At 34.9% G+C, this 72,089-nt stretch overlaps 3 long non-coding RNA genes and 1 pseudogene across 3 annotated transcripts; 1 reads left to right on the top strand and 3 right to left on the bottom strand.

Annotated features, from left to right (window-relative positions):
- Nucleotides 1-29,650: 29,650 nt before the first annotated feature.
- LOC147475094 (uncharacterized) lies at nt 29,651-33,082 on the bottom strand. Its single transcript, XR_015208605.1, has 4 exons — nt 32,859-33,082; nt 31,440-32,128; nt 30,289-30,328; nt 29,651-29,852 (listed from the first exon to the last, which is right to left on the bottom strand). It is a non-coding gene; the product is annotated as an uncharacterized LOC147475094 (long non-coding RNA).
- Nucleotides 33,083-49,771: 16,689 nt separating this feature from the next.
- LOC147475093 (uncharacterized) lies at nt 49,772-52,408 on the bottom strand. Its single transcript, XR_015208300.1, has 2 exons — nt 51,351-52,408; nt 49,772-50,551 (listed from the first exon to the last, which is right to left on the bottom strand). It is a non-coding gene; the product is annotated as an uncharacterized LOC147475093 (long non-coding RNA).
- Nucleotides 52,409-52,451: 43 nt separating this feature from the next.
- LOC147475092 (uncharacterized) lies at nt 52,452-54,248 on the bottom strand. Its single transcript, XR_015208716.1, has 3 exons — nt 54,068-54,248; nt 53,929-53,992; nt 52,452-52,622 (listed from the first exon to the last, which is right to left on the bottom strand). It is a non-coding gene; the product is annotated as an uncharacterized LOC147475092 (long non-coding RNA).
- Nucleotides 54,249-66,053: 11,805 nt separating this feature from the next.
- Nucleotides 66,054-69,242, top strand: LOC147475091 (T-complex protein 1 subunit delta pseudogene; annotated as a pseudogene).
- The last annotated feature ends 2,847 nt before the right edge of the window (nt 69,243-72,089 follow it).

The raw sequence follows: 72,089 nt of genomic DNA, 5'->3' as shown, positions 1-72,089 counted from the left end.
GTTTCCTGTCCATTTTCTCTCTTAGAATATTCATTTCCCTCTATTAGACCTGTCAGACTCAGTGAATCATTTTTTTGTTTTGATATTGTTCTGTTGGTCTGTAGTAGAATTGAAAACTCCTTATTGTTGAGGCTCCTTCATTACCTCGGTGGCATACGCAAATAGTCACCTCTCATCCTTCACCATCCATCCTTACAACCTCTTCATCAGCTCTCAAAGTCTCCTATCGAGACCTTGCTGTATGCATTGCATCTTCACCAGTCATACTCTTTGGGAGCCACATTATTTACCCATTTCATATTTTTGAAGCTGAAGCTGAAGAAGCTAATTACTTGCACAGAAAAAACTTTGACAAAGTGAGTCTTCCTTAATGTCTCCATAGATGGGGAGCCAACATGTCGAATAGTTATAAGGTTATATAGAGCTGATGCACCTTCTGGAACTACCAAGTTTTCCAACCTTGTAAGTGGAGTAGCTGGTATTAGTTACAGAAGAAAAGAGTTCACAAAGATTCCTTCTCGATCTTGTATTGACTCCTCAAAGAGTCGGTTATCTAAAGCAGATAGATGCCTATGAGGCCTTTCATCATCTACTTCTATCCTCTTCATTGAAGTGCTTCTATTTCATTGAAGCTCTTTATCCTTTGAAGTTCTTACAATTTTGTTCTTGCAACGTTGTGAACAACACACTATCATTTCCACTTTGCAAATAATATTAAACTTCAAGCACCAAAGTGTCTATATTGACATCATTGTCCATTACAACCTAGAACAACATAGAGCAACATAAATATATACAAAGAAAAAAAATTGTAGTCTCCTTCCAACTTAAATCAATGATTCAGTCCAGAAAAATGGGAACTAACCATCTTTCAGAACAAAATTATTTTTTGCAACCAATATGCTTGATCATATTACTTTATTAGAAAATTTAAAGAATTTAGACACACCTGAAACCATTAAAAAAAAATTAAAAACTATTTTGAATTAAAAAGTAAAAAAGAAAGAAAAAAAATGTAAACACTTAAACCATTCAGAAGCAATTAAAGTCGTGGTACTCGGGGGGACTGTTACTGAATATATAATATGACATCACCTGAATCTACTCAACCACCTTAAAGCTATTGTGCTCAATGAGACACATAACTTCCAAGAATGACAAAGACCATACTTAGTATATGTAAACAATTAAACCATATCTAATTCTATGGCGATATGTGAAGAATAAGTTTTGTTAGTGGTGAGAAGGGTGTTGAAGTTCATCTTAGACTTATTGTTTAGAGGAAGCTTTGTGATGGATAAAACACTAACTTTTGTAACTCTTCTCTCCTACTTGGCTATTTGGAATTACTCTTAATCTTAAACTTGTTTTGAAATGATTAGAAACTTGTATTGAAATGATTTAGAAACTTGTATTGAAATGATTTAGAACTTGGGTTTACACTAAAGCTTGAAGAATATGAAAATGGAAAAAAAGGAAATAATAATTTAATTTAAAAATATTTAACCTACTCCTAATGACCAAAGATTAGATCTAGGGTTTCTACTCCTAACAAACCAAATGGTTTGGACCCTAAAACTTGGATAAGAAATTCTCTACATCTCTTTGGTTTATATAGGACACCATTTACAATTATACCCTTTCTTCTAGAAACAAGCTTATGGGCTTTTGACCTAAGCCCACATATTAGAAGTCTTGAATTTGGCTTTAGGTCCCTGGGTCAGCAGCTTCCAGCCTTGAGTCTTTGACTTTGACATTTGACTTAACTTTTGACCTTGACTTTTGACTTTGACTTTTCGGCACTCTTGCTCCTAAGCTGGAATCTTCCCAAGTAGCCTAAATAGCCTTCCTTTTTGTGCCAAAATGCACGTATTAGGAATATGCGTCCCAAATGGCCTGTATCCTGCAAACGGTACCAAAAGCTATAAGTTGATTGTTCATTAAGCATAAGAAGGGCATAAATGAAGCATTGTAAAGGTAATAAAATGCACATTTGGGGACTGATCAACTACCTCCAAACAACATTTTGCTTGTCCTCAAGCAAAAGATGAGAGAAAATACTAAGATAACAAATGTGTGATTTATTATACTAGTCTCGTTTCGCAGAGTGCGATTGTATTGACCATATGCAACAAGGCCTTAAACTATTAGGAATTCCCTAGTGGATGAGCTTAAGCCTCGTGAAAGTTTTCCAGAGAAGGTACTTACAAACTTCCTCTATTTAGTACAAAGGGTCTTGTTTCCTGATTTATTCTCAGAGGTTTATACATCTCATTAGCAGGGAATAAAGAAAAGCTCTATTGAACTCAGAATAATATATACACAGTAGTTTAATCATCTAAAGATAAACGTGCAAAACATGAGTGGTGAAATGCAAAAGCAGAGTCATTTCCAAAACTTTTGGAGAGTGTTCTTAAGTTGAGTCCTCACATGGGTGTGTTGCAATCACAACTCTCTGATAAATTCACTAAAGTTTAATTTTCTCTAGTGCAGAGGGCACTTATATTCCTCACATACTCGAATGACATCCAAGGAAACTGGGGTTGATTGATCACAATATTCACTTACTATCACACCATTCTATTTCTAGTTGAGCTGGAGGTATTTTATTAGAAATTACGGGGCTAAGGTAGTGGTTTAGAAATAAAGGGAAGGGAAAACAAACTCTGATAAGTTGAAAAATCGGGTCTTCAGGATATTTGTAATTATAGAAGAACCTCGTTTTGTTATTTGCTTTCGAAATTGTGATTCATTCTTTAGCCCTTTGGCTTTGTGACTCCATTGGATTTTGAATTTTGGGAGTTCTAACTTTGCTTTTGTTTCTTTTGAAATCGACTCCTTTTGATTTTGAACTTTTGGGAGATTTCAATCTTGAATATTTTCTTTCTTTTCTCTTTTGAAGCTTCTAACTATTCTGTTTTTGTACAATGCCTTCTCTTATCTTTTTATGCATCATCAAATTCTCAACTCGTCAGCTGGGTAAGCTTTTTATTGTTTGTGGTAATGGTTCAGGGATTGATGGCAAAGAAAGAAAAAGGCATTTAGAATTTGGTAAAGGCTCAAGGGGGGTAACTAGAGAAAAAATTATATTTTTAGATTTTTAACGTTTATTTGGCTATATCGATCCAAAAAGGGCCTAAATTCTCTTCTAAGATATGGCGTGGTGATCAAGCAAGTGGACATGTTATTTTTCTATCCGGACATCCTTGTGTCATCACTCAATAATCATTTTGATGAGGATTTTGGCTAGATTCTCACAGGATATGGAACTTAACTGTTATAATCTTGGTCTCGGAAACTTACTGCTATATACAATCAAATGCTGATGGATGCCATTCATGAAAAGGTGTAGAAACTATTGTATGTATATTAGTCTAAATTCGAAGAACGAATCTTTACTCTATTGCTATAATGAGACTTCTAAACTTTTTATTCATCATAGAAAAAGGAAAACAAGACTTTTAGTACTAAACAGAAAAATATTTTTGGTATTTTCAAAATATTTGAAGAAAAAAAGAAATATTGAAATATACTAAATCTATCTAATATAAGAATACTATATAATAAATACCTAGTTTTTGCAGATTGTTACTATACCACCCCCAAACAGAAATATACTTTGTCCTCAAAGTATGAAGAAAAGGAAAGAGATTACCATAGGAACATGAGCAAAAACAACAGTAACCTGTACTCTGTTCTTCGTTATGAAAATATAGCACCCCGAAACAAGTTTGGAGTGTAGGTTGATAGATATAGAACAAGATGTACATGGTTTATCTAAACTAGGGATTTACGTAATTATTCTACTATGAAATACTTAACATGCATGCAGAATTATACTTAGAAGTTAAAAAATGAAAAGATAGGAAATGCAAGTATATAAACAACTATCTATATGAAATGTGTGTGTGTGTGTGTTTTTGAACAAGTTGTTTTTCTCAATCTAAATGTATCTCTAACCATATAGAGGGCTTTTACAAGAAGATAAAATCATACATTTATCCAGTATCATTTTGGTTACTCTAGGGTGTAAGATTTTAATTTTTTTATATCCTCAAGTTTTTGAAAAACTATGTAGAGATGTTTAAGATACTTGTACTCAAAAGCTGTGATTTATAATACTAAGTTTGAAAACAAAACAAGTGATCTTAGGCAACTTTTGTGTTGGCTCTTTATTGAACCTAATCCAGTCAGACTGTGGCTTCCGTTATGTATGTTGCGGGATTTAATATGCAGAACGTAGTGGGATGGTTTATCTGATATGATTGGACAATAGTGAATGGTTGAACTAGGTATGTTTGGTGGATTTTGGTAGTTATAGTTAAAATAGGGTGGAACTAATGCTCTGTTCTAATTATTGTAGATACGTTCTCCTTGTTTGAATGTATTTTGTGGTCTGATGAACCCTGGAGGTGGTTAGGTTTGTTGGTTTGGGTGTTGCCTCCATGATGCATTTGGTACATTGAATGCACATACTTCTGCTGGTGGAAGTGATGGTCTGATGGTGAGCAAGGGACAATTGGTATTTGGTTTAAGCTGGGACAGAAAGTGCATGGTGATATGCGCGACCTTTAATAGCACATAACTGATCCTCAAACCGCCCTTAGAAGAATGGAGATTGTGCCCTTCTAAGGGTTAGTCTATGTGGAATCCATTGCCTGTTTTTTTTTTTTTTTGTTTTTTGGAAAAATCACATAACTATTGATGTATTGAGAACCTTCTATTATAAGCGGTGAAAATAACCATTTTATTAAATAAAGAAAGAAACATTTGTTTTTGGCTTTTTGGCTTTATGTTCCTAAATTACTATGACAGAAAAATATAAACTATAAAACTACTAAGAAAAATCACTATGACGAAAGTGATCCTCCCAATAGAAGGTGCTTGAATTTAAGTGATTATAATTGAAAACTTGTGTGGGGTTTGGCTTACCCTAGATTGTGCACTTCTTTGTTTTGCAAGAAAACGAATCTAGTGAAGAGGACTAGCTCTATTGCTAGATAATCTAGTCTCTCCTATCCTAATATCTAGTTAGCCCTATTTTGTAGCTATTCCAACTAGAGAGAAAGACGAAGCTCGAAACAATTAGAAATCACTAATAAAAGGAAAAAGTTTTCGAAATCAAAGGTTCCAGCTACCAAACATCCCATGGTTTGGCATGCCTATGGAAGACGAGACATGCTAAACAACCATGAGAGACAACCGTAAGACACCTTCACTCAATCCCTATCGCCCTATGCTTTGTTTCACATCTCTTCTTTATAGAGGAAAGACTACTCAGCTTCAAAGGTGAGATTGAAAGAAAAATGCTTATGTCAAAATAGAAAATAGGGAAATGAAATTAAAGACAGGAATTGTAAATGACAGAAATAGAAAATCTATTCTAAAAAGAAGTGTAAAATAAAGAAAAAGAAAATTGTATACTTGCTCCATAGGGGTACACTACTCAAACTACGAGTAAAAGTGCTAACAAGGAATATGCAAGTATACATGGACTCAAGGCTTCGGCACTTACAACCACACACTCTAAGTGGACTGGTCCGGTTACCTTAATGATGCACTCCCATGGAATGTATCATGAAAACATAACATGAATATTTTATAGTAAGATATTCAAGATTATATGTGGGGTTGTTTTAAGTCAGATTCCCCAAGACTATGCATATGAGATAGATGATATGCTGTTAACTATATACTAATAATATAAACAGTTGGAGATCTTTATAGAAAAACATATGAAAGCATACACCCCCAAATAGAATGAAATGATGCATTTGGAGTGTAAGATGTAAAATGATAAGAGAAAGTTTATGCAACCCATCATGGAATTTATGTAATAATCCATCATGTTTGAATTGTCCAAGAGAGTGTGAATGTGGTAGTAGTTGTTCTTCATGAGGCTTAGATGATACAACATATGGCCAACTGGGTTTTTCAACCACTTGAATAAAGGGATTATCGTATGCTCTCAAGAACTCATAATCCACTTTAGATTCTATTTCCTTTTTTTTCTGGTACTTTAATCAATGCGGGGTTCTTCTCAACTGGAATGATAGTCCTATGAAAGTGCTGTTGACTTTTCTGCTCTATTTCTGCCCGCATTGACTTTGAATTTCCAGCTTTAACTGGGCTTTAAAAAGGTTTTTTCTCATTGAAACTTAGGCTTTAACCATACAACTTTTAGCAACCAACCTTTGCTCCTTTCTCTTGCAAAAGTGACATATTTCTTCATATATTTAACTCCAATATCTGAAATACACAAACGTATGTAAACAATACTAACTCTTATTTATTATAAACATAATTGGTCTAAATGTAATATTATTAAGGGGTTAAAACTACAATTTTAAGCTTTTATCTGTATGTTAGGCAAAGTCTCTTTATCGGGAAAGTTTAGAAAATTATGAAGGATTTCAAAGGCTATTGGCTTAAGTGCGAGCTTGAGGTTTCTTTGAAATGGTTTAGGTGTAGTCCTCAGAATTTGGTGGATTTTTGATAAATGGAGGTTGGCTTTCGAGAGGTGTTAACTCAGGGGAATGATGGTCGGGTGGGGGTTCTTCATATGATATCAAGGACTCAGAGAATTATTCATCTAGCTTTGGCGTTTCCATAAATTTGTGGTTAATATCAGCAATATTAAGGATGTCACAAATTTGTTCCATCGATAAGTCTTTAACGGCCAAACTAAAATTAGATCCTCTTTCCACTATAGAATTTATATTCTTTTCTTCGTGCACTTTGATTTTCTTTGTCCTCTTTGTCAGTGTCCAAGTTTGTCGAGTTACTCTCTAACACAAGTTCTAGAGTTTCTTTCGTTGAAGTGTTCTCATGCATATAGTTATCATCATAGAATATGGAATTCACACGATAGTCAGGTGGATGGTGATGTGGTTTTAATTGGTCATAAATATCAGGATGGGCTTTAGCAATTAACTCTATTATATCAACACCTTGTTCCTATTTTTGGTTGGGTTTTAGACTGGTGAGAAGAATATTAGTCTCAGAGGTGGTATTAATTAAAATGGATTGGAGAGAATAGAAGGTCTTTGCTATTTGTTGTATTTGAATTGTTTTCTCGACCATTGCTTGGTAAAGTTGGTATATGATAGATGGTGGAGTGGAATATGAATTTTAAATGGATGGTAATGTGAATGGTAATGGGTTATGGGTGAAACCGCACTCTGACTGACCATATGGATACATGAATGGTAGTTGACTATTTGTGATGGAACTCTTTGAATTGTTTGCATGATTAGAAAACTTTGGGGTGTATTTGGTACTATGGAAATTTGAAAATTGAGGTCCGTAATCGTAAGAGTATTCTATAGGAGGCTCGAACTCGGTATACGATGTGTATTAAGACACCCAATGATACAGACTACCACAACAAGAACAAGGTTCTGGGTTTACATTATAATTCCATGACGACTACGATGCATATTGATAAGACATGAATGCTGAAACAAGAATGATGCACACTCTGCATAAATTCATTTGTGACTTTGAAGTTTTTGAAAAGTTTGCATGCATTGTCTGTAGATTATATACTATGTCCTGTTTGAATTTAACAGTGGGCATGAAACAGGGTTTTGGGAACTACACACGTCGAGGGAGAAGATCACTACTTCCCCAGATGGTGTGCCACCAAGAATCTCACCCACGGTATTTCTGAGGGAGGGGAGTGAGGAAGGTGGTTGGTCTATTGGAATCTGGTAGTTTACTACTCTCTTTGTTCATGCTAGATGTTTGTCCTAATGGATGTGACTAAATTAGCTCTTCTTGGTTGATTTTATCTTTTTAATTTGGTCTATGTAACAAACATTTCACACAACGTCTGTTCTAAAGTGGGTTTTAATCCGAATTTTTGGTTTTTTATAGCTCGGGTTTAGCCTAAGCGCTAAATGTAAAGACGGGATTGAAATTTAAATCACACAATCATCCAAGCATGCTTAGTAACACACAAGTACCCACTTACACTTTGTAGCAAGGAGGTTTAGAAATTACCTCCCAAGGTGTGCGTAGACGACCCTTGGGGTGAAGGCACGTCGTGGTGGGGTTGGCCGAAGTATATGGTGTCTTTTGCATGTCAACCCACCATTTGAGCTTTTCCTTATGATTACAAATTTAATCTAACTAAGACCCACAAGTCGGGTTGAAATGTTGGCAAAGCCAATAAATTACAATTGATTGCCTTCGTGGGCTTAAACTATGAAAGTGGTAAACACGAAAATTAACTATGTTTAACTTAATTAACTAATAACTTAATTAAACAAAATACATAAAAGTTTGGAAAGTGTTCGTCAAAGATTGGAACTTTAACCCTCAAGTTGGGTTGTGATGTGCGCGTTTGGTACTACTCTTTCGTGCGACACACATCCAACCGGCCCAAGTTGGTTGAATCCCCAACTCTTGGTAAGTAAACTTAAACCAAAAGACTAAACTTCCAAAGCTTAAACTATTTTATATTTAACATAATTAATTTTTTTGTGTTTCGTTTTAACTATATGATATTATTTTAATCTAAACATGCATAGACAACAATTAATGAAAACTAAACCCTAAACATGCTACTAAACTAAATTTTGACTTTTAATCTTGCTGATGGATTACTAATTCATTTTAATTATTAAAAACTTTTAATTTTTAAAATGCATTTTTAATTGAATTTTTAGTTTTTGAAAACTCAAAAACTTGTAAATCTATCTACTTTTTATCTACTAACAGTTAAATAAAAAAACTTATGAAATATTAAAGTGGATTTACATATGAAGATTCTGAGCCAATAGAATCTTCATTTGGAAAAAACGAGGCGCGGTGCGGTCGCATGGCATTTGAGTCTGATGGGAAACAGTTCGTGGGCGCATGTCCTTTTTCTCCGTTTGCACTCTATTTTCTACAACAAGTTTTGGTAGGTCTCCCCATGCTACTGTCGGGCTCCGTTTGCACAGAAAAGTACTATAAACACACATAAACGAAACATCAATAGCGAAAATTAAAAAAAAGACTAAAAATTTGAAATGAAAATTGAGAAGAAGGGTTTAATGGTTGATGCTTTTCTCCATCTTCCTCTTCCCATATGAATCCATGACGGCGGCGCCATTTGAAGAATAAGTTTTGTTAGTGGTGAGAAGGGTGTTGAAGTTCATCTTAGACTCTTTGTTTAGTGGAAGGTTTGTGATGGATAAAACACTAACTTTTGTAACTCTTCTCTCCTACTTGGCTATTTGGAATTACTCTTAATCTTAAACTTGTATTGAAATTATCAGAAACTTGTATTGAAATGATTTAGAACTTGGGTTTATACTAAAGCTTGAAGAACATGAAAATGGAAAATAAGGAAATAACAATTTAATTTAAAAACATTTAACCTACTCCTAATGACCAAAGATTAGATCTAGGGTTTCTACTCCTAAAAACCAAATGGTTTGGACCTTAAAACTTGAATAAGAAATTCTCTACATCTATTTGTTTTATATAGGACACCATTTATAATTATACCCTTCCTTCTATAAACAAACTTATGGGCTTTTGACCTAAGCCCACATATTAGAAGTCTTGAATTTGGGTTTAGGTCCTTGGGTCAGCAACTTCTAGCCTTGAGTCTTTGACTCTTCTGATTAACTTGACTTTTGACTTTGACTTTTTAGCACTCTTTCTCCTAAGCTGGAATCTTCCCAAGTAGCATAAATAGCCATCCTTTTTGTGCCAAAATGCACGTATTAGGAATATGCATCCCAAATGGCATGTATCCTGCAAACGGTAGCAAAAGCTATAAGTTGGTTGTTTCAATGGGGACCAAAATAGGGGTGAATGGGAGTGAGATAACCTAACCTAATTTGGTGATCCAGTGCTCCATTGTTTTACCACCTTTAGAAAAATTTAGTTGGCGAACAGAACTTATCCTTTCAACATCTTGATTTCCCTCCATTTCAGGCAAAAACTCCATTATGACCAGTGTTGAGATTGCCAAGGAAGCCAAGCTCTTTCGATTGCGTTTCTTTTTGGTCTTTTCCCAGTGAAATCCTACACTGCCTGAGAGTGTGAGTTCAGGAAAGACTATTTTCTATTTAGCTGTTTGTAGTTGGTAAAAGCCTCAATTGAGCTACAGTGCGAGTTCACTCAAGACAGTCAACACTTTTGGTTTCCTTTAATGGTAAAATCCTCCACTTCTAGAAAGTGAGAGTTTGTTAGGAAGATACCAAAATGGATTTATATGAGTTCGAATAGCCGCTTAACAAAAACAAGGAGGCCCCATCACAAGTGATTCCTCCCGAGCCCATTACTACTGCAACCCCAACAGTTGATACAATTAGACGCTCTTATGTGGAAGCTGCAACTCAACATGTTCGATAGCCAATGGAATGTCAGGAGCTTCCCTCCCTAGAAAAAATGGGTGAGTATCCTGCTATCACCATTCCTGAACCATCTTATGAAAAAGGTTTACAATTTTGTAAACATTTTTTGGTCGGCAGAATAGATTTACAGAAGGTGACTTTAGACAGAGTTCGGGTACTAGCGAGACAAATATGGAACCCAACAAGTGAATGGCTCATCACACCTATTGCTAAAGGATATATCTTCCTGAGATTTTCGAATTTAGAGGATCTTAACAAAGTCTGGTCAAAAGGCTCTTGGGAGTTTGATCAAATTCCCATGAGAATCAGTCAGTGGACTCCTAACTTTAATCCAGACAGCCAAAGATAGTCCCATGCTCTTGTATGGATTAGACTGCCTAGACTAGGGCAGGAATATTGGGAACCCGAGTCCCTTCGATCCATCGCTCGAGGTGTTGAATATCCTATGAAAATTGATGAGAAAACCTTGAATAGAGAATATGGATATTATGCAAAAATACTAGTGGACGTGGATTTATCGGAACCTATTCCCGATCAAATTTATGTCAGGACAAAGAATGTCTAGTTTTGGCAAACTGTGGAGGTTGGGAATTTACCTAAGATGTGTGCTCATTGTAAAATAGTAGGGCATCTTGTCACTGAATGCAAGAAACTAAAAGGAGACATGTAGAAGGACAAAGGGAATGAACCCAGAGGAAAAGAGACGGTTGTGGACTTAACCCCAAATGAGGAACTGATTGGGAATAAGGCACGAAGGAATCGGGGCAGGAAACAAAATCAAGCTGAAACTAGTAAACAAGGAGAATGGAGGAGAAAACCTACATAACAACCAAAGGTTACTCAAGTTCAAAATAGATTTGAGGGTCTGGAAGTGGAAGAGGTTCATTGATGAACAAGGACAAGAAACAGTACCAAATCAAGAAGAGGAAGCTATAATAGTGAAGGAAAAGGAGCCGCAAGGAGTCAATGGGGAAGTCTCAACTGTGGTTACTGAAATCATTAGAGACATTGAACCTCAGGGGGACAACTCAGATTTGCAAATGTCTGAAAATATTATACCTCTATTCTCAGTAGAGCAAAATGCTACTATTCACTCCTCCGGCAATAGTAGCAGTTCAAGCATCATGACTCCAGAAGTCTCCCCTGGGAAAAGACTGGCAGATTCGGAAGTGGAAAAAATCCTAAACTTTATAGTGGCACATCAGTCCATTAATGAGGAAGAGAGACCCACGGACCCAGCTTTCTCAATACCTTGTAGATGGGTAGACATGACAGAGGAAGAGGTGCTAGAAGAACAAGCCCAAAACATAGCAAGTCCAATGCAAGCTAATCTTGAGGTACAAGGCCATAACACCAACAGTGGCTATAAACCACAGTGGAAGCTGCAACAAACAACTCCCACATCCACCAAGTCCAGATCAAGGTTTAGGACTGGAAGAAGGGAGACTTAAAGGTGTTTAACCTTCCTATCCAATAATTCTCCAATATTCGCAATGAGGTGCATCTTTTGGAATATTAGAGGTATCGGGAATGACAAATCACAGAATTGTTTGTCGAAGCTGATCAATAAATGGGATCCTGACATTCTGGGCATTGCGGAACCGAAGATCAATCCTCAAGATTTTTCTATGTTTTTTCTTCAATCACAAGGCATGAGTACATCCTTTTATCATAACTCAGGTCATGGTTAGCCTAATCTATGGCTCTTTTGGAAAGCAAATATCACTCCTCCTAACCTCCTGCACTACTCACAGCAACAACTCACAGTGGAAGTAGAGGGTATTCTTATTACAATAAGTCATGCCCATTGTATTTATATACAAAGGAGGCAGCTATGGATGGAACTACAACACATTAGCACTTCTAATCTGCCATGGCTCATAATGGGGGATTTCAATGCTTATTTGAGCTACACTGAAAAACAGGGGGGTAAGAGACCATCAGCAGTGGCCATGAATGACTTTCGAGAATGTGTTAGCAATACCCAAATGTTGGAAGTCCCTTGCAATGGATTTCATCACACATGGTGGAATAAACAAGTGGGGAGATTTAAAATTGTGGGTAAAATGGATAGAATGTTTTGTAATGTACTATGGAGCTCCAAATACCCAGGATGGAATTACAAAATCTATAACAGAATATGCTCTGATCACTCTCCATTAGTGGGGAGAAGCATCGACATTCTGAAGCCCAAGAATATTCCCTTCAAATTCTTTAACATGTGGTGCTCTCACCCTTCCTATAGAGAATTGGTCGAACAGAGTTGGGCAGCTCCTATTCTGGGGAACTCGATTTTTGTCCTGACGCAAAAGTTGAAGAGACAGAAAGGGACGCTGAAGATCTGGAACAAAGAAGTCTATGGCAATATCAAAGTTAAGGTGGAAGAAGAATAAAAAAATTCTAGAACAGATGCAGGAACATTTTGATCAAGGAAACATTTATGAGGATTTCACAAATCAAATGTTGTACCAAGAAAATAAAGTGGAGGGTTTGCTGGAACAAGAACATAAATTTTGGAGGCAGAAATCAAGATCAAAATAGGATAATGACAATGACAGAAGTACCAAATTCTTCCATGCCCAAGCCAATCTCAACAGAAGTAAATCATTATTTACCGAAATGAGGAATGATGAAGGGCTTCTTATGGACTCTCAAAAAGATATTGGCGACTTCCTGGTCAAACATTACTCATAAAATTTTAAAAAAGTTGGGCATGACACCGGCTGGGATCTTATTCACACAATGCCCCAGCTTATCTCTGAAGCAGACAATATAACTCTCTCGGCACTACCAACAGCACAAGAAGTCAAATCAGCAGTCTTCCATCTTAATGCAGATAGCTCTCCAAGGCCAGATGGCTTCACTGGGTTCTTCTTCTATCACTGCTGGGACATAGTGGAACATGATCTAGTAAAGGCTATAAGCTATTTTTTCATGAAATCTAGATTGCCTTTTGGATTTAATCCTAACTTCATAATTTTAATTCCAAAAGAAAAGAATGCAAATCATGTGAATAAATATCGACCTATATGCCTTTCTAACTTCATTTACAAAGTGGTCACTAAGATTTTAGCCACAAGATTAAGTCCACTGGCAGAAATGATTATCCGCAAGGTGCAATATGGATTCATACCAAACAAGAACTCACAACAAGCCATTAGTTTAGCCTCGAAAATAATCAATGAACTTCACACTCCCAGACACGGGGGTAGCATTGCCATAAAGATTGACATCTAGTAAGCCTTTGACACTTTGGACTGGGAATTCTTATAGACAGTACTCCATCAGTTGGGATTCTATGAGAGATGGATCCAATAGCTTAAAGGAGCATTTGAAACCAATTCATTGTCTATCATGCTCAATGGAGGTCCCCAGGGTCACTTTACAGCAGAAAGAGGTCTTAAACAGGGTGATCCCCTATCTCCCATGTTATTTGCTCTGGCAGAGGATTGTTTAAGCAGAAATATCACCAAACTGGTTCATAAAAGGAAGCTACTACACATGGTGGTAAATGCGAAATACTGTAGCCCTTCACATTTAATGTTTGCCAATGATGTTTTCCTATTCAGTAATGCTAACATGAAATGTATCAAGCAACTGGTTAGGTTCTTAACAAGTATCATGATTCCTCAGGGTAGCTCATCAACAAAGAAAAATGCAAGCTTTTTCTCAGTCCTATGGCCAATAAAAGAAAAGCTCTTATTCAAGAGTCTTTTAACATCAATGAAGGTACTCTACTAGAAAAATACCTTGGGGTACCACTCATCAAGGGGAAAGTAACTAAAGTGGCTTTAACTCCTCTGGTGGATAAAATTAGAAAAAGAGCTTCAGGGTGGGCTAGCAAGTTGCTATCATTTCAAGGAAGGGTAGTGCTGGCATGACATGTTCTCAATAGTATTCCTGCTAACATGGCCATTTACAAATGGCCAAGCTCAGTGATAAAGGAATGTGAATCCATTATCTAGAACTTTATATGGAGTGGCAATCTAGCGGAAAGGAAAACAATCACAGTCTCTTGGGAGAAGTCATGTAAGCCAATAGACGAAGAAGGCTTAGAGATCAGAAGACTCAAAGATATTAACCTCTTAATGCTTATGAAGCAAGCCTGATGTTTGCTCATAGAAGAAGGAGATTGATCACGTTTCATGAGAGGTAAATATTTAAATAGAGTTAGTGGATGGTCTAACTACAAAACCTCTATTGTGTGGATAGGAATCAAATGGGCTCTTACCGAAATGTCCCCCTTAGATGGCTGGGTGGTTGGGAATGGAGAATCTATTAATCTTTGGAGGGAGAATTGGTTGATGCAGAAACCAATATGCGAGTATTTTCAAGAGGAAAGAAAGGAGATAATTAAATTTCAATCTAGACTTTGTGAATATATACAAGATGATAGATGGCAATTCTCGAATGAAATGATGCAAGTGCTACAACAGCTGGGAATCGATATATCCTCAATACAACAATTGAATAACTCTCAAGAAGATTCAAGGGTCTGGATAGCTTCCACTATAGGAGAATTTACAGTGTCAGTGGCACATGAAGCAATCAGGAATTTTTTTGCAAAGCCAGCATGGTGTCCTTTCATCTGGAGCAGTAAAGTCATTCCCAGGACACAAGGAATGCATGGAAGCCTGCACATAGGGCAACTTGAACTGATGACCAACTATAGAAAAGAACGATACATCTCACCTCAAGATGTTGCATTTGCCGAACACAAGATGAAACTCTGGCTCATATCCTATATCTTTGCTCTTTCGCGAAGAGAGTTTGGAAATATGTAAGGGAAATATTCAACATACATAATGAGCTGGAAACCTTTAATGATGTGCAAAAGCAGGGTAAGCACTTCAGTTCACTGATACTAGACATGTGGAAAGCGTGCTCACTGACAGCCATGGTAAGCCTTTGTAAGAACAGGAAGAAGGTGTTATATGACAGTAAAGAGTCAAGCTACACACAAGTGACCTTTTTGATCAGGAGAGCAACAATAAGAGCCCATCACAAGTCATCAGGCCACATGGAAAACTCAGTACATGATCTTAAGGTACTGAAATGCTTTAATCTTCAGCACAAACTTAGCAAATCCCCCAAAATCTTTGAATGTTTTTGGCTTTTACCTCCTCCGGGAATTCTAAAGATCAACACAGATGGATGCTCAAGGGGTATCTAGGAAGGTTAGGATGGGGTTTGGTATTCAGAAATTATAAGGGGGATTTTTTGGGAGCAGCAGCTGGTGGCATGGGCTTTGCTATCAACTTTCTGGCCGAAACAATGTCAATTGTGCAAGCCATCAAAAAAGCATTGGAAATGGGTTGGAGATATATTTGGGTGGAATGTGACTCCTCCTCGGTGGTTAAAGCTTTTCAGAATAATACATTGCATTGGAGATTCAAACCTATGAGGCAAAGGATGAAGGCCGAAGCAGCATGGATCAATGTCACTCCAATATGGAGAGAGACTAACTTAGGAGTGGACAATTGTGTAAGACATGGGGTTGCTCTTCTTCAAGGAGAAAGTAAATGGTGGGATTCCAGACCTCCTTTCAATAAAAAAATTAGAGAACCACTATACTACTTACTTCAGATTTGTCAACTAGATTCTCATGTACTAGGAAAGTCATACATTTGTTGTTACCTTTCCATTAGCTGTTACTTTTAAGTACCATGTAACTCTTATTCTTTTATTATTAATCAATTACCACTTAGCAAAAAAAAATATATATATAAGTTGATTATTCATTAAGCATAAGAAGGGCATATATGAAGCATTGTAAAGGTAATAAAAAGCACATTTGGAGACTGATCAATATGATATGTTTAATGACAACACTACCCGAAGATAATCACATTCTACCTATACTAAAATCAAGTTTGATGCTTTCATCATTTTTATCAAATAGTAAAAACAATCCAAATTAAACCAAAAGTAGCATTCCAACTTTTTGTAACTCTATGAAACGTAACTTACAAAGATTGAATGACGGGCCAATTGCATTTCTTGAGCTCAAAGAAAACTCTTTGATGGCAAATTCCAGTTGAGAGATTGCACATGAATTAATTAAAATTTGCAAACTCTGTAACACAGATCATGAGGGACATGACAAATAAGCAAATTGTGTAGGCAATGTTTGTATGGGCGGCAAATAAAGAAATGCTTGCAAAGAATAAGTCAAGGACGAAATGCTTACTAAAACGTACAATAGAAATTTAGTTAAGGTTAAGAAACAAATAACCTTTTCAACCTTTTATGACTAAGTAGTGATAGAGCTTTTGACCATTTTGTCATAAAGCAAGAAGATCCATGGGTTTATACTAAGTCATGTTAATATCTATATGATCAACATTGAGAACTTTGAACATCTACGCTTCGCATATTAGAAAATAGTAAATATAATCTTAGCATTTAACCTTAATCTATAAAATCCATCTAACAAAGAAGAGTGTCAACATTGACCTTAAGTTATTGTTATCCCATAAATTTGCCTTTACAAATAGATTTTTTGCAGTGGTGGTTGGCATTGGCATACTGACCTTAAGTGTCTTTATGGAGTGCCCAACGTGTTACGAATGTTTTTTATTTTCTACCTTGCCTAAACAAATTACAACTTAGCTAAACCAATTAACACAATGTTGAACCATTGCCTTTTTCCTTATAAGCAGGTACTACCTACGTACAGTCCCTCGAAGGTTTTGCGCTAGCTAAATCAATTAATACAATATTTAACCATTGCCCTTTTCTTTATAAGTAGGTATTGTTATGTAAGTATAGTCCCTCGAGGGTTATGCCCTATATGTATAGAGTATAACTTGGGATCTAAGGTAAACAACCTTGTCGGCTGGACATTGTGTTTCTAAAGGTGTGTCTAGACTGGTGTGATATATTTCTATTGGCAGGCATGGCATCATCTTGTAACTGGGATTAAATAATATCCATCTTTATATAACCTTCAAGTTCATATAACACATTAAACTATGACAATACACACTCAAAATATCAGTTGAAATATGCATCATTATGAGTACTAAAGCTATAACAAAGATGTTGGCAATGAATAACATTAGTCCTAGTATTAGTATAACGTAAAGAACTTACACACCAGCAGGACCGCTCCTCAGTCATTGATTTGGTCACAAAATTAATCTATCATATTCCTTCTTGTGAAACCTTGGAAGCACAATTCAAAGAAAATAAACAATTTATACTAATAATTAAGTTGCATTGAGTCCATTGTGTTAAGAAATACTTTCTAATTGATTTTCCTATGTATATACGACAACATCATTTGCACACATGAATTTGACAAAAAAAAAGCTCAAATCTTATTGAAAAATTCCACTATAAGACTTTCATTTCCTAAGCAACCACCAAGTTCTGAAAAAATGATAACAAACTCGATCATTGTCACTTTAAAACTGAGAAAGTGTAGTTCTAAATAAGTGACAATGTACATCATGTAGTTGATAATAATTAAGTAACTACGTATCCAAACCTCAATATCACCAAAAAAGCGCCAAAAAGCCAAAACTAAGTTATAACTTATAAGCTAAAAAAAATAGAGTAGAATTACTAATGGATAATTGCAGGAGAATTTGAAGAAACGAATATGGTTATTTTAGAAATTGCTTACCTTGTCCCAACTCCCAAAAAAATTACTCAAAGAGAAAACATGTTCACGAAGAAATAATTTTTTTTGGACGACCTATTTTGCAAAGATTACAATCACATAGGTTCTCAGCAACATATAACATTGGAGATGATCGATGCAAAACACAATAAGTGAAAAACAAATTGCGATAAGGGAGAAAGATTAGTCCGCCTAGAAGTCGACTAATAGGCCACCATTTTTTGAACCGTGTCTTAGGCTTAGGCAAGTCAGCTAGCTAGGCACTGCCTAGCATCTAGCACCGCCTAGGTAGTTTTTTTTAGAATACTACATTCTATCACAAATTAAATCACTAATTTGAGTTGGTTTGGAGCAACAATACACTCGTGCATATTCAACAACCAATTGAGAATTTTGCCTTTCAGAAAATGAATAGATGAAGGAAAGTGAAGCCATCATAATTAAAAATACTCCTCATTATTGGAATTGTTCAATCATAAATATATGACAATACAATTTGACACATCAATCAGAAAAATCAGTAAAAGGAACTTTTCTAAGTCAGCCAATAACAATACCTATACAATGATCATTACAATAAGCATAATACTTGTCATTCCTTCCAAAAATATATATACATATGTAAATGTGGTAGTTCGATAGGAAAAAGGCATAATCACTTGCCTCACCTATACAATAGTTATAATAAAATTAAAACTAACTAATATAGCTAAAATAAACATAATATATGTAGGAGTTGATATTGATTAGAGACTGATTTATGAAGAGAGTGAAGCCAATTAAAGTCGAAGAAATGAGAACAACCTGTTCTTGTTAGGAAAGTTGTTCTCCTAGATTTGTTTATATGTTGCCTGTCTTTATGAAAACTCAAAGGATAACTGCGACATATTCATTGCAGTTGCTTTATCATGTAAAAAATAAGTGTTAAAACTCTAATTCAGACGGAAGAAAAGTTGTTGAACTATAGCATCCCTCATATCATTATAGTTGGAAAAAACACACTTATTCATGAAGTTCCACTTCTTAACAATGTTTCATCTTTAGTAGAAATAATAAATCACTGGCTTATTAGTTATGATGTTCCCTTTTTTGTTTTTTTTTCTCCTACTCAATGAGACATTGTCACAAACACTTAGACCCCAAATCAATTCAACACAAACAGTAACTATCACTAATTGAAAATAAAGAAGGGAACAATTGAAGAAGTTGTTAAAAAATATTTTTTACTTCAAAATCACTAAGTATTAGAGCAATATTATGAGGAATTCGATCATGATTAAAGAAACCACAAAATTAGAAAAAGATCTCTCCTGAAAAAATCCTCGCCAAACCCTAAACCCCAAATGTTTAATGAAGCTGAAGAGAGAAATTAATAACATCTCAAGGTGTTTGACTCGTTGATGCAGTGGCCAAACTTACTTATAGAAGTAAGTGGCGAAGATTGATTCGGGGAGGGGTTTAACAAAGTTTTTTTTTTTTTTTTTTTTTTTTTTTTCGAGAGCTCAAAACTGGTAAACTTTCTTTTTTGTCTCCTGGGGCTCTGTTGATATGGACACCCAGAGAGAGCTACCCTTTCTACAAGTTACTACCCTTTCACAATTTTCTCACATTATTCAACAGTTAGAGAAGTACGTGTTTATATCTACTTTCCCATCCACATGCTACCATGATACACAATGATCCATCATCAAGCTATCTACTGGGGAGTGACCTAGTGCTGATTTCAGTACTAACCAACAAATAGTTTACTTATGTATTCAAATATTATCTGAGGTTAGTTAGAAGTAAAGAAGAAGTGAAAAATAAATTTTACATCATCTGGTGTAAAACTGAGTGTGGTTTTAGTCTTGCATCGCCAAAAAGTAGGTGTCCTAGATCCATGATATAGAGTAATTCTCTCTTGCAATTAGTCGAGGTTGTACTTAAATTTTGAAAATTCAAACCTATTTGAGAAGCCAAGTAAACCTATGCCTTGTGATAGTAAAGTTTAGTTCAGAGTAAACTTAGTTGGAGTCTTATATGATAATAAAGGTTAATATCATGGACAAAATTAAGATTAATTAGTAGATAGCACATAAAATAGAACAAAGGATAAATACATGAGTGAGAGTGAGATAGATAGATTCCCATCTAATTGTTTTCTACATAAATAATCCCAAAACAAAGGCCTATATCCCTATACTCTTTCTGTTTTTTTGTTATGAACAAAGGCATCCCTGAATATACCAAGGAGATGAGTTCATCTCATTTGGAGACAAAAAAAAGACTAAAACATAGCTTATTCTAGATAACATCAATTATGTGGAGGAAGACAGTCTTCTTCAGTTGATCAATTCCACTCATGCATAGTTGCATACTCCATTTCCCGCATCATAACCGCCTCAACAAAATGTGCAACCCTTTCAATAATCTAGTTACTATAAATTAACATCATATGTATTAATTATTATCCTAAGCTTTGTGAAAAGGATTTACTTGGATCAGTTACAACAATTAGACTAGTGTTGTTGAATAGTTCCACTTGTTTCTTCCCTTAGAATGGTAGTAAAGGTTCATGGCTATGGAAGCATGGTTTAAAACAATGTTTGATGTGTAGCATGGACAACCAACTTTCAGAACAATGCTACAATCAACCTGATATATTACACAAAGTAAAGGTGGTATATTCAGTGTAATCCATATTAATGTTGATGATGATTCAAGTATTTTGAATGTTTCAAAATATGGGGTAACATGAGAAAATAAAAATCATTATGAACTAAAAGTAATAATAGTGTGCTACTCATTAACTGATTAATCACCAGACCATCTAAATTATGCTTTATGGAAAACAAATACTTGAGAGCTGGGCACATAGTCTATGTTTGCCTGAAGACCTACTTGGTCAGATGAAGGCTTACCAACACACCAATTTTTCTGCAAAGCCAAAAAAATAGATTTTGTTTTCTACTTTTATTGTTGATAGTAATAAGATTTTGAGAAGGAAAAGGGCATAGAGTTATTGTTGAATAAGATGGAGTGATCTTTAGGGAGGGCAAGAGAACATCGAAAGGTTTTCACTTTTGTTTATTAATTTGAGGGCATGGTAATTAAATAATAAAAGAATGAGAAACTAACAAATCTAGGGAGGTGTTTGGAATTTTAATAAGTGCCTATCATTTCCAAGAACGTATAATTAGTAGAAGTAGGATTTAATGGCCCTTTTTATTATTTGAAGCCAAAAGTTTTGATATAGTCAAGTTATTTTATTAGTAGATGGTGAAGAAAATCCTTCCTAGCATGGTACACCATTCAAAGGGGAAATCCAGCTTGCATCTTGGTAGGCTAATAGAATGGGACCTGATTTTATGAACAATAGTTGGTCATGGGGCACACTTGATATTTGGCCAAAGACATTTGGGAGAAGATATGGAGTTATGAATACCTATCTAAATAGGATCCATTTCATATTTTAATTACCATCCAATTCCAATTTAAAGTTAAGATAAACTCAAAATGCATCAAGCTTTACCTGATGTAGATCCCCGTGTTTAAGCACGTAACACTGATGGGTATAGAGTTAATCCATGCCCACTGTCAACCCACTGAAAAAGTTATATGTGCCTACTTTAAAAAATGGCACTGTACAAAGTTCTTTGAGAAGTGGAGGAAAATAGAAGGAACCTTACCTAACAGTTATTATATCCTTAAAAACATGGTAGAGGACCTTAGCAACAATATAATAGCTACAAATCACATGTAGTGCCCATTGCTAGACCCCATAGCTTACAACTTTATGCACTTCTTCCGGGCATGCTATTCCTTACTCTTTACTAATTTAATATAAAAAAGTAGTTGAATTATACCTAATGGAGGTTGATTAAACTCTTGATCTACGCTACTAACATGATACTTTCTTATACTGTAGTATGGACCCAATATTAGCCTCTTTTATTGTTTCTCTGATGATTCTAGAAAAAATACCAGCTGGAGCAGCTAGACAGAAACGTTACAACTTTCTTACCCATGAGACACCTCTTTTAACCCGAGTTTCATAAGGATTTGAGCCCTAACATGATACTTTCTTATACCGTTAATGTGGTTAAGCTATAACTGGACCATGTGTCTCTTACCATATCTCCTTTATCATATGCAGCACAAAAGCTACTTTAAGCTACAAATGGAAGTATTTTAAGAGTCACAAATTAACTGCATGTTAGAGTCATAATTTGAAAATAGATCGATTGCATAATCATAGAGACCAACTGATTCAAGTTGTTTTCTAGAGTTTAGTCCGTTGATCAATCATCTCACTTCCTGATAAATGATATTGGCTAAAGATTAGGTGTGTATCTCAATTAGTAAATTTTTTTTAAGAAAGTCTAACTGAATAGGCTAATTAAGAAGACAATGCGTAGAATATATATAATTTGGACAGAGAAAAATTAAAGTTAGAAAACCACCATCCCAAAATTCTATACGCAAAAAAACCACTTTGTTACATAATATTATAATATTATTTGGAGACCAAAAACCAATTTTGGAGCTTTATAGAAACTGCTTAAAAATTCATTTGCACATATACACAAAAGGGATTACAAATATTACTTATTAAGCCTGTGATGAGATGGAAAAAAGAAAATCTATTAGAAGCTTGACATAATGAGTTAGAAGAACAATAGTACAAGATATAATGAGTTTGACTCGTCCACTTATCCCAACAGAGAGACTATTGAAAGACATGCATGGCTGATATTTTTAGATAATTACCAGAGAAGTGAAAGGAAGTAGAGGTTGAGAACAAATTAAAGTACATATATCAACATTTATTTGAATTAGAAAAGAACAATTCCTTCAAACAAAAGGTAAAATAGAACATACTTCGAAAGGTTTGCCAACCATGGCGTAAGAGGATATAACGAAGTTTCGATTTGTCAATGGCTACGTACATGAAATTAAACCTATGTGTAAGATTGGTTATGTCTTTGAAGCATGTAGCTATAACTTCAGAATGTTAAGGAAGTTTTCCATTTATGCTCCATGGTAGCCTATTAAAAATGTATCCTGTCCATAGAAGATGCTATCAAAGAACTCAAGATTGAACTTTTGACACTACAATAATTGATCTTAGTTAATGCTAAGAATTACAAATTATCGATGTGGTAGAGGTGAAACATTGCTTACCAATTAAATCACTGTAGTTTTTACAATGATTTGGTAGGCAAGAAACTTCATTATAAAACCTGCCTCGATTATTGTTTGCTACCACTAAATTTCTATTAAAAAAAAGAGAAAGAAACCCATTTGAACAACACTTTGGAGATCATCTTCCCAAAGGCTCATTAAATGAAGTCAAATCATGTTTACAAATTTCAAAAGTGTTCTTAAAGCAGTTTTCTAGTATTGATTTGAGAGGAAATCAAAAGAGTTTCAATCATATGAGTAACTTCCCAAATTCCAACATTGTGAGGCAACTCCATACTTATGTTAAGGTGCAGTAGCGAAACTAATATTGCATGTAACTGAATAAAATGTAAGACAAACTTATGGACACAATTGAGAGCTATCAAACCTATAAAGAAATAAGATCATTCAAACTTCAAAGTCCTCTTTCATGTTTTCCATGACTTGGGCATGATCAACTACGTAAGACCTATCTCCATCCAGCTCACGCACTATCCTAGGCTTCAACATTTGAGGCAGGGACCAGAAAAAAAGAAACCGCGATACCAAGAAGTTTAGAACTACTTGTTTTATTCTTCCTACTACACTGGATTGTATAAAATTTGAGGTGGGGTGATTGGAAAGTAACAACATGGTGTGCCTAAGAAATGGTGGTAAATATTAACAAAAGCTTCCGCATATGGATGATGCATCTAATTACCAGGCCAGATTATTTCACTTTATATTTTCACAATGTTACTATACTACTCAATAATAATTTTCTACACCTGCAAAAGAAAGGCAACAATTTTTGCATACCAAGACGTCAACTTTCTATTGAACTCTTTCCCAATTTTGCACACACAAAATTGAAGAATATAGTCCAGAATCAAGTTTGCATACTAAAATTTCCAAGACACGCATTATATTATTTGCATGGAATGTATATGAATAAAGTGATCATACAAGCTAATCAACTGTAAATTAAAGTATCGCTCGCCATGCTCTAATACCATTTATCTTGTCCAAATGTGTAGTCATATAAAAAATTGTACGTATGTTATTCTCTTAGAGTGATACATTATTAAGACAACATAATAATTAAGTGTCATAACGCATAGGTAAGAAGCAAAATAGTGGATTCTACCTAAAGAAGTTTAGGTAGGTATCTTTTGGGTTTGAGGTGACATTGTATTATGGTGTACTGGTTGTATTCTTTCGGTGAATGGTTTTGTTGGCAATTCATATTTGTATAAATAACTATTTAAGATTTCTTCACAGAAGAACAATTGGAGAGTCTAATATTTGAGACGCAACGCAATTCAGAGTCATAAAATGAAGTTTGAAAAGAAGCATCTCAAGGTTTCCCAAACATAAATAAATCAACGTAGTTGGAACAGATCCTACCTTATGTCACTTGAGTATCAGCAATGTCTAATTCAACTAACCATCTATTGAGCATCTCTCATTGTGGTTCTGGTACACGACTGGTGCGGTTGTTTCCAACTCCCTTTTTGATACCTTCCCCGGTAATATGGATCACACAACACACATGTTCTATAGATTGAGTCATTCACTCAATTTCTTGACACGTGCCGTCTTCTTAACATAAGCAATATAGATACATATATTCAAAATAGTAACATATTATCAAACTGCAATGAACATTAAACACTAAGTAACCTGCTGCAAGTTTTCTGTAATGGGAACTTACCTGTTAATTCAATATACCCACAAGTCTACACAGCTTCATTTCCAATTAGTTTAATCAACACTTGAAAATTAAACTGAAAACTTCCCACATTTTTATAGAATGCTGAATACATTGCATCTGGTTGTTAGGAGAAAATCAAATAGCACGAAATTATTAGTGCACAAACCATAAAAGCTTACCAAAAGTTCAAAACACATATGATCATTGCCATAATGAATGGATGCAGAGCAATAGGTGGGATTGAAGTTTGTTTTCAGGCGAAAATATCATTAGGAAAACCATAACCCAGAGCTAAAAGGGGACATGCAGTACTCCATAGGGTAGTGTTCAGGGTAATCAACTTGAAATTGGGAAGTTTCAGCAAAAGTGTTTCTGTGAAAGCTATCCACTTTTACAAAATTTAACAAAACTCTAAAATTATTCATACGGATATAAGTTCATAACACTATTAAAATTGGTAAAAATGAACAAAAGAAGAAGAGTATAAATAAAGTAAAATAGTCATTCCTAATATGATTGGGTAATCTGTTGTCTGAATTAGAGAAGTAGAGTTTTTGGGTTTTGAGTAAAAAAGAAACCAAAAGCCCGAATGAACGAATACAGATTTTGTAATATGGGCATGACATGGCCAATACAACAAAAACAAAAATTGTCAAAAAATTCCGAAATCACTTGAATTGGATATAATGACCACACATGTTTGACGTTGCAAGAGGAATAGTTTAAACTATAGTTTGAGTTAGTATTAACTGCTACCATTAGTCCAAATCATTAACTATCACATCTTACTAAATAGAGGCACGCAGAGAGAGAGAGAATAAGTTTAATGAAAGATTAAAAAAAACATACCTCAATAAATTAGTAGAAAGTGTCGCGGCCAAGACGATGTTTGGGTTGGCACTATAATTATCTCCTTAAATATGTAAAGTGAAGCCTCCTTCATCTAAAAATTAATGTTAAATAACCAAGTGTATGACCAGAGAGATGAGTACATGGCTAATGGAAACATGTAGCAGATACAACATAACCTATGTAGTGAGGGATCTAATTAGAATGAAAGCAAAATCAAGTGATTGAATATTTAGAACGAAGAAAGAAACAAAAAACTGATAAAGACAAATAGTTATTAAGAGTCTCATCTTGGAAGTCTGTCTACCCATGACTTATGAGTTTCAATCACGTTTACAATCCAAACTTGTATAATGAGCTAAGGATAAGGAATGAAATGAAATCAGACCAAGTCTTCTTATTACTTTCCAAAGTTGACTATTGTATCTTTCATATCTATTGATTCACTATACATAAATTACCACGACCATTGAAGTTGTCTTAACCCAGAATCCTTAGGTTGCCTAGGAGTTTACTTCTGGAACACTTTTGAAGTTTTCACTACGTGACGATCGGCATAAAAACATAAATACTACTAATCTTCAATAAGGATAAAAAAAATTACCTCAATTGAAAAGTTTTAGAACTCTTGGAAACTAATTAAAAATACCTTTACGAAAATACATTATTCCTTGTGTAATTTATTGAAAGTCCCATCAAGAACAATGCATGATCAAAATTCCTTGTCTATCAAAATTCTTAGCTAGCTTAGCAAGAAACCTATAGAGCTTGGATCAAAGTGTTTGAACAATGTACGAATAGGTCAAGTTAATATCGGTGTAGTACTGTAGGTTGAGTTAGACATTATGTAGGTTGATTATCCAAATAACTGACATCAGCAATGCCATAAAATTCCAATATATGAAACTCTAATATTTTACGATACTCGGCATAGGAAACTAAAGAAATTGACACGTTCAGAACATTCTTTTTTGTAACTCACTCCTACTTCAGTAGAACTCAAATTAAATTTATTATGTATTGGTAAAAGCAAATTATGACTGGTTAAGTGATAGAATGCAAATTACACTTTTACTCCTACTAAGCTAATTATACTAGGAAGAAGTAAACTATAATTTTCATGTCTTTTTATATCAAAGTTCTACTCTCAATTATCATGTAATAAAACTAGAGTAAGAATTCGTTCCACTCCTAATTGCATTAGATAATAACTAATTCGACTAATGATGAACAATAAAACAACATGAGAGTAATGATTTAAAATAGAACTAATATGGTGAGAACTGATATTTAATATATTCTAAATTAAACTAGGGCAATTAAATATTAAGATGTGAATATAAAGAAGGAATTAGGGAGATTTGAAATCTACCTTGATTAATCCCTAACATGCTAATATAGAGTTTGTTGCAACCCTAATCTTTATGTTTTTACAATAGGTTCAACATAAAGGTTAGGTCTTTTTATCCCTAATTAGTCATGATATCTCTAGCCAACTAATAATTAGCATGAGAGGAAGTTGACACCCATTCTCATGGTGAATGAACTACCCTATAGTCTAAGTTTATTTTACTTATTGTTAAATAGAAAACCCTAGACTTGAAGCTCTTTAATACAACTATTCTATACTAACACATCAAGTCTTCATCAAAGCTTCAATCAAACCCCTCTAATGGAGGTTTAACTATGGTTCATTAGACTACCATGGAATGGATAATGAGAAGAAGAAGACATAATTAAAGGAATACTTGTATTAAAAATAACTTGCATTGTATTAATAGTGGCTAGGCTAATAAAACATAAACTAGATTAGACTAAAGAGAAGAGGTAGGAAAGAGTTAGGGTTTTGCCTTAGTCCTCTTTATATAGGAGAGGGCTAGGTTTATAATTTCATGCATGGGCTTTGGAGCTATGTTTTGGGCCACTAAATCAAGCCTAAAACGTAATTACTTAAGTCCAAAAAGGGTTTCTCTGCTGGAAATTACTGCAATAACTCTTTTGTCTACTTTTACTACTATGATTAGATCAAGGCCTAGACCATTATAAATATTTTTCCAAGCTAGTCGTTTTGACATATAATAGGTCCAATTCCAAGGTCTGAGTCCAAAGATACGGCCTACGGAAATTCTATTAACTTTCATGCTCTATTTCTGCCCGCGCTGACTTTGGCTTTTCAGCTTTGATTTGGCTTTAAAAAGGTTTTTTCTCCTTGAAACTTGGGCTTTAATCATAGAACTTCTTAGCAACTGATTTTTGCTCCTTTCTATTGCAAAAGTGACATATTTCTTCATATAGTTGACTCCGAGACCTGTAATACACAAAAGTACGTAAACAGTACTAACTCTTATTTATTATAAATATAATTGGTCTAAATGTAATACTATTAAGGGGTTAAAACTACAGTTTTGGGCTCTTATCAAACCAACCCCAAATAGTATTTTGCTTGTCCTCAAGCAAAGATGAGAAATTAAAATAAGTGACCAAAAATGGAGTTCTAACTAATCTCGTTTCACCTAGTGCGATTGCATTGACCATATGTAATAAGGCCTTAAAGCACTAGGATTTCTCTAGTGGACGAATTATAGCCTCGTGAGAGTTTTACAGAGAAGATACTCACAAACTTCATTTATACTACAACGACTAAGAAATAAAATTAATATTTCCTTATTTATTCTTAGATATCTATACATCTCACTAGCAATGAATAAAGAATAATCAATTCGAAACCTAAACTAATACGTGCATAATAATCAAATCATCTACGGATAAACATATATATAATGAACTATGCTATGGAATGCAATAACAGATCCGTTTATGGAATTTTGGAATAGCGTCCTTAAGTACGTCCTCACAAATATGTCAAGACAAAAATACTCTGATTTTTCCACTCAAGTTTTGCTCACTCCAGTGTGTAGTGGGCACACTTTTCCTATCTCAATGACATACAAAGGAGCCGAGGTCGATCAAACACATCTGCCACTTACTATCACACTAACCTATTCCTAATTGAGCTAGAGGTCTTTATTAGGTGTTGCAGGGATTAGGTGATGGTTTAAGAAGGAAGGAAATGGATATTCAAAAGGACAAGTCTGAGATAATAGGATCTTCAAAATATGTAATTAGAGAAAACCTTGTTCTTACTTTGCTTCTACGCTTTGTTTCCATCCTTAGCCATTTTTTTTTCTTTTTCTTTTGGCTTTTGACTCCTTTGATTCTGTTTTTGGAGTTCTAACTTTTTATTTTATTTTATTTATTTTTATTATTTTTTTCTTTGGATGAAAACTTTCTTTTCTTTTCTTATTTGAAGCAACTAACAAATTCTTAGTTTTCCACATGTCTTTCTATTTTCTTTTCTCCATTTCATCCTACTTCTCAGACTTATTCAAAAATGGGTAGGCTGATTTTATTTTATTTTGTTTTTATAAAAGAGTAAAGGATTTGTGGTTTATGAAAAGACTAAAGAAAGGCTCAGAGGGCCGACTTGCGGAAAATAATTTCATATAGGTTTTAATTTCTAGCTATATCGATCCAAACATTACTAAAAAAAAGGCTTGTTGTGTCATTTTTTAACTGACACAACAAGCCTGATGTGTCGGGTTTTTCATATTTAGAAAGCAACACAAGTAGTGGTGACATAACAGGTTTTTGTAAAACCGACACAATAGATATAACACTTGTGTCAGTTTGTAAGTATAAACGGACACAACATGTATACTACTTGTGTCGGTTTTTAGTAGTACACCTCTACAAATTTGTCTTGGGAAAGCAGAAACTGACACAAGAAATAGACTGTTGTGTCAGTTCTTATGCAAACCCACATAATATGATCCTCTATTGTGTCACTTTTAGTAGATCACCTATGTCTCTTGTGTCATATGAACAACAATAACAATTGACATGTATAAAAGCATTTCCATCCACATCTATATAACACCACAGTCTGGAAAACAAACTCATTTTCATTACTAAATATAATACCATTATCATCCAACATCAGTTTACAACCAACCATTGACCAAAATACAACTTCAAATGTTTACGTACAAAACCAACAAAATAAAATCTAATCAACCTAGCCTAACACCATGTGAGAAAATGACTTCACGTCTAGCTTATCCATGCATCCATCCAGCCATCATAGCCTCATTCTATTAAGTTCAATCTACAAAAAAAAAAAAACAAAACAAAACAAAAGAACTAGTTAGATTCAATATATCGTCAATCAACAAAATCCAATAACGATTAGAAGACTCCTCAAGATTAGACATATCAATTCATAGCAACCGAGTTTATGACAAACCAATAAAGATTAGAAGACTCCTCATGATAATATTATCAAGGTTGAACTAGACTATAAGAACTTTTCCCTTCATGCCTACAAAGATAAGGATATAAAAAGCTTCTATGTCGTGATGCACTAGTAGATAAATCCTTAGATGAAAAGATACTAGAGTCAATGAACTCATAAAAAAATGTTCATGAACTAAACAAATAAGGCCTATTAAGTTGCTAATATCTATATCCAAGCTAAGGTAGCAAAATTAAATTCAAGAACAAGAAACTTGTAAAAATGATGTAGACAATAAATACGTACTTACCCATGATTTTTAAGGAAAACTTCTATGCCGGATACAATGCCTAGGAAGAAGCAAAACAAAAAAAATCCCTTAGAAAAAAATAAAAATAAATGTAGAATTATTAAACCTAGAATCAACTCATGATAATGAATTAGCAAACTGAAACTACAATTAAAACACAACAAATGCAAATAAGTCTTAAACACACGCAATTCTTGAACATTGAAATTGATAACTTAGGATGATAGAAGAACGAGGGTTCATACATTAGACCAAATGACAACAACAAATAGAATATGGTATATGCCTCAAGCATTGATAACATTTAAAGGTGCACATTGCGAGACAAGAAGCAAAGCTAATGGACTTCGTTGAATGTTGTAACGCCTCCAGATCCAACACACATCTCAAAGACATGAAGACATATCTCAAGGCATTACATCAACATAATTTAGTTTTACAAAAATTTCGACAGAGTCTCCTCTGTATTTTCAATATTTCAAAAACCTAAACCCTGTCATAACCTGAAAATCAAAATAATACAATCTCTATAGATCAACCCTTCCAAGATATATATCCAACATTTCAAATACCTAAACCCATTCATACCCGTAAGTTCATTATCATAATTCGTTAATAAGTTTTTCTAGCTTGAGTCTACATAACTCGATAAGAACTCATGTTTTGATCACTAAGGCATGTGTAACTACCTTACAAGGTATGGCTTCAGGTGTATGTTTCTAAAGTCCACACTGCAAGCCACTCTAGGCTACTGCAGGACACACTAGAGGTCGCTACAGGACACTGCCAAGTCGCTACAGGACATTAACTGGCCGCTGCATACCATGGTCATCACCAAGCCACTGAAACTCAGCACATATTTTTCTAAACTCCAATATCCAACTACATAACGTGTACTTAAGCATGCTTAATGCGTCTAATGATAATTGGCAACAACAACAATTATTCATTCATGGTATAGCTAATGCACAATCATACAAATCTGAAACTTGTGGACAACTAAACTATAGATTCATGGCTTCTACTGAACCCACAAACATCTAACCAGATAAATATAACCTAGCTTGCAAGCACTTCAAACCTACCTAATCCAACAAAACATAATAAGAAAATTAAGGAGTACGACAAATTTTTGCTGTAGTAAGTTTTACCTAACCAGCAGATAGCTTAATTAAGCAAATAGGGCATATGCTTTCCAGTAGTGCATCTCTACAGCTGCCTTCAATTCTCCCTGTTTCACCAAATATCTGACAAAGTGTACCAATTACATACCAATATCTGTTGAAAATCATAAAAATAGATATTGAAAAGGGGGAGAGAGAGAGTATATACCTCATTTTCTTATTATTGCCCATAGGTGATGCAAGTCAGACTCAAAAGAAATAAGGTAACTGAAATCTTACTTTAGAATAATGATGTGTGCTTAAAGAAACTACAATTACGTACCTTGACAACATCTGCTCTAAAGAACCAGACAGATCCTTCATTAATGCACTAAGAGGTTTGCTATATTAAAATGCTAACATCGAAACATATAATATGTCTAAGAGTAAGCTAGTACTTGGTTTGACATCACTAGGGCTATAAGATCAGATACTAATCAGAGTCAGCACGACACAAAAGAAGCAAATAACATATATCCATAATGATAAACCTATATGAAGGAGTAATAACCAAAGTCAAAACTAAGCTGCAAGAGAGGCAAACTTCGGTCAAGGTCCTTTCACTTATTAAGGTTAACCTTTTCAAAGATATAAGTGAATGAGAATGCTTACAGACTAACATTAAAGACCTCACTTGTTGTACATAAGGCTTAGCCATAGGTGTCCCCATCCCCGACCTGGAAACATAAGTTTTCAAAGAAGTAAGAACTTTTTTATAATTGCCTACCACATAAAAAGAAGGGCAACAAATCCATATAGAAGTTGACACACGTGCGAGCAAAGATCCCCAAAAAACTTTGATACTCTTAGCTGAATATTTTTACAATACCTGCAAAATCACAATAATTCACTCATAATATGGTCAAAAATTGTGAATATGAACAAAGACAATAGTATATGACTAATATAAGCACCTGTAAAATGACTACGAACAAATAAATACACCTCTTTCAATCAGAACACATAAAACACCTAATTAACTAGCTGATCGAATTTTAATCTAACAATATAAATTTTCCCCATCACAACTATGGGTTTCCAATAAAACCCATCAACTACATTCAACAAGAAATGAACCTGAACTTATCAAAGCTAAGAGCAGACCCCATAAACAACTAAAACAAATTGATAAAACAAAACAAAGGGAAACTGAAGCTTAGCACTGAAACTAATTTAATTAATACCGATTATTATTATTATTTTTTTTTATTAGCCAACCAAACCCCAAACCAGTGAAATATCCCAAAGTTACAGTTCCCACACAAAACTTAATTCCCAAAAATATGTTAGCAAAGAGAACCAAATAAACCTAACTTGAACAGTTCAAGGAGCACAATTAAAACAAAAAACTTGGAAATTTGATAACTAGGGTTTGGGTAAAAGGAGAGAGTGAGAGAGAAAGCGTACCTGGTTCACTTCTTTCTTCGACAGCGAGGGTTTGACAGAGGAGACGAGGTTTTCATGAAGGCTTGAAGACTATAGAGAGATGAGCATCGGGGAGAACTTTGTTAGAATAAAGACGAGGTTTCTTCAATTGTGAAGCCCGAAATTAATTTGGGATACTTGAAATTTTCCACTGAAGAGCAAAATTTTGATTTTCACCCAAGTGACACAACAGCTTGCGTTGTAGTGTTGGTTTTAGTAGAACTGATACAATTGAAAAACTTGTAGTGTCGGTTTTCAATGAAGTGACACAACAAACCTGATCCTAATACAAACAAACCTCAAAACGACACAAAACGTTGATGTGTCGATTTCCCCCATACCCGACACACCAAAAATTGACACAACAACCCCTTTTTTTAGTAGTGAAAAAGGGCTTGAATTCTCGCTTAGGATATGGTATAGTGATCAAGCAAGTAGACGTGTGATTTCTCTATTTGGAATTTACTTCTCCTTATGCCATTACTCAGATATTTCACTCATATAAGGCTTTTAGGCTATATTCTCACAGGATTTGTAGAATAAGTATTCTAGCCTAGATTTCAAAAACTTACTGGCAATACAAACATAGATACTCATGCAATATATTTATGGAAAGATGCAATGACTATTACCGATATGTTAACCTAAGTTTCTAAAAACTATTTTAATTTAAGAGCTAAAGTAAAACTTTTAGACTACTATCATCACAGAAAAAGAAACAATACCAATATTATTATGTGGTGCCTTAAATTTTTATTTGAGTTTATGACTATTTAGTACCACATACTTTCATTTTTTTTCCTAAATGGTACCTGTACTTTTTTTCTCACCTATTTGTACCACGAACTCTCAATTTGTTTCAATTTAATACCTCAGTATCTTTTCCGTCCAATTTCACTAACGGCGTTAGCGAGCTCACGGGAACAATTTTTTATTTTTTTTTGTAATAATCTTTAATCAATCTTAAAAATTAATTCTTTAAAAAAACACACTATTCACGTAAATTTTTAAGATTATTACAAAAAAACACTATTCACATAAATTTTTAAGATTGATTAAAGATTATTACAAAAAAAAAAACCCACTGTTCACGTAAATTTTTAAGATTGATTAAAGATTATTACAAAAAAAAAACATTGTTCACTGAAATTTTTAAGATTGATTAAAGATTATTCCAAAAAAAAAACACACTATTCATGTAAATTTTTAAGATTGATTAAAAAGATTATTCCAAAAAAAAAAAAAAAAAAAAATACCGTTCACGTGAGCTCGCTAACACCGTTAACGAAATTGGACGGAAAAGAGACTGAGGTACTAAAGTGAAACAAATTGAGAGTTCGTGGTACGAATAGGCGAGAAAAAAAATACATGTACCATTTAGGAAAAACAATGAAAGTACATGGTACTAAATAGTCATAAACTCTTTTTATTTTTACTAGAAAGCAAAATGCATATTTTACATATATATATCCTAATAGGTGTCTTAAATTCCGCGTGTTTCTATGCCACCCCCAAACAAAAACATGCTTTGTCCTCAAAGTATAGAAATAAGAAGGATAGAAAATACTATGGAAACGCGTTAAAATTTTAGAGCACTTGCAAAACAAATTTAGAACATACTAAAATAGGTAAAGAAAAACAGATGCAACTCCTATATAAGTTCCACCCGTTATGGGAATAAAAATAATTAAATTGCTTGGGACATAAGCAGACATTAACATAAAGTAAAACTTACCTTATATCTAACACTAAGCGTTGTCCTCCCATCTTATAAAGAAGTGAGGTTCCTTTGCATCCTGCCAAGCCATGATAATCTGCCAGGCCTCACGCCATTTATCATCTACTTTTTCTAACTTGTTAAGCTCCACTTGGCCTGATGGGGTGTAAAGGAAAACCAAATGAGGTTGTAGCCACCACCCCGGCCAAATTGTAGCATGAAAAGAACGTACAATGCAATTGGTGGGTCGCATAACGTCAACCCCGACCCAATCCATGAAACAGGTATAGAACTCAGGAAAGAAACATAGCATTATGTGGCAAACCAAGACAGGCATAAAAAGGTACTTATGCTTCAAACTATGGGCTCGTGCTAAGCTAGACACTAAGGTCTGGGGAAAGTCATACAACATATGTCCCTCAGCTAGAGTAAGGAAGACGTCACAAGTGGCTTTATTTAGAGAAGAAAAATGTCATTCCCCTAAAATATTCAACATAATAAAGAACATAATAATGCCTAAGTTAAGGGACAAGCTACCAAGGGCTACGTTATATTGCCCTTGGTCCTCTACACCAAAAATCCCCGCTCCATAGGTCTCATCGAAATTATCATAATTGTAGATGTACACATTATTAGACATATAGCCCCATGAGTCTTGGGCAGCATGCATAGAAAGTCCAATAGCATAGGCTAACAAAAACTTGCGTAAATCTATTGTTTCATCATTGATTGTGATAGAGAACACTTGTTCCCCATCTGGTCGATAAAAAAACCTACAATTATCTTAAAAATAAGCAGTAAGTATAGGAGAATAAGATTCATCAGCACTTGCGATTAGAGGATGCCATCCTAACTGCACAATCATGTTGCGGTAGCAGAACTCAAAGGTGTCACTCTATAGCAATTCTTCAAAGGACTTCTCCGATATTATTTGAGGAGATTTCATAGAAAACAAACACACTACTGAACTCCTAGAAGTGACTATAGAAAACCCCAGAAAAAAGAATTGGATGTATGTTAAAGTAAGGGCGCGAGCGCGTTCGGAACGGCTTATGTCAAAGGGTGAGCACGCTCTCTTCTGACAAAAGAAAATTCTGCGATACTGGATTACAGCGCGGGTGCTCTCTATGTTAATGCCATATAAGGGCGTTTGCGCCCTGAGCAAGAGTTGTGATATGAATTTGAGAGGTGCAGAGTGAAGTACATGGGGTTTGTTTAAGAAACTTGTGTTCTATAAATACATGGCGCCATGTATTTATAGAACACAAGTTTCTTAAACAAAGGTTCCCAAATTGATAAGGAAAGAGATGGAATAAGAAAAAGGCTTCTAAAACCAAAATAGAAATAGCCGAGAGAAAACTCCAGCACCAAACCTATATGTTTTCAAGAATGGAATCAAAATAGTAATCTGAATGCTTCTAACCCTTGAGGCATGAGGTGGCAGGTGTCGTAAAACTTCGTCTTGAAACGTGTACTGTTGTTCCATTAAAATATCCATGGCTTCCCAATGATCATTATGAGTATGAGCGAGAGTCTCCATGTTAGCTTGGAGATCCTGGTGACTATCACCGAGCAACTGAATATTTTGCTTAATCTTATCTTGGTTACGGATAATGGTCCCTTCCCTAGTTTAGATGGCCTAACAGAGGTCACTAAGAGAATGTTGGCCTGTTCGAATCATCTCATACTAGTTATGGAGAGATCACAGGCCACGATAAATTAATGAAAAACGGGTTATATCCGTAGTAACCCTTTCCAAGGCTCCTGTATCAAAACATGCTGCATCTTCTTCCTCCTCCTCCGATTCTATCTCAGCAACTAAAACTTCAGGCAAATTCTACTCCTTTTTAATACACTCCTGATAAATATGTGCATTCTCATGCTACATCAACTTAACCTGACTAGATTCCAGAACACATCCCCAATACTACATAATCTTTGTGATCAACGCAGGGAAAGCTGCGGTAAATTGGCCAACTGCTATAATCTCATTTAATAAAAATTTGAGGATGCAAAACCCATACCTTTTGTGCTGAAGGGTCCAAAGAATGTGTAGACAACTCAAATTTATGTCACTGGCTTTTGTGGTGGTAATAACATTCCTTCCAACCTACTGAGCCCTGCTAGTTGGTTTATTCTCAGAGACGACTGACGAACACAATGCAACCCAAGATTGTAACGTCCTTCCAACACCGTCTCCGTCATCAAAGTACCGATACCCCCAAGATAAGATTCCTACATGGTGACTACAATGTCTCTTTCCTCAATGCCATTAATCTCACCCAACACTGTTGTAGTCAACTCCTTACGACTACCATTCACATCCAGTACAATCTTACGATTACTAATCTCCCTCTTCTTGTAAAAAGAGAACGCCAAATCAGGGTGATAAAAATCATCAGCAAAATACCACAACCCTTCCCACTTCCTAATACGCATTTCGATATTGAAGAAGGGTGCAAACTGTGCACTGGAAAAAATTTGTTTTGGAAGGATTTTTGGGGTTCTAAGAGGCAATTAGATATGGAATCGAAAATTGTGGTGATGGTTAAGGTGTAGGAGAGTGAAAAAATAACTCAGTTGAAATTGGAAGGGTAGTTGTGTGGAGGTGGGGTGCGGGCGCGCTTAATATGGCCTGTATACAAGGGGGTGTGCGCTCTAATCTGGCAAAGTTCAGGCGATGTTCATGGAGGTGAGGAAGAAGAAAGGAAGAAAAAAAATGCATGGTCTTTTAAAATAGGGAGTCATGTGCATGGCACGTGACCTCGTAGGGTTTTAATTTTTGGGCCCAAGCCCAAAACAAATCCGGAATACCCATCATGTCTTATGCCTCGTATAACTTAAAACTAAAATTCCCGATTTGTTAACTGTCCGATTTTGGCAAATGATCTATGAAAATAATCAGCAGAGAAAATACAATCCAATGATCTATAAAAAACTGAAATCTAACCGTGATTAACACATGAGGATATGGAAAACGTCTCAAAATACGTGAATGACATAAGTTTTGTGATCGTAAGAAATCTAAATTCATAGATAGTGTCAACCCGAATCAAAGTACGATTAAACGAAATAATCAACAAGAATAGGAAGTTGAGCGATTAAGAATAGAAAGACCAAACACCCCACCCCGAAACAAATTTTTGAAAACAGGGTTTATAAAATTTGTTTTAAAATGTAGGTCTTTTAAAGTCAGATTCCTGAGTTTTACTAGACTAATGTTTATTGGGTTTTTAATTTTTTTACTTTTTATGAATAAGGTTTAATATAAAATAAAACAATAAAGCAATAAGGCCGTAAATCACTCCATAGAGAAGCACGACTCAAAAACGAGAAACATGCAAGAGTGGAAAACGTGAATTACATTACATGTGGACTTATGATCCGATAGTTATAGCCACACACTCCAAAGGGAGAGACTGGTTACCTTAATGGTGCACTACCAATATATATAGAAATGAAAGGAAGTACACCAAACATCAAAGGTCTGTCTTCATAGACAAGGTCCTGTAAAAGGACATTCTCCACATCTCGGGACCTTAACTCTTGAAAATGTTTTAAACGTTGGACATTGACTTGAAAGGTACTGTTGTCCTTGGGATTTACCAAGGTGATTTCCCCATGAGGGGTGACTTCAGTAATCAGAAAAGGACCAGACCAATGGTTTTTAATTTCCCCTGAAAAATATGCAAACGTGAGTTGTAAAGCAAAATCTTTTGACCAACTACAAACTCTTCACGCAAAATCTATTTATCATGAACACGTTCCATGTTAGCTTTATAATCCTTCGCGAGATCATAAGAATCGCTACAAATTTCTTCAAGCTCATTTAATTGCAATTTGCGCTTAATATCCGCCTCATCAATATTAAAGTTTAGGCTTTTTATAGCCCACATAGCACGATGCTCCAATTCAACAGGCAAGTGACAAGTTCCAAACACAAGTCTAAAGGGAGACATTCCTATAGGAGTTTTAAAAGTTGTCTGATACGCCCATAAAACATCTGTTAGACGCTTAGACCAATCTTTCCAATCAGGATTGACTTTCGTTTCTAATATTTTTTTAATTTCCTTATGAGAGACTAGTTTGGGGATAATAAGGAGTTACTACCTTATGGGTAACTCTGTATTTCTTAACTAAAGAAGCAACAACTCCATTGAAAAAATGCATTCCGTCATCCCTAATGATGGCTTTAGGGATGCCAAAACGAGAGAAAATGTATTCTTTAACGAAAAACACAATTGTCGTATGGTCATTGCTACGACAAGCCATGGCCTCTATCCATTTGGAAACGTAGTCCACGGTAACAAGAATATAAATAAAACCATGGAAAACAGGATAAGGACCCATGAAATCAATGCTCCATACATAAAAAATTTCTACTACTATAATGGGATTTAAAGGCATCATATTACGTTTAGTGATACGCCCAAGTTGTTGGCAACAAACACACATCCTGCAGTGTACTTTGGGCATCTTTAAAAAGGGTAGGCCAATTAGGCCAATAAAAACCACATTGAAGAACTTTAGCTTCCGTTTTTATACCACTAAAATTGCCACCACATGCTTTGTCATGGCAAAAGGATAAAACCTCATTATATTCTCACTGGGGAATACAACGATGAATAATCTGATCTGCACAATACTTAAAAAGGTAGGGCTCATCCTAGTAGTATAACTTAACTCTAGCTAAAAATTTCTTACGTTCACTTTTTGACCAAACATCAGGAATAATATCAGAAGCTAAGAAATTCACAATGTTGGCATACCAAGGTGCAGAAAAAATAGAATAAAGGTGCTCATCAAGGAAAGAATCAGGTATGGACTCAGAGTCACTATCACTGTCATTGGTTAGTCTAGATAAGTGATCGACAACTACATTTTCGACCCCTCATTTATCCTTAATTTCTAAATTAAACTCTTGTAGGAGATGGATCCATCAGATCAATCTCTGTTTAGCATCTTTCTTGGCTAGAAGGTACCTATGAGCTGCATGGTCAATGTACACTAAGGTCTTTGAACCAACCAAATAAGGACGGATCTTATATAAAGCATAAACCACAGCTAATTTTTTTTTTCCGTAGTAGTATAACTTCTTTGAGCATCATTAAAACTCTTAATAGTATAATAAATAACGATGGACTTATCATCCAGTTTCTGGCCTAACATCGCACCAACAACATAATTACTAGCATCACACATAAGTTCGAAAAGTTTAGACCAATCGGGAGGCTGTATAATCGGTGCAGATGTTAAAGTGATTTTTAATGTTTCAAAAGCCTATTTGTAGTCATAATTGAAATCAAATATGGCATCTTTAAAAAGCAGATTAGTTAAAGGCCTAGCTAATTTTGAAAAATCCTTGATAAAATGCCTATAGAAACCTGCATGGCCTAAAAAGGCTCTAACGTCATGGATTATCGTGGTATAGGTAGAGACGCTATTTTATCTAATTTGGCCTTATCTACTTCTGTGCCCTCACTATATACAATATGACCTAGAGCTATTCTTTTTTTAACCATAAAATGACATTTCTCTCAGTTTAAAACCAGATCATTTTCCTCACACCGTGTCAACACCTTGGAAAGGTTAGACAGGCAGTCACTGAAAGAGTTTCCATAGATAGATAAATCATCCATGAAAACTTCCATAAAGTGCTCCACCATGTCACTAAAGATATGAAGCATACACCGCTGGAAGGTACCAAGAGCATTACAAATGCCGAAAGGCATTCGTTTATAGGCATATGTTCCAAAATAATATATGAAGGTAGTCTTGTCTTGGTCGTCAGGATCGATAATGATCTGAAAATAGCCAGAGTAGCCATCTAAAAAATAGTAATAAACATAACCAGCTAGATGATAAGAGCCCAAAACTGTAGTTTTAACCCTGTAACAGACATACTTTTAGACCAATTATGTGAGTAATAATTAAGAGTTAACACTGATTACGTGTTTTTATGCATTCCAGGCTTCAAAGTCCATTATGTGCAGATATGTGCCACTTTAGGGAGATAAAGAAGCAAAAGTCGGTTGCTAAGGAGTTCTGTGATTAAAGGCCAAGATTCAAGAAGATAAAACCTTTCTAAAGCCCGGTCAAAAGCTAAAAAGTCGGCGCGGGCAGAAACAGCACACAAGTCAGCAGAACTTCTGAAGGCCGTATCTTTGGACTCAGACCTCGGAATGGGACCTACCTTATGTCAAAACGACCGGCTCGGAAAGAACTTTCCAATGATCTAAGCCTTGACCCAATCAGAGGAGCAAAAGTGGACGAAAAGTCTGTTGAAGCCAACTGCAGCTGAAGAGGCCTTTTTGGACTAAAAGAATTGGGTTTTGGGCCTGATTCTCTGGCCCAAAACATGGCTCCAAGCCCATGCACGATTTTTGGATCTGAATGTATAAAAACCAAAGCTTCACTCTTGGTTAATGGTAGATAGGGTAGATAGGGTAGATAAGGGTAGATAAGAGGTTAGAAAATAAAGGTAGCTTAGAATAGAAAGTAGCCATTAGAATAGCTTCTAGATCTAGATTTAATTCTTTATGTTAAGTTTAGTTTCAAATCCAATTCTTGTTTTAGACTAAACTCTAGAATCATTATTCTTAATTAGATTGATTAATAAAATAGCTAGTTTGTTAATTTCGATTCTTGTCATTTACATTTGTGTTAGATCTGATTTCATTTATTACTTGTTATTCAATTCTTAGTTATTAATTAGATTTTAATTATTGTTTAATTTAGATTAGTAAATTTCAATTCTTTATATTATGTTTAGTTTTAATTTAATCGGAAATAATTGCGTAATGATTCTCGGCTAAACCTCCATTAGAGGGGGTTGAGAAGCCTTGATGAAAGCTTGATTCCGATTATCGTAGAGTCGTCGCAATTTCCTTTCCACTCTAGAAGCGATTAGTTCACCATGAGAATGGGTTTAATCATTCACATGCTAGTTATGAATTGGTAGGAATGCCATGTGTAATTAGGGATTAGGAATAACCATATTGTTCTGCGAAGTAGTTAAATTCGGATTACGACGATTCGTCGTTAGTAGGATTAAGTCGAGTTAAGGTGGAATCAATCCCCCTCTAACTCCTTATCATAGAATCAACGTAACATTCCCATAGTTGTTCTTATAGTCGACTAGTTGCATCTTGTGGGTAGTTGCATCGTAGTCTAGTTGCCACTACGTAAATCTCTCATTAGACTTTAGAGTAAGAGTACTTATACGTAGAGAACATTAACATGCGGAAGGACTAGGAGTGGAACGAACTTCCTACTCCACTATATCTCATAGGATTGAGAGTAGAATCTTTAATAAACATAGGCAGCATAAGAAAGTTTTAGTTTACTTACGTTTTGAGTTCATCGTTCATTTCGTAGGTAAACTATTCAATTTTAAGTTTTATCACTAGACGTTCGAGCATCTGATCTATAAAAGGTAAAGGAAAGTGATCCTTTTGTGTCATGTCGTTTAAGCGTCTGTAGTCAATGCAGATCCTTTATTTCATAGGAACTCGTGTGGAAACATATTCACCATCAACATTACGTACAATGGTAACACCCGATTTCTTAGGAAATACATGAATGGGGCTTATCCATTCGCTATCGGAGATGGGATATATGATACTCGCATCGAGTAACCATAATACTTCTTTCTTGACCACTTCTTTCATGGCAGGGTTTAAGCAATGCTGAGGTTCATGTGAAGTCTTCGCATTATCCTCCAAATGTATGTCATGTGTGCATACGCTAGGGTCAATCCCCTTAATGTCGTCTAAGGACCAACCGATCGCGGAACGATGTTCCCTAATCACCCTAATCAAACGTGCCTCTTCATCAGCAGACAAATGAGAAGATATGATCACCGGATGACTACCATCCAGATCAAGATGGATATATTTCAACTCAGTAGGAAGAGGTTTAAGCACAAGGGTAGGAGGAATGGGTAGAACGGCTTTCGGAGGGTCTTCGTCTTGAGTAGTAAAGACTTGTTTAGGTAAGAGGTCTTCAAACTTGGAAGATGGAGCTACAGAAGGGTCCAAGATAGGAGTAGACTCGAAAAGGGCATTGACTTCCTTTATGTAGGAGTCATCGTCGAAGTCAGAACTTTCGAAGGAAAGGAATTGGTGCATCTAATTATCTGGAAATGTGTTGTTAAAATAATCTTGAGCTAAGCTCTTGATCATGCTAACTTCTCCATCGATAGTCGTATCGGATAACTGTTTCATCATTTTGAAAACATTCACCTCAACAGAAAGGTGCCTAAAGGACATGGACATCGAACCATTACGGCAGTTTATAAGCGCATTGGTGGTTGCCAAGAAGGGACGCCCGAAGATGATAGGAACAGAGTTGTTAGAAACTTCTGTGTCGAGGTTAATGAAGTCGGTTGGGTAGTAAAAATCTTGAAATTTAACAAGCACGTTTTCAACGACACCCTTAGGATACTTAATCGAACGATCAGCTAATTGTAACATCATTTTAGTTGGTTGCATCTCTTGTAGAACTATTTGTTTATATTGATAATAAAAGAGTAAGTTAACACTCGCCCCCAGGTCTAATAAAGCAATTGTCATGTGGATATCCCCTAAGGTGCATTGTACGTAGGACGACCAGGGTCCTTGTACTTAATGATTCCATTATGTTAAGATAGAGTGGGAAACTATTTAGTTAAAAAGGCATATTTTGGAATGTTTGTTTTCTGCCTAGTAGTGAACAACTCTTTTATAAAATTAGCATGTTGTGGTAATTTTTTAATAGCTTCAAGAAAAGGTAGGTTTATCGTTAGATTTTTACAAAATTCCCTAATCTCATCAAAATTTGTATCCCTTTTTAACATGGCTAGTCTATGGGGAAATAGTGGTTTCGCTCTATATTTAGCATATGGGTCAATAGGATTTTTCACCTTGGCAATTTTTTTCTTTGGTTGTAGTTTAACTGGTACCTCTACTGTGGTAAGATCTTCAGTATCTAGTAAAGTTTCATTTTCAATGACCACTGGTGTATCAATGGGCATAGTTACGGCATTAATAGCCACTCTGCCAGAACGGAGAGTGGCGATGGCATTTAACTTACCTACGTTTAAATTTAGGTTTTTTAGACTTTGGTTCTAACAATAGTTTGCTTATTAGGGTTTGGTCCAGAAAAGCTTAAATATTAGGGTTTAGTCCTAGTTTTGGTTATTGACTGTCAGTCAACTGAGTTGACTATGGTCAATTTGCTTGTTTTTTTGGAATGGCAATAATACCCCTTGCGTGAAACATCACGTGAATATATAAGTTGAACTTTGATACAAGAAATAAGGTTATTTTCTAAGAATTGGTCCCTACTGTTATTTGACAAATTAGAGTTTAGTCCAACTTGTCAACCAAAGTCTAGCACGCTAATAAAAATTTCAGATCGAAAACCAAATATAAAAAACCCTAAAATCACTCACTCTCTCTCTCTTAGTGACTGGAATGGCGATAAATAAAAGACGAGAAATGATAGAAACAATTCTAGCTCTGTTTATAATATTAATTGTATGTATGTGTTGAATTAAGTGATGCAGCAACAGTAGTTGATGTATACATATTAATTCAATACGATCAATCTGGTGTTCCTTTTGGATCTCATTTTTCTAGATTGAATCATCACGCTTCTTATTATTATCATTTATTATCTTCAACTGACCTTTCTCATTCTGTTCTTATTATCCCTGTTCGTGAATTGAACATCACTTTTCTTAGAGGTAACCCATTTTCAGTATCGTTTTGTTTTTTTTGTTTTTTCTGAGAATGAGTGAAGAGAGAATATATTTGTCTTTAAAAGTATAAAGATTTATTTTGTTTGCTAGATGTTAAGTATATTATCCACTCTTAAGTGGCATTTATGAACTTGAAATTAGAATATTTTGTGGTGATTTAGAATTGAGAGTAATTAAATAGTTTAGTTCAATAGCCAGGGGACGAATGAAGGAGATTAGAATCACCAAGATCGATCAGAATGAAGGTTCCCCATTGAAACTAGGAAAACCGAGAGGGGAAGCTATGTCATTGATCCATCAGCTAGAAGCGAAAAAACCTATCTTTCTTGCCCTTGAGCCTTTCTTTAGATTTGGTGGAAACATTTTGTTATGGTGGAGAGTAGGGAGTGAAAACACCAATGAAGCAGAGAACGACCACATGAATCAGAATCCACTTAACTTATTAAGACAGATGACTAAGAAAGAGAGGCTCCGCGTTCTCAAGTGGTTGATCATAGCGTGCTAGACTTTGGTTGACAAGTTGGACTAAACTCTAATTTGTCAAATAAGAGTAGGGACCAAGTCCTAGAAGATGACCTTATTTCTTGTATCAAAGTCTAACTTATATATTCACATGATGTTGCACGCAAGGGGTATTATCGCCATTTCAAAAATACAAGCAGATTGACCTGACCGTCAACAACCAGAACTAGGACTAAACCCGAATATTCAAGCTTTTCTGGACCAAACCGTAATAAACCTACTATTGTTAGGACCAAAGTCTAAATATCCCTTTAAATTTTTGTTACTATTATTACCTATTACTTCAAAGGCTGTGTTTGGCATTTTAGGATTATGTATAGCTTGACCTGGAAACACACCTTTTGGTTGGGCTTTATCTTGGGTTAACTGTTGTATGGATTGTTGAATGGATTGTAGAATCTGTTGTTAAGCTTGCATGTAGGCATCAAAATGATCCGGTTGTGAATGTGTAGTGGCCACAGGTGGAGTGACATGAACTATTTCATGTTGATTATTAACGGGTGGGTTGTGATAGTTGTTATTAACCGGGATGATACCTCTATTATTATTATTATTATTATTATAATTATTATAATTACCTAGTCCTTGTATTTGTCTTGGTAAAGCTGGGTTATAGTTGTTTGCTGGCCTAACATTTTGATTATTAAACCCCGGAGGCGTAACTGGTTGAGTATTACGCCAACTGAAGTTGGGGTTTTATCTCTAAGGTACGTTAGGAAGGCTATTTAAGGAGCAAACATTGTCCGGCTATGCGGGTGGTTGTTTATAGACGAGAGGACAATAGGAGACGGTATGCTCAAGACTAAAATAGAAATTACATGAGAGAGAGTTAATGTTCATGACAGAAGTAGGCTTATATATGTTAAATAGAAACGGCTTCTACCTTTTTTGTGAGGGATTCAATTAGAGTTCTAAGCTCAGGATTAGGTTTAGCCTCAAACATACTAGCAGCCTTGGCTATGGAAGAAGAAGTAGCGGAGCGGGGGATGTCATTACCCCCCCAGTTATTATTACTCTTGGATTAATCTTCTTAAAATCTATAAGGCTCTAAGGCTCCATTACTAAGGAAATTGCCCCCATTCATTATATCAAGAACCTCCTTATGATGATGTGAAAGCACCTTGAAAAAGGCATGAACAAGCGTGTCTTTCGCAAGGTTATGATGTGGACACTCTATAAGAAGATCAGTGTACCGATTCCAGGCCTCTAAAAAGGATTCATGAGGGTTTTGGTGGAAGAAATGAATCTTTTGAATCATTTCATCTGTCTTCAGTGGTGGGTAAAACTGTTCCATGAACAATTGAACAAGTTTGGCCTATAAGTCCACGGAATTAGGCGTTTGGGCAGTTAACCAAGACGTCGCCTTATCGGCTAGGATGAAAGGAAACACCCTCACTTTAATTGGTTCAGAAACTACGTTGAGATGATGGAATGTAGTGAGAACTTGTTCTATCCTACGCATATGCTGATAATGCTTTTCGTGGTCTAAACCATGAAAAATGAATCACCCACTGGGTTTGCAAGAATGATGTATGACTTAGGGCCATCGTTTAGGGCTTCGTAAAAATCAGAGAGAGTAGTCTCTACTTCTTCAGCCATTGATGCAAATGTAGAGTGATATTCTAGATAGGCGTGTGCATTTACATTTACAGTAGATAACGTTAGACGGTTTTCTCTTACTAGACCTTAATCTCATGCAAGGCTAAGTCCAATATTAAAGAAACACGAACATCAATCAAACAAAAACCTGATATACTAGAATTAAACTCCTCTGATAGAAGAGACGAAGAGTGAAAGGAGGAGAACATGAATGCCTCCTTGCTACACTTATGAATAACATCTTTAATACGAACCTTAGTGTTCTGTAGAAGCATGGAACACTAAATCAACAATTATTTCCAATGAAAAGTTGGCCTGTAACTAACTTGTGTAAATCGGGCTTTCTTCAAAGGGGCGCGGGCGCGCTCAATTATAAGGTAACAAGGGCGCGTGCGAGCTCTATTAATTTTTTTAGAAACAAACTTTTGTGTGATTTCTTTATGGGCTGGGCCTTGAAACTGGAAAGAAAACAAGAAACAAACTTATTGGAAGGCAGGGCGTGTGCGCGCTCAGATATAGTGTAAATAGGGCGCGTGCACGCTCCAAGTGTACAACTTCAAAAATTTCCAGTAGACTTCCCGTGAGGCCAGAAGCAAAATCCTATTTTCAGGAAACAGAAACATAGCTAGAAATCAAGAAATAGTAGTGGAAATAACTAAACACTTGCGAACAGTAGGGTGGGTGGGTGAATTGGGTTGTTTGTAGTATTGAAAAATTAAGGGAATTTAATTCTAAAGACAACTAAGATGGCAGCGACACCATTTGATAGAATGCAAATTAGCTTTTACTCCTACTAAGCTAATTATACTAGGAAGAAGTAAACTATAATTTGCATGTTTTTTAATATTAAAGTTCTACTCTCAATTATCATGTAATAAAACTAGAGTAAGAATTAGTTCCACTCCTAATTGCATTAGATAATAACTAATTCCACTAATGATGAACAATTAAACAACATGAGAGTAATGATTTAAAATAGAACTAATATGGTGAAAACTAATATTGAATATATTCTAAATTAAACTAGGGCAATTAAATATTAAGATGTGAATATAAAGAAGGAATTAGAGAGATTTGAAATCCACCTTGATTAATCCCTAACATGATAATATAGAGTTTGTTCCAACCCTAATCTTTATGTTTTCACACAAGGTTCAACATAAATGTTAGGTCCTTTTATCCCTAAGTATTCATGGTATCTCTAGCCAACTAATAATTAGTGGAGAGAAAGTTGAAATCCATTCTCATGGTGAATGAACTACCCTCTAGTCTAGGTTTATTTTACTTATTGCTAAATAGAAAACCCTAGACTTGAAGCTCTTTAACACAACTATTCTATACTAACACATCAAGTCTTCATCAAAGCTTCAATTAAACCCCGCTAATGGAGGTTTAGCTATGGTTCATTAGACTATCATGGAATTGATAATGAGAAAAAGAAGACATAATTAAAGGAATACTTGTATTAAAAATAACTTGAATTATATTAATGGTGGCTAGGCTAATAAAACATAAACTAGATTAGACTAAAGAGAAGAGGTAGGAGAGAGTTAGGGTTTTACCTTAGTCTTCTTTAAATAGGAGAGGGCTAGGTTTACAATTTGGTGCATGGGCTTTGGAGCTATATTTTGGGCCACTAAATCAAACCCAAACCCTAATTGCTTAAGTCCAAAAAGGGTTTCTCTACTAGAAATTACTGCAATAATCTTTTCATCCACTTTTACTACTCTGATTGTATCAATTCCTAGATCATTAGAAAGCTCTTTCCGAGTCGGTCGTTTGGACATATAATGGGCCCAATTCTGAGGTCTAAGTCCAAAGATACGGCCTACGGAAGTTTTGTTGATTTTTATGCTCTATTTCTGCCTTCGTTGACTTTGACTTTTCAGCTTTGACTAGGCTTTAAAAAGATTTTTTTCTCCTTGAAACTTGGGCTTTAACCATAGAACTTCTTAGCAACCAATTTTTGCTCATTTTTCTTGCAAAAGTGACATATTTCTTCACATAGTTGACTACAAGACCTGAAATATACAAAAGTACATAAATAGTACTAACTCTTATTTATTATAAACATAATTCATCTAAATATAATATTATTAAGAGGTTAAAACTACAGTTTTGGGCTCTTATCATTAAGCTAATACGCTAGTCTCGTAACGTATATATTCACTCAATTCAAATGCATAAAATCTTAATAAAGCCATCCCAATCGAAATAGAGCATAACATAAACCATGATTGAAAAAAACATAATTTATTACATTTATCATCTAGTTAATGGAACACTTGGAGCCCCTCTTTCTAGTGAATTCTTTTTGAAATCATATAAACCCCAATAGATCAGTAACACCCTTAGGATTTCCCTCCAGTTTTGTTGTCACACCTGCAAGCAACATATCAAAAATTATAAATTCTAAAATCCCAATCCCAACAAATTGTCAAAGGCAACAACAACCTGTCTCGTGCAGTATATGACATATTAAATCAAGCGTTGTGTCTGCGACTCTATCGTTCTCTTTGTCATCAATGCTGAAGACCCTTAGGATTATTAAATTGGGAATCACTTGATTTTCTATCAACATGCTCTTTTCTCATAATTTTATATACATGCAGTATATCAAATACTTTTGTAAATAAAGAAAGATAGTAGAAGTTGAGGTTCATTAACTTGTATCACTACAAGAAAAAAGGCTTTATATCACTATTAAAAACCGTCACAAAAAAATCTTTTGTCACTGTTTTTTTCTTTCCAAAACCGTGACGGAGTGAGAGTCATTTATTTTTTCCCAAAACCGTCACAAATATTTATTCCATACTAGCCTCTCTCTACCATAAAAAATGGTGACAACTGCTCAAAAATCGTCACAACAAATCATATCATTTGTGATGGTTTTAAATAAATGGTTATGCATTCATCTTTTTTAACGGTCATAAAACTTTAAAAAAAAACGGTAACAACTGCTCAAAAACCGTCACAACAAATCATAACATTTGTGACGGTTTTAAATAAACTGTTATGTATTCATCCTTTTTAACAGTCATAAAAACTATCATCAGTCATGACGGTTTGGGTAAAACAGTGATATGTATATATTGTTTTTTTTTTATTAAAAAGAGAAAAAAAACATAAATATATATGAAAACTCACAAAATTGGGGACCTGCAATAAACTGCACACCTGAATAAACTACATACCTGAATATGATCCATTAAATTTCAAGTGCACTCATATATAGTGCTAATTTCATTGAAACATTCCAATCCCCTTGGATAACCAATATATATTTGTACTTATTAATCATAAAACATAATAAAATAAATAACACATTTCCAATCTAATTCATATAAATTTAATCAACCTAATCCAAATCCAAATGAAAAAATAACCTAATCTCGTTAAAGTTGATCACCCGACCACATATGTCTTCAGCATTATGGTTCATCTTCGTCTTGAGAATAATTCATAATACATTCTTGGATGAACTTAACAAAATCCATTCAAACTTCATTTATATCCTTGTCGGTAAAAACCTTTTTATGGCTAAGATTTTTTAGCTGGAATGTAAGAAACAACAAGGTTATAACATAAAACTATTATGAAAAATATCATGAGTGTTGTGAACAAGAATAAATGTACCGAAAAGTGACCAAAGAAATACCTGAAATGAGTATGACAAGCATCAGAATACTATTGGAATGCATCTAAAATAATAGTCAGGTTGGGAGAAAATGCAGGAAATTTCTTCTCAGGGAGAAGAATATTCCTTGCGCTAATGACTAATTCCCCAAATGGATGACAGAAGAATGCCAAAGCCTTTAAGTATGAAAGAAAAGAAACTCTTTCGAGCTCATGCTTGCAACTTACAGAACACTCACATGATACATAGCTATTAGATCCACCATGAAAATAATTTGCTAAAGAGCAAAGCACATCGTTCAAGTATAGAAGATCATCCCCACCACGAATAGGAAGCGTAATCAATGACGCAGATAATAAACCTTCGGATCCAATGCAGCTAGGCTGAAGACTAGTGTTTTCAATATAGCAGAGCCCAGCTGCATAAAGCTCTAGAATTGAACTTGAAGAAGGTGAAACCTGCTAATAAGTTTGTCAGTTAGATTCACTAAGCATCATGGCTACTACATCCACAAACGCAAATATGCTCTTATCCTATGTCCAAAGTTTTCATTCATGCACATTAAAAGATAGATATAGGATATCTTCCTCCAATATATTAGTAGAAATTCAAAAATTAGACATTCCAAGGGATACTGCAAGCATGAAAAGCTTCTAATGCAAGTAGTTCTTTGTTTTAGAAAAGGTAACGTATTGCTGCAGTTGTCTTACATTCTAATGTCTATTGAAAGTGAGAATACCATATTTGTTTACAATTAATAGTTCACGGAATGAATACAGATAGCTGAAAGTAATTTGTATACATTGGATGTCGGGGTGATCTTTCTAGTGAAAACTACATGAAATAACTGATTAAGTTCATCGTAATGTAGGTATATAATATCAGGAAAATGAGAATACATTTACCAAAAACATTCTTAGGACCTATTTGATATGCTTTGTACTTCAGTTCTTATTTATTTAAGAAATAAGAGTTGATTTTAGCATGACGTGTAAACCGTAAATGATATAGACATATGTTATGTGAACACCAAAACAGAACCAGAAGGTTTAGAAACATTTGAACACAGATTATATCACTCCTGTACTGGCTGGAGCTTTATCACTGTGCCTTCCACTAGTGAGTTTACAGGACACAGTCAAACAGTGCAGTGCGTAGTGCATGATTTTTCAGATGTTCTCAACATTAGAATAGTCCACAATTGAACAACTATGGCATAAGCATTTAGGTAGATAGAGAGGGGGTGAGAGCTTGAACCTGTCCAATGAGTCTTTCAAAAACTATATTATCCTTCAACTTTTCGAGGTTTGATTTTCTCAAATGAGGAGAATCCCTCTCGGTATTATTCACCTTAACAAATGTCTCAGCATCCTTAGGTTCCAAAGAGCTGAATAATACTATACTCAAAGATCCACTCGATTTGAAAAAAATAATAATAATAAAAAAAAACCAAAGGTCTATTATGACTACAAGGGAAATCCTAGTCAGTGAAGATGTATACTAGAAAAAGACAAAGGAAAAACAAAGGAAATGCATTCAACATAGATGTAAAGGCAAAGATACAGAGTGTAATAAGTGTATGAAGGGATAAGCTAAGTGTACTAGCTTGGCAATGGGAAACATTAGTTTACATACTCTTGCATTAAACCTTCAAAAAAAGTACACCAATAAAAAGGTAACCTCGATGTATGTTCCGCATAGTACAGATACTAAAACAGGAAACATGTTTCAGTTTTCAATAAGCACAACAATGATCAGAAGATGGATCCGGTCGCAAATATGCTATCTAATATGCGATCTAACATTGTTTACTTCTAAGACTTACTACACTTTTCTTTGTGATTATATCCTCTCCAATGTAATGGAACTATTATTGTAATTTGCTTTCTCTTAGATCTGTCACCATGTAACTTATGTACTTATTGAGTTATTGTAAATGAAAAAAATAAAATAAAAATAAAATTATAAAAAAAATAAAGGGAAAAGGAAGATAGTAAGGCAAAATTAGACATTGTCATACATAAAGTACATAAAGTTCTTGCTTAGGACAAGGAGACTGGATGTAGACAGATTATACACAGTACACACTAATAATCATACGTCTAGACAAACCCAAAAGATAATTCTTTTATTCAAAAAATAGAAACACTGGAAACTGTAAATGAAAGAAGATTCACTAAACAAAACATTACCTTGGACAAGAAGTGAGCAGATTGAGCAATTAATTGTGTAAAAGACAGAACCCTAACTGTTACAAAGGAGGAAGAAGAGAAGATAATTAAGAAAATGAAGGAGAAGATGACGACTTACCTTGATGGGCAAAGACTAGCAAAGCGACAACAACGAAGAGTTTTTTCTCTGCCGGTTACCTCTTTTCTTTTCTCTTTTGTTATTGTAAGGGTGAAAGATGAGCGCGAGAATGAAAAACATTCCCATTGAAATAGGCCACTGAAGTTCTTGCACTTCAAATGATTCACAAAGTTACGAAGCACGAGAACATGTGAAAAGAGTTCTATACTTCTATCTGGCCTGCAACTTATGCCAAGAGTTATATTCGATGCATAATCAGGTATGCTAGTTAATCGTAATAAAAATGAATATGTGATGATTCATTCAACAATGAAGGAACTATAGCCCAAGGCAATCCCTAACATAATTGTAAAAATGAATTGCAATAAGGTATTAGTAAGACAATGGCTGATAAGTTGACATTTACGTACTTCATTTTCCATCGACCATGCATAAGTCTATTGTATTTTACACATTGAAAAAAAAAACTACTGAATAGGTTGTTAGTTCAGCTCAAAACAGTCCACCCAAACTAAATTTTTCTTTTTACCCACAAAGCAAACTTTAAGGAAATACAATTCAAAACAATTAGCTACATAGGTTTCTTTCATTCACATATTCATAATTATAAGGGTACGATGGAGTAACTAATGAGATATCAAATTAGTTCAAAAAGATAGCACATGGAGCAATAAACATTCATCACGAGATACTTGCTTGCACGAATTAACAAAGATGTCTGTGTATGGGTCAGTACTCAGTAACAAAGACAGGCCAGCGTATATAGTGCCTTATATTTTCTGATTTGGTGTAGTGTAAACGCATGTATTACCCAACTAAGAGTAACTAAGAGATAAACATGCTAATGACACAATTAATGTAGAACCATTCAGCTTGTGAGTGATAGACAACAGGGCATATACAACAACCTAGATCAGGCCAAAAGCTAAAATCCAAAGCTATAAAATGCATATCTGTGCAATCATGTTTTACTACCTATCAACTTTCGAGAGATGCAGACCAATTATCGAGTCACGAATCTAAATGAGGACTTCATCAAGCTTTTTGGAGAAGGCTAACAATAAAAATAGACTATCTAAGCGTCAATAGAAGCAACCTATCATTTCAAAGAAACACCCATCTTCAAAATATGACACTCCACTTGAAGAACAAAACTTTAGTACATAATTCAAAACCTAAAGTGATAAGATTCAAAACCTACAATTTTGTTAACTTAACTATTAACTTGAAATCAAAGTGAAAAATTTACAGATTTGCTATAGTATCAAAGGGAACGAAGCCAACAAGAGCAGATTTCCCACCCTTGTCAGTGATACACATAGTACAACATGAGATTATAAATATATACTAAAATCTATCATATAATGACGCAAACTTTGGCCATGGTTGACAGATTACACTAGTAATCATGACACACACCCTTATAATCATATGTATAGACAAACCCAAAAGCTAATTCCTTTTTTCGAAAAATGGAAACACTAGAAACCGTAATTGAAAGAAGATTCACTAAACAAAATGTTACCTTGGACAAAAAAGAAGCTTTCTTGAGCAATTGATGGTGTAAATCAAACACTTTAGCCAAAACCCTAATTTTTAGAAAGGAGGAAGGAGAGAAAATTAAGAAAATGAAGGAGAATAAAAAGGAGAAGATGACGACTTACCTCAGTGGGCAACACTAGCGGCGGCGGCGGCAGCAGTGGTAGCGGTTTACCTCTTCACTTTTATGTTTTGTTATTGAAAGGGTGTGCGTGAGAGATGAGCGCGAGAATGAAAAACCTCCTCCCCAAAAGTTTTCACCCATTTTCATTTGTTTTCCAGTTCTCTTTTATTTTTTTTGCCAATTGGTTACACCTTAATATCCGTCACTTAATATTGGGTAAATGTTATGAAATCAAGCAAGTATTTGCCTATAGAATATATAACAGTTGGCAAGATTGCTAACGGAATTCATGTGTGACAAACATTGTAACGAATGAATAAGTGTTAGCAATCGATTTTACTAGATGTTGCAAATTCAGTGTTATGGTGTAGTGACGTACACCTCACTGTGCTGGAAGTGTTTGATGGAACGTGGTCTCACTGGGCTATGTTGGTGTGTCTAATTTGTGTGGTCTAAGTAGTTATTTTTTAGTTAAGTTGTGGCAGCACTGACCGAAAATTGAATGGGTCATATAAGACAGTGACATAAAGTGGGCGTGTTGTATTTCAAATTAGTTGTTTTAGTGGAGTTGTGGGCGCGCTGGACCAAAAACTAATTGGGTCAAATAATGGGTCCAACGGTTACTTAAGGGTCAGATGATATGTAACTATTTTAGTGAAATAGTCACAAATAATTCTCCACACATATACACCTTCAATTCTTTAGAAAAAACCACTTGTGACCGTTTCGAAAACGCACGTCACCAAAAACTTTTTAAAATAGTCACAAAAACCCTTTTCTGCCATTTGTGACCGTTTCGAATAGAACAACCACAAATAACATTTTAAAATAGTCACAAAAAGCCTTTTTTCTACTAGTGGTAATATAGGGAGGCAATGCAATAACATTTTGTCTTTTCAAGCCTAATGTTTAATGAATTCAACGTCAGTAACAACCAAATGTTTTAAAAAAAAATGCGCTCACCACTTCAAACTAACTAAACCAATCGAGCAAAAAGTCATCAAAGGTCAGAACACATTAGGCTCAATGAAACCTCAATTTGCAAATTGTTCATGTACTATGACTATACGAACCTACTCATTTAATTTTAGTTTCCAAATATTCATTTTAATCAATGAATTGAATTACAGTTGCATTAGAGAAGTATTACCTTAGATTATGCTAATAAGCATTAATTAATGAGATTGTTATCTTGCAACCAGCCACTTGTTCAGTGGAGCCAAGTGATGATAGGTTGATCTATTTTCATTCTCCATACCCGTCAACTTCTACATTGCCCATTTCATCTATACTCTATGGAAAGTATTACTTATGATTATAGCTTATATGAATACTACAAACTACCAGCTCAAAAGTGATTATATCAAGGAATATAAGTACCTCATAGCACCTAAAGCTGTCAGTTCGTGTGCTAATATATATCTAGTTCCAAGAATATTTGGCAACCTAACCAAACACGTTTAGTCGTGATGCACGCAACAAAAGTAATCATGTGGTAGTGCCACCTAAAACCAATCTATTGCAACTTCATAAGATGGGAATGAAGTTAAAAGTGAAAAGAAAAAATTTAGAACATTATCAAATGAAACAATTAGAGAAAACAAATTTTGAGAGGAAGCGAAACATTCAACGATGTAAGGTGCTCAATTCCATGTAAGATATGTATATGAAAACCCGTACCAAATAACCAATGAACAAACTACCAACTTTAGTAAAAACATTGGTAGTGGTATACAGAGATTAAAAATCTTCAGTATGCTATGCAAATGTGGTCTTATAATCTAATATATTTCAGCTAATGCGCTAATCATGGTGGTTGAAAAAATAAATTTCACGTAGTTACCTTGACAATTGACTCATTAGTTCCTTGTAGAATTGCACCATTGCAATAAACTAACTATATGGCCTGTACATACAAAATCAGCGAAAGTAATCAGTAAGTTTTAAGCTTGTCTAAAACCGAAAAATGTCTTGAAAAAAACTATTAAAATAAAACTAGATGGATACACCTTACAACAAAATGTGACTATAAGTTTACATAATGAGATTTCGAATCTGATCCTTATAACTTCAAGTTGTTTGTCCTTTGTTTCTTGCATTCATGCCAGACTACATTCAAATGAAAATGAGAATAAAAGTGATTAAGACCTGTTAGGTTTCTCTAATATCATACAATTATATAATGCTTATCAAAGCATAGTAGCAATGTAAACTTCATTGACTAAAGGAAATTAACTATAAGAGCTCATCATTTTTGAGGAAACAGTCATGCGTTCGGCACATCAAGAAGAATATTATAAAAATGATTTTGTATAGTACAATAAAAACAAAACATGCAACACTAAAAGGCCGGATATACATAAAACTTTGGACTATCCAACTTCATCTGCTACTATATATATTTATGTAAGAAACATTATGCAACTGTTTAACGCAAATATACAATGAGAATATCCAACTTCATTACACTCTTTAACGCAAGTACGCAACATAGTATTTTGATTTTGATGGCAAGCGACAACGTAAAATGTCATCAAAAGATAACTAGAACGCGCTAAAACTATGAAAAACCCACCAAGTAATTTATATTAACCCCTGGAGATACTGATAAATAATTCGATGACACTTATGGTGCCAAATTGACAATTTAAAATAGAACACAAAGCTCAATAAAAATTGATGTAGAAAAAAAAATATCATTTAGATTGTATTCAATTTAAAAAACGATTTCAAGGTGCAAAATAATTAACCTACGAAAATTAGTAGAATGAGTAAAGCTAAGCTCACACTTTGCATTTGCCTTGGTTTCCAAATTAGTAGAATATTATGCATTTTCTTGATTCCAACGTATAAGACAATCATTTAAGGTAAATATTTGGTTCCAAAATAGGCAAACTAAGTCTAAAAGAAAACAAACAGTACCCAAAAATAGACTTCGATGACCTAAGTAAGCAAAGTATGTTTGGTTTTATTTTCTTCCACTAATCTATCTCTTAATTGGCAAAGATATAAACAAAATTTCCAATTCTTGTGTCAAAAAAAAAAGAAGAAAAAAGTTATTGACTTACAATTATATTTTAGTAAATTAAAATAGATTCAAATGAGAAAATACAAAGATAAAAGGTTTCGAAGGAAAATGGGAAAAAGATAAATGCACATAGAAATAACTTACAGTTTCGTTCGCCTTGGTTTGCTATGTTAAACTTGCTGCCTGTAGAATTATGTTATTTGCTTGTTGGGATTTTTTATTTTTTCCCCCTAAATAATGAAAAAGGGTTTGGAGTGGCAGAGATTCGTTGTGGGGAAGAAGTGAAGAAGAGAAATAAACCTATCGTTAATTTCAGTATTTCACCAATTAAAACCTCTAATTGGAATTTCCAAATTTCCAAAACGTTGGTAAAATTTCAATGTTCTGTTGTATATACACTGGATTTTTTAATATGCACTGGGTTTTATACCGTGTTTTATTGCAATGTTCGACATTAATATGGGCTTGGTAACCAAGTCTTTGTTGTGTGGAACTACCCATATGTTGTCTAATTCTACTTCCCCCACAATTAATTTCCTACCATTGTTTCTCTTTCTATAGATTGTGTACTTGTTTTGGTCAATGACTGTTTCACTACAATAGTTTTTTAGATAGTGTCATGAGCATTTATTTTTAACCATACACGGGCAAGACAGGTTATGTATTCCGCACGGTCCGTGTATCATGAACTTTACAACCGCCTTGTATCCCACTTTATCACTCATTGGGTTAGGCAACTCTGCTGAGATGAGCTTGTCAATATCAAAAGGAGTTTTTGCCTTATTAGCTCTGTCTAGGAATAACAAAATATGAGCATGGGGTAGCCCTCTCTTTTGGAACTCTATTGTATAGATAGCTGCAAATATGATATTTACATGTTAGTTCTATAATTGAATAATTTTAAATAAAATAACAACATAGAAATTCATTACTTGCTCAAGCTTTTTTGAAATGTTTTTTCCACTACAAGTCTGTCATTAGTTCATCTAGTTTAATCTTAAACACCCTTGCTTCAATATCAGGTCTGTCTTCTAGGTGTAGTCCTTTATCTATCTTGTCAGGAGCCGTCTGAATTTCTAGCCATTTCAGATTGCAAGTGAAGGTGACAAAAAGGTAAGGAGGGCCTGCCCATCTATAGATAGCTATCGCATGCTAGTAGTTTTGGACCATGTATCGTGGTCTTCCTATGAAAGACGACGGTGTGACTAACTATTTACCAGTCGAAGCCGCATTTGTATCACCTGCAACTACAGTGTCAACCAATCCTTTGTACAGGTTAGATCTTATTTTGTCTTGATTTTGTCTCACCCAGTTTAATTTGTTTTCTTCGGTAGCTGCATAACAATCAGCCAAGTATTGTAGCATCAGTCTTCTCCCACAAACAATAGTGTGTCATTCATTTGCCCTCTGTTGTATCCTATAAGCATAGTACTCTCTCATGCTCACGTGCTTCCTTTTCTTCACCTTTGAACCCTTTCTATAAGGGATGCCCAACATGTATCCATCTTCTGCATACGGAAAAAGTAAAGGATACTGCATCACCATGAAAACTTGGACACAATTCGTTTATTCTCTTAAGACGTCTACGACAACATCACAGGGTTCCGCAGATACTTCTCCATTCCCTGGAATAAGTCCAGCAATCTCTGATGTAAAAGGCAAGTTATACTGTCTTCCATTAGTTTGTGTTGTTCCAATAAGTTCAATACTAACATTGGCTAACTCAGACTCTTTAAACCTATCCCTTGCCATTCTGTAATCCCTTGTGAGGTTATTTTCATCATTAAGAATTTTCATTAGTCCTTCAACCACATCTGGATCTAATTTTTCATCATCCTCCTTATTTTCTTTATATGGTATTTTTTTTATCAAGTGCCTTTATTCGATTGGAAACTTCATTTGCTGATTCATACATGTACAACTGTCCAAATTTTGGTTGCTGCCCTTCAGATGGTAAAAGAGTTCCGATCCTTTGGTACTTTTGACCACTTATCTTGAACACATATGGGCCCTTTCCATCATTCATGGAGTGATCAACTACATCATTCATTGATGTGAATATGAAAATGGAGTTGCAACCCCTAATGTTTTTTGCAAAGTTCGAGGATCTCGGACCACCCTTAGAATCCAAAAGACGACGCATGAAATTAGGTAGCTCTTTCAAAAGTGGTAGTTGAACTTCACCTTTATGACAACATATTGAAAACTTTGGATTTGATGTTCATCTCGTTTTGTCTACCCTTTCCTCGTACCAAACCATGGCTCCACAAACAGAACACACACATATTGGACCTCCAAAATTCCATGGCTTTTCTACTCATCCTATATATAACACAACATCATTGTTAATTATATGTTGAATAAAATATAACACAAAAATATAAGTAGTAGATCTTACTTGGATGGGAATCATTGACTTGATCGGTAATTGATGATTCGTTGAATTGTCCATTAATTGATTCACTATCAGAATCTTCCCCACTCATCTGCAAATCGTAATCATCGTCCTCAGTCGCTTTTCTCATGCGTTTAGATACATCTAATATAGTTTCTTTTTTGCGTTTGGAATCTCTAATAACTGTTTACAGGTTACATAAAAGCTAATAAATTAAAACGAATCTTTCTAATTGCGTTATAAAAGAATTCATAATAGCATTATAGATGATACCTGATTCTTTGTAGATGATGTTTGCAGCTACTAAGTTTGTGTAATATTGATTATAAAGGTTGCAAGTTCTGAAATGATCTAGAAGCTTCTTTTGTTGATTACAGTCTCCAATCTCATTCAAAATTGTCCTTCTTCCAAATCTATTTGTTGTAGTTTGTTCTTTACTGACAGTAGGTATTGTTTTTGACAATGTAATTCTTTTTCTTTTTGTACTTGGTGAAACCATGGTACCTGTCAATGCCATGAGAAATTTTTTGTCAATGTCATTATGTAATAAAATACACATAATTGAAATTATCAATTGGTACATTGATCTTATGATAATGAAATTGATCAATTGTAATCATGTTAATCATCTTCTTGTTGGTGTTACTCATGTTAATAAAAATAAAGGGAAAAATGAAGGGGAAGGCTGTTTTTTGCTAATTGTTGTTCACCGTTTTTTATCTACAGGTATCCATGTTAGGCGGGAATTCTAGCAAATTCATCTAATTGTAGAAAGTTGAGAGTTTCTAGGGAAAAAAAACACATAATGATAATCTATAAATATTGTCCTTGAGGACTTCAACGTAACCTTTCTCTGGGTTTCCACAATCAAGCTGCTAGCTAGTGTTCTGCTAAGTGTCGAATTTGCTAGTTTTTGTTTTGTCCCATTCTTGTTAGACATAGTGTTATGAATAATGCAGATAGTAATAAAATATATGTACCTTAGTTTCTTGTAGATGAGATGAAGAGATGAAAATCGAGTACCTATTGAAGGAAACGACGGAATTTGTTATACACATCTCGATTAAAGTTAGAAGTAATCAAATATATGTACCGTTCATGCCAATTTGATTTTATTTCATGCCCTTTTGCGAAGGACTATGCAAACCAATGCATTGCATTCTAATTTTACTTTTTACGCACTGGGTTTTTTAAAACGAAGCTAAAATTTCTTGATCACTATCGAATAACCTTACCTTGCCTTTAGAATTGGAACTATACACCAAGGGAAGTCCAATCAAGCTAGGAAATCTCTCCACCACCTCAACTCTGGGTTTTTTAAAATGAAGCTAAAATTTCTTGGTCACAATCGAATAACCTTACATACCTTGCCTTTAGAATTAGAACTATACACCAAGGGAAGTCCAATCAAGCTAGGAAATCTCTCGACCACCTCAACATTGTTTATAATATGAAGAGATGAAAATCGAATACCTATTGAAGGAGACAACAAAATTTGTTATACACAACTCGATTAAAGCTAGGAAAAAAAGATGACATATTATTAGATTGTATACATGAATTAAAGCTAGAAAAGAATAGTCTCAAAAAGAAGCAAAAACTGGAGGTTCTACTCATGGAGAGAGTTTAGGGCTTTTAGCGATTTTCTTATTAATAAGAGAGTAATTAGTTTTGGCAAAACTTCCACTTTTAACCCTGTTGGGGGAGGTGATTAAAAATAAAGAATAAACAAAGGAGAAAGTAACAAATTGAGGGAGGTCTAACTAATATATAGAATGCGCATTTTTTTAGGAGTCTATGAGAATGCCCGGTTAAGAAAAGAAACGCATGTGATGAGGAGAGATGTCAGGTGCAAGCTTATATATATATATATAGATTTTACGACTAGGATGAAATTAATTTTAGTCTCAGCCATCTATGTAAACTAGTCTTTTCGGCACGCTCAATGAGCATGAAAACCACGAGTTGTTCATACGCCACATAGATTATGTGTTAAATTGTCGGTCTATAATTTCAATTAATTAAGCCCATAAACCTCCTAAGCAAAGTGATGCAGAATAAATAGAGATTTAGAAGAAAAGATGCGAAGATCTTCAAAAAAGGGGAATAGATTTAAGGAGGAAAAAGATTGAATAGAAAAATTGTAGAAGTTGAGGGAGAAAAGTGTAATAGGTTTTGGAGATTGGATAATTTGATAATTGATAATTGAATACCTGAACTAAACTACAATGACCTCCTTATATAGATAAACCATAATTGATAACCAAGAAACCTAAACTTCTAAATTTAATTAAACTCTAAATTGAAAATATCAAATATTTTAAATTCCTAATAAGTACTAATTCTAATTTAAAAATAATAATCTTAGCACAAGCAGAAGGAATTCTGGCAAGAAAGAGGGGCTAGTAAAGCCATAAAGCCTTTCTTGAATTTTGGACGGATGTAAAGTAGAGAAGTAACCGGGCCCTAAAAATAAAAATAAAAATAAAAAGAAAGAAAAAAGGAAAAAAAAATATTCAATTGTAATTATTATATTTTAATATATTTGTGGAAAACAAAGGAGATTTTTTTTGAATAAATAAAAAAATAAAGATTTATTTTTTTATTGAAAATAATAATAATAATAATAATAATAATAATAATAATAATAATAATAAATGTTTAATTGAGTGGGACTCTTATGTGAGTGAAAATAAAATATTTTTTAATATATGTGTGTGCCCACATATCTGAAATCGAACCTATTAGAAAAAAAAATGTTTAATTGAGTGGCCTCGTATGTGGGCCACTGGAAATTTATTTGTACCGGAGCAAACATGGAGCTACATATCCAAAATTGAATCTACTAGGAAAAAAAATATTTAATTGAGTGGGGTATGTGGGCCACTGGAAATTTATAATATTGTATCGGATGCAAAAGTAAGCATGTTAAATTTGTAACATAAAAGATGTAAATTTTGAAATTTTCTTGATATATAAAGGACAAAATAGTAAATATATATAAATTGGTGAGTAATTATTTATTTGTCCTTGTCTTAATTTCAATTTAATTCCAAATTTTAGAATGTATTGAAATTTTCAATTGGAATTCGGATTGAAAGTGTTGAAACTTCGTATGAGAGAGAGAAATGAGATTTTGATTAGAATTTAGAAATAATGAAGAGATGAGATGAAATATTAAGGGGAGAGAGAGAGAAGATAAAAAATGGATTAGTAGAGATGAGATATTGAGGACAAAGAAAAAGAGATGAGATATTGAGGATAAATAATAGAAGATGAGATATAATAAATAAGTTAAATCTAAATTACATATGCACTCTTATATTTTTCTTAAATTATCAAGTCTAATGGGTAGTATATAGTGTAATATATTGAATGAAGTGAGGGCAAATTACGAAAAGCAAAAATCCAGTTGACCCAAAAGGTATTGTTACGAGAGGAGTTTTCTTTACAAAGGAAAGATAACGATCTTGATGTAACTCGTAGAATCGAGAAATCATACTAATTATTTTTATACTTTCTTTCTCTCACAACTCACAAGCCCTAAAAACGAAAAAACACTCTCATCTCACTGCCCCACTCTCTCTCACACTGATATGATCTCTCATATCTCACAATCGCTCCCCACTCTCTATATCTGTCACACCCACTCAAGGACTTATATTAGGAATGTTATTAAGGAAAAATAAACAAATAAGAATGTTTGTTTGCATGTTATTAAATAAATTATTATCAAGTTTATCATGTGGAGTTGTGTTAAAACCCTTATCTATTTTAATTAAGTCAAAATTGTTGAATTAGGGCTTTATATACTTAAAAAAAAATAGGGCTTATTATAATTTACATGTCACTATGGAATAAAAAATTTGAGCAATTTGTTAATTCATTTGCATATATTGAATGAAAAACTAGGGTTTTGTTTGGTTACCATGCAATTTGATTACTTTATTCGTAATAATTAGAGTTTTTGCTTGGTTTTTTTTTTGAAGAAGCTAGAGGTTAGGTAGACCCCAACATGTATTAGTCACTACACCATAATAGGATATTTGCAACACGCACCTTTTTTGCTTTGCAACGCTTATTTACCGTTAGTAAATTGCTAACGCTAAATAAGCGTTGGCAATGTTGTAAAGCGTTGGTTTATTTGAGTGAATTTTCGGAATTAATTGCTAACGCTTAAAAAGCGTTGGAGAAGTGTTACAAATCCAAAAAATCAAAACAACTTCGAAATTTCAAAAATAGAGAAACAAAAAAGAATCGTCGTCGGTATGTCAAAATAGAAAACCTCTCTTTCTCTCTCACAGCCGCTGGGTTAGGTTAGGGTTTCTTATCTTTATTTCCTTTTCAACAAAGAGAAGCCTTCATTCTACAGTTCCATTAGACCATTACTGAAAGAAAACACACTTGTGTACCAGAACCACCATATAGATTATAGAGCACGATGAAATGGAGAAAGAGAGACGGGGTTTGGAAGCCACAATATGCAATTTTACCACCCTTTTTAGTTCTATTTTATAATTTCTAAACCTAGGGTTAGGGGTTTAGTATATGAGAAATGGGGTTTCTTGGTTTTACTCTATGTTGGCCATTCAATAAACTGTTTGAGTGGTTAATTTTGGAGGAAGTCGTGGTATGATTATGCTCATCGGTATGGATTGAAAGAGATAAAAGTTCGATTTGCACCTTTATCCTTGCTTTACTTGCACTTTCGGATCACGAAAAATAGTGGATTTGTTCAAATTTGCTCAAGCTCCGTCCTTTCTTCCTAACTTTTCAGTTCTCAAGGTAAGACCTTTTCAGTTAGTTTATTTGTTCATTTTATTGTTCAAGCTCTCACTCACTTGTCAGAGGCATTTGCTGCTTCACTCCCCTCTCTCAAATTCTCGATTTCTCTCCTAAATAGTAACAGAAAAATCTAACTTGGTCGGTGAGTGCCCATCTTCCTATTATGTTTTTTAGGGTAAAAATAGTTTTGAGTTGAAGAGGGGTTAGGGCTGAATTCATCTATGATCTTTGTTGCTTTGATTGCACTTTTGGGGGTTTGATTTCTACTTCTAGAATTTCAAATTTGAGAAATGTGCCAAGAATCTTGTTGGTTATTATGGCGATGGATGCGAAGAAAGCTATGGTTGCTGAGATTTTGGCATCAGATCAAAACGGGGCCAGGTATGACAGCTAGATTGTGAAAATTAAGTTTGAGTGTATTTTGGGACTTGGGTATTTTTCTTTGGTTGTGAAAATTAAGTTTGAGTGTATTTGGTTTCATAGAGATGACTAGATTGTACAAAGTGTATTTGTATCAAGGTGGGAATTGGAATGTTGGTTAAGATAAATGTTGCCTTTGCCCTTTCACTAATGTTTTACTTCTTATATGCGGGTATGTTGGTATATACTTTTCCATCTTGTTCGCAAGATATTGTCTTTGGACTCGTGACGAAGGAAATGCTATCCCTTCCCAAATCTTCTTTTGTGCTAATTGGTATTCTAGAAGCCCTTGGACTTCTTCTTTGGGATGTCTGGCCGGAGGTATATCTGAAACTTAGATCGTAGTTAGTATTACACTTAGGCGATTCACGATTAAGTAGAGATCATTATTCAAATTCAATGCTCGGGGACTAATGAAATGTATATTCCATTTTGTTCCCGTGGTTTATTGATACAAGTGAAACTTTGCTTTTATATAAGTCGGATATCGAGCACCATAAGCAAAAGACTGTGTTGTTCTCCTTTGTTAAGCTTTTTAAAGGGTGGAAAGGTACAATTAGTTGGTGCATTATTATTTTTTGTGTACTAATGAGTTTTGCATTCCCCTTTTTCAAAGAATGCTTCGGGACCAGCTATACCAATATTAAGTCAGGTGATGTTGATTTGTAAAGTTCAATTCACTTTCTTCCAATTTGCAAAGAAGACTTAGATAGTAACATACTCATTATGACCGTCAAAGAGTACCTGAGCTCCATCTTCATTTTATGTTTTTAGCTCTTAAAAACTGGCATAATTGTTCATACTCTTACCTGATTACGAAAATGAACAAGTGTTACCCAATTATACGGCCATAGTTAGACTCAAAAAAGTTAGTTATGTCTCGATATACAAGAAAAAGTTAGCTAGGATCTACACGAGTTGATTTAGATCTGAAAAATGGGATTGATGGTAATGAATCCAGGTTGTTGGGTAGAAATTCCGTCTGTGTGGGAGCCATTCCTTCTGCTTCAATTGCAGAGGCAGGGATCGCATTCATGGTACACTGCATTCTTCTAGGGCCCCTACTTGCTCCACATAATAATTAAACTATTGGGATTAGTTGTTATTCAAGACATAAGCATAAAGGAAATTACATATATTAACAGCAGTCATACAGGACTTAACACATTTATAGACACAGAGTAAGCTCTCATGTGAATCCATATACATCTACTTGCACAAATTCTCACCTGGAACCTAAGACGTTTAACTCATCGTAATCGAGCTCTTGGATAGTTACCGCCAGGTACTCTAGGAGAGACTTGTTTCAAACCCACCAGCCTATTAGACCGACTTTTTTGGCTACCGTGGCTCCAAAGCATGAGGAGGTGGCTATCATATATCACAAACTTGGTTCCCAAAAATTCGACCGCCAAAATAGCAAAAAGTGAATTGCAGCCCAACATAAAAGGAGAATGTGACCATTTATTTTGTTTATCATTTGAATCTAACCTCAACTTCCCAATGTAAGTCTAACCTCAACCTCAATTGTTGATATTTTAACTGCTATGGCTGTACCGGTTGAGCTATCGGATCGCGATTCGTTAGTTAAGAGTGCTAGTACTAGTTTGAATAGTAAAGTTGTTAGTCAGTATTCAACTTTACTTGCTCCGTTAGCTGTTGATGCTGTTTTATCTGTGGTGGATGATAGGAAATTAGTCAGTCTAAATTAATAGACTAATCTAATCCTAATTCGCCTATCGTTGAAAATAGTTCTGAACGGGTCGATCCCACAGGGATTGCTACTTCGGACAAACGAGGTAAAAAAAATATTACCTAACCTAATTGACAATGTTGTTTTATAGAAATTTGGAATTACTATTAACTAAAGCTAATTATTTTAACTACGTTTACTAGAATAATAAATTAAACAATTGAAATTAAACGAACGATTGGAGAGAAATACTAGGACTTTAGATTCCACCACTAAACCTTTTAGAAAATATTTTAAGATTAGGTTTCAATGTTTCAAATTAATACGAGAAACATCCGAATGAAAATTCAGTGTTTCTCGGGATTTTATCGTGACAATACTATTTTTTTACATAAAAGCATCTTTCAAAATTCAGCACTAAAGATCAAACGTAAAAGATTACTCGTCTTTTGACGGCACGAATAATATCTAAATTTAATATTTGCAATTAAATCAAGCTTTGATCAATAACAATATATATTCAAACGACTAAGGATGCATGACATACAAAGTGAAAGAATAAACTACTATCAATCGTGAATATATTGAAAGAAGATTAATCGGTTAACATCTAAGTGAAATCATCAAAACCCAAACTCAAAATAATAACATCAAGGCTAGGGCTTCATCTTAGCCCTAGCTAATAGTTTAGCAATTCATAATAATGGAACTGAAAATAAAGAAAAGGTTAGGAGAACTCATGTCGGCAAAGTGAAGTCTCCTTGGCTTTTCTTTCGTCTTGTTCTCGATTTCGCGTCTCGCTTCTTCGCTCTTCGCTCTCCGGTGTTCTCTGTTATCTCTTCCGGATATTACGTGGTTCGGAGCCCCCCTCATTCTGTTTCTCTCTTCTATATATAATGGATTCCCTCGAGAGTTTGAGTTGAATTAGAAGTATCTAATTCGGTCGAAGTTGCGTGAAATTGGGATTGGATTGCAAAACCAAATATCGACGCTCCGCCACGCCTCTTAGTAATTGGATAATGTTTTTCTAAAAGATAAACGGAATTAGAAATAAGGGTTTAAACCCATGGATGATTAGATGGTGCAGCTCGGTCGGTTGGGATATTTGATTGGTTGATTTGGTCGCTGGAATTGAGGGATGGGTTTTTTTCGTTTTTAATTGGAATTGGGAGAAGGAGCTAAGGACTGCTTTACGGTACATTAAGCCGGATGGGGAATGGTGTGGCCCTTAGTGGGTATGGGATTTTGAGTATAAAAGGCATACCGAAATTCATTTGATGGGTGCGGTTTTATAACCCTTTATTTTGATTCCATCCCACATGGCGGTCGGGGAGAAAGAAATTCAAAGGGTAAAAATAAACCTTGTGATTGAGGTTTAAAATATAGGTAAGGTTACCTTGTGATACGAGGTTTAATAAGGTTTAAGAAAAGTTGGCCCATAGCTTGCAAGTTTGTATTCTTCACGTGCATTTACCAACATTCATATCCATAGTCTCCGGCCTTGTTTCTCATCGATGATCGGGTGCTAAGGTACCAAGTCCAAATCAATAACGCCTCAATTCTCATTAGCAGACACGCAAACGGTATATTCCCAATATCACAGGGCACCTCCATTGAACTGAACAACTAGCGCCAGATCAATCTAACCACAAGTTCGCACAATAATATCCTGGAATCTCGATAGTTTCAGCAGTTTTAATCAATAACTCCAATTCCTGTAAAACCACCAAAAATACACTAACTACATCAAACGAATAAATTAAACGAACTAACTAATATAAAATTGAGCGTAAATATATAACATTTATGCGCTTATCAGTGGATAATGTGAAAGTTGATTTAGTTGATTTGAGAGATGTTAAGATTGTTAAGAAACTTGGTGGGACTGTTGACGATACGGAGTTGGTTAAAGGGTTGGTTTTTGATAAGAAGGTTAGTCATTTGGTGGGCCGACTTCGTGTTGAGAATGCTAAGATTGCTTGGATTGATTCAGATTTAGCCACCCAAGACCGATATTGAGCAGTATTGTGGTTTCGGATTATAACGCGAAATGGATAGGATTTTGAAGGAGGAGAGGAATTATATTTTTGGGGATGATTAAGAAGATTAAAGGCGACGGGTGTAATGTTTTGTTGATTCGAAGAGTATTTTGAGGGATGCGGTTATTCTGGATCTGTCTTTGCATTATCTTTCTAAGGCTAAGATTTTGGTGGTTAAGGATGTGGAGAGGGATGCTATTGAGTTTATTACCAAGACTCTGAATTGCTTGCCTATTTGAATATTGAACATTTTCGCGAGGAGAAGATGGGTCGTCTTTGATTGTGTGGAAGAGGTTTCTCTTGGTGATGGGGAAGATTGTGAAGATTACCGGTATTAAGGATATGGGAAGGACAACGCGGTGCTTGTTCGTGGGTCGAATCGGTTGGTTCCGGATGAGGCTGAGAGGAGTCTACATGATGCTTTGTGTGTGATCCGATGTTTGGTGACCAAGAAGTTTCTAATTCTTTGGTGGTGGTGCGCCGGAAATCGAGCTGCCGAGGCAGACTTGGTTTGGGCTAAGGTCTTGCATGGGATGGAAAGTTATTGTGTGCGGTCATTTGCGGAGGCTCTTGAAGTTATTCCATATACTCTTTGCTGAGAATGCAGGTTTGAACCCAATAGCTATCGCGTGGACAGAGCTCGGAACCGACATGCACGGGGGTGAGATCATCAATGGGATCAATGTGAGGAAAGGGCGATTACAAATATCTTGGAGGAAAATGTGGTTCCAGCACGCCTTGTGAGCACCAGTAGCTATCACATTGGCAACAGAGCGCGTGAGGATGATCCCGAAGATTGATGACATAATTACATAAGGTAGAATATATGAGTATTGCCACTCATTAGAACCGCTAGTATCTTAATCTGTTTTATTTTTCGGTTTTGTGCACTTTCTCGAAGTTTTTGTTGTTTATCATTCTTGAATATATAACTAGTTTCATAGAATCACAAAGATCCCAAAAAAGATAGGCCAACCACCTTTCTTGAATATATAACTATATATAACTTTTGATTTTGTAAATGCCTATTCTCTTGCACTAGTGGTGTTAGTAGCATGATAGAAACTGCAGAACCATAAATGCCTATCTGGTGAAAACTACTACCGCCCAAGATATAGAATTTAGGTGGCAAACATACTTCTTTGTGGTCTTTTACGTACTCTATCTTATAACTAAGCCAATCAGGTCATAATCCACTAGAAAAAGATCTCCTAGAATGTGAGTTCTACTCTAATTAATAACGAGTTCCTATGAACTGTGATTGCCGGCTTAATGCCCGTGTAATGCGTCGTGTATGTGTTTTATGTGCACAGTTAAGCCCTTAAGTATTTTCATTGATCGATCGTTGGAAGTAACTTTCTTATCGAGAAGCTCCAGTCCTCTCTCAAGACGTTCAATTCACCACCTTAATTAGTGCTTGATTAGAGTCGGGCTGTGGTTGGCACTTGGCTGATTTCCTAGACCTAGCAATTAGTGTCATTTCGGGGAGGCTCCTCGGTGTCCCTTCGTTTATGTTGTTTGTTTAAGGATTCACTAGGATTGTCCATGAGACTCTTAGGAAACTCTACCTCTGCCTAATATGACTATTATACTCTTACTGTTAGTGGTGATCGAAAGTGAGGAGTTTTACTAATGTAATTTCTGAGGACTTTAAATGCTTGCAGCTAGTACGTCATGATTGCCGAACTAATTAAGGTACTAACAACTTTTTTTTTTTTTTCTCACAAGTCACAAACATTATCTAAGATGAATTTCCTTTTTCTCGAGAAGGATTGTTGGTCTTCATCGTAACACATCTATTGGATCAACTGATATTACCGACATGTGGGGAGCTTTTGGAAGAAGGCCAAAATAATTGCTTCCCAATCGATGAGTCATACTTACCTCAAGCTCCTCATCAAGGTAAAAATTTAAACTCCACTCTCTATTTTCTCAATTTTCAACTCGTCAAGTTACTATAAGGTATTTTTTTTATGCACCGATTTTTTATGTAATCATTGTTTTCATGGCGTTGAGATATGGGAGTAGACAACAAATGCTTTATCTTGGGGTCAAGTATTTAATTTATTGCATGAATTTAATTAATATGATTGTTTTTCTGAGTTCATTATTTGTTTTGTGATTTTTTTGGAATTAGATGGGCTTTGTGGAGCGGCACTAGGATTTATATTGAGTGAAGCCATTGTCACTAATGCTTCAATGCTTCTTATTGCATTTTTGAAGATTCGGGATTGCTTGGAAAATCGTATAGAAATTTGTAACCCTTATTAAATTTGAATTTGTAACCCTCAAAACTCTTTTGAAATTATATATATGGTTAAATGAATATAATATTTTTTTTCAAGCGTTTGCTTGTGTTTATTTATTTGTCAAATGGTATGAAAAAGCATTTGTAATTTTATTTGCTTCTATATGAAATCGGGAGGTGCGAGGTTAAGGCGGGAAAAAAAATTAAAATAATTTTTTTTTTTATCATATCAACATATTAGTAACGGTTGTAAACCGTTGCAAAGCAAAAAATAAATATTAAAGCATCAATCAATAATCGTTACAAATCAAATTACGCAACGCTTTTTAACCGTTAGTAATTGTCACTCTGCAACGGTTAATAACCGTTGGAAAATTTGCTTTGCAACGCTTGCTTTGCAACGCTTTTTAACCGTTAGTAATTTTCACTTTGCAACGGTTAATAACCGTTGGAAAATTTGGTTTGCAACGGCAAAAAACCGTTGCAAATATTTCCAACACTTTACCGACGCCCTATTTGCAACGCTTAAAAAGCGTTGCGAAAATTATTCGCAACGGTTTTTTGCCGTTGCAAATAGCCTGTTATGGTGTAGTGAGTTATAATCTCAAGTACATTTTACCTTGTGCATCCTCCATTACAATATTAGATAGAGCACAGTCTAAAGGGGGAAGGAAATAGAAAACAAAATCATCATGAGACTTACATAATATCAGCTACCCGATTTGCTTCTCTATACACATGCTTGAAGTCAACCAGTTCAAACTGTTGTTTCAAGAGGTCAATAGAAGCAACTATGTTGAGGCAATACCAGGGAGGTTCCTATAATCTAGTAATTTCTCCTACAACACACTTAAAGTCAGAACATATAATAATACATTTAGCTCCAATACTAATTGCACCCTTCATGCCAGCTTCGACGGCCAATAATTCTTGTGTCATGACCGATCTCTTAGTTGAACTCCCTGTATAGGCTAGCTTAACTACTCCTGTTTCATCTCTGATAGCACCACCAAATCCATTGAAGTCTTCTGATACAGAGCCATCAATGTTGACTACTAACTCTCTTGGTTTAGGCTTAAACCATTTGCACCAGATTCTGATACAGAGCCATCAATGTGTTGTTTCTGCTGGAACTTCCTCAAATTGCTTTCAACCCATATGGCATATATAGTGGCACAGACTACAACTCTAGCAATTTCATATTCTATTGTGGTAGCTCTACATATCCTCATGATGTTATACCACTCGGCAATTGATGTTTTAACTTGGGTGATCAAGCCCAACCATCTTTTCACCCTCGAACAAATGCCTTTTGCATATGGACAATCAAAGTATAGATATTTTGAATGCTCCTTGGAAGAGTTGCAGAAGCTACATAAAGAGTAGTTAATTATTTTCTTCTTAACCAATCTATC

The sequence above is a fragment of the Coptis chinensis genome, chromosome 9, assembly GCF_015680905.1.
Source record: "Coptis chinensis isolate HL-2020 chromosome 9, ASM1568090v1, whole genome shotgun sequence".
Classification (NCBI taxonomy): Eukaryota; Viridiplantae; Streptophyta; class Magnoliopsida; order Ranunculales; family Ranunculaceae; genus Coptis; species Coptis chinensis.
Note: the sequence above shows the minus strand (reverse complement) of the source record. Positions and strands in the feature narration are given on the sequence as shown.